Genomic DNA, 53,448 nt, shown 5'->3' with positions numbered 1-53,448 from the left:
TAAACCACAGGGTACTAAAATGAAGAAATACGAAACCACAGGGAGGTTTTTTGAAGTTTTTCTTTTTTTCTAAGGCTAATTGCGTACATATCCCTACAAATATAATAAATTATAAATATGTTGCTATAAAGTTCAATCTTTATATGTTGTTCCTGTAAAAGTTATGATGCTTTCAAATATGTCCCTACCGTTAGAAAAATTTAGTTAACTATAAGTTAGATACTTAACCATGTTTAGTTAATAAAATAAATTGACCTTTTTACCCCTCTTTAATTAACAGTTTGATTTTTTGGAGGGACATATTTGTGATGACAAAATTATCATTTCACTTATAAAATAGATAGTGCTTTAACGATAATAAACCAGAGGGACATATTTGAAAATATTAATACTTTTGTAGGGACAACATATGAAAGTTGAACTTTGTAAGGATATTTTTGCAAATCACTATGTTTACATAGACCTATATAAAAGTAACCCTTTTTCTAAATTTAAAAAATGCTAAATTACATAAATTTTTCTGTAATACCTACTTTTTCATTTTTCTTGCCTAACTTTTAAAAACCTACATTTTACTCCCTCAAATCTTAAATCATTGCATTTAGCACCCCTCCATTAGGATTCTTACCGAATACGTCCTTCAAAATGACAAAATTATATTAAAAAATTATTTTTTCTTATAACAAAAAGGAATGATAATTTAATCATTTTGCTCTCTCCATTAACACCGTATTCCCTGAAAATATTTTTGAAATTTAAAGAAACCAAAATACAAGTTTTTGAAAGTCATGAAGGAAAAGTAAACAACGAGCATTTACAAAAAGGTTTTCTATAATTTAGCCTTAAAAAAACATAGCTAACTTCTTATTGAACTATGATTCATCAACTATACAATTTTTAAAAATTTTAATTATACTATTCAATTTTATCAATTTATTTGATTTGAGTTAGTAAACGACACTTTAACTTTTAAAATTTAAATATCTCATTTATTTTTATAGATTTAATTAATATATTCCACATAATTTATAACCACAAATTCATTAAAGCATGTAGCTTAAATTTAGGGATCAAAATATTGTTAACTTATTTAAATCAAACAAATTAAAAGATCAGATCATCAAGTCAAAATTTTAAAAGTTCGTATAGCTGATTCAACATAATCTATAGTTCGCGCGAGTTCTACAGTCTTTAACTCTTTTTTTTTTATTTCTTCTTGGAGTTGGTCCTATTGCTGACATTGCAGACTCACAAATCAAGACTTGCACACCTGATCCAAGAGCGTGAAACAGCCAAGATTATTGCTGACATTGCAGATTCATTAAATCTGATCATTAAATCTGATCATATCAACCATTTAGATTAAGGTAACTCTAAAGGAAACGATCAAGGTTTTTACATCTTCTGCTTCTTGAGAAAAGAAATTAAGAGTACAAAGAACTAATTGGTATAGTCTCAGCCCTCCAAAGAACTCTTATTACAGGTTTTCGACACAGAATTCATACGAACGCAGAATAAGAAAATACCGATTACAAAAATTTCAGACTCGAAGGTAAGTCCATGAGAATTACATTTATTAGCCTAGAAAAACGATCGGAAAAACAAAAAAAAAGTACAACCGAAAGTTCTTTAAACCACTATCAACTTCCCAAAATTCCTAAAAAGTAATACATATCAAGCAAAAATTTGTATCCACCTTGGAGTTAGGGGGACAGAGCGACAAAATAAATATGCATAAGCAATTGTTTCAGTAGCTCGACGTTAAAAGGAACAAAAATGCACCTTTAGGAACCGATGTGTGCTATAATTTAGATATAACGATTGAAGTTAAAGACGGAAAGTGTTTCAGCAGTTGTCTGAAATCCAAACCTTGTGAGAACTCGCGAAGTTTTATCTACAATCTGCGCCAACTGCTTCTTGAACAGTTTTAAAGCCATCCCTCTCTAAGCACTCAGCTAGCTCAGCCTGAACATAATAAATCAGCGAATAAAGAAGTAAATAAATCATCCTCAGTTATCTTTTAGATATTATGGGAAACTGTTTCGGAACTAGCTTTTACAAATTACAACTCAAGTTTCAGGAACTAAGAGGATTCTAACAAGTTATTAGAACAAATTTTCCAGTTATCGGATCTGAAATTTATTTTCTGTATCGATCTATATCCATTTGAGCTCTAGGTATCAGAGAACACTCGGAAATATGACATAAATAGAAGCTGGCTATGAAGGATATAAATACAATGAACAAAACTAGATTCGCAACTCAAAAATCCAAACTTTAATTGGCATTGGACTCGAATGACTTCACCAATGAAAAATTGTTAGATTTTCCTAGAGCTCCAGAGAACAACTTAAAAAACTGTATCACCACAAGCTGTAACAGCACTTAATGGACATGATTCACTTAATTTTGAAATATAAATAACCACATCAAAATGGCATTCTGATATAAATGAAATAATAATCATATAAAATACTGATGAAACAGTGATATGTTCTCAGTTGTTGAAATCAAAACAAAGAAATGTATCGATGTTTGCAGTCAAAATTCAAAACGCAGGCCAAGTGGACACTTCTAATTACTTTGATGCTCTTAAAGCATTATATTTATAGGATGAAAAGTGGGTCAGTATTGATAAAGACCTTTATCTGGGGAATAAGTGCTGGTCCCCCATAGGCAAAACCAGTATAAAGCTGAACCAGGGTTGCACCTGCTCGGATCTTCTTGTATGCATCTTCACCGCTGCATTGTTCACAAATTAAACAACCTTGAAACTATGATTTTTTTTTCTTTTTTTCCTTGTTTTAAAGTATCCAAAATCAATTACCTGCTCACCCCACCGCAGCCTATGAGGGGAATCTTGCCCTGTGCCGAAAAGGAAAAAAAGAAAAATTCAAGCTCATGGTACAACAAAAAACTCCCATAAGTGCCATAGAAACTATAGCTAAAGGACGATTAAACTCGAGCCATACGCAGTTAAATTAAGAGAAAAGTAGCAAAATACCCGAGTGAGGATATACATCTCCTTGAGTATATTAGTAGACAGATCAAAGAGTGGCTTCCCACTTAAACCACCAGGTTCTGCAGCTAAAGGGTGTTTGTCTACAGGTTCTGGCCTCGAAATTGTTGTGTTTGATATAATCTGAACATAGAAAATGATTCCAGTCATCAAATTAATTCAAAAATTATCTACATATCTCTTCATAAACAGATTTTTCATCTACTTCTTTCAAGAGCTTACTTTCTTCCAGATATAACCCTTCTACCACCAAAAATGATTCTCAGTAAAGACCTTAAGTAATACAAAATTAACTTCCAGTTACCACCTAAATTAGATGACTCCCTCACTTGAGATAAGGATACCTCCTTTGGACAAAACTTCACTTTCGGGGAGCATAAATTAAAATTCAGATTTTAAAGGGTATATATGTAAATGATGATTTTGCATGGACATATATGTAAAATTCCCCAACTTGACAGAAATACTTACCAAGCCATCCAATCGAAGAGCAAGAGCAACCTAGAGGAATAAGAAAGAAAGAATAAGACCATGCTGCATGTAAAATGGCTGAAAAAGAAGAAGAAAAAAATGGATAATCCAAAGCAAATTACTGCAGCAATGTCATCAAGATCCTGTTTAGACAAGTCCGGTGCAATCTTTACAAGCAATGGTGGAGGACCCTCCTCAGCCCATTGCATTTCGTCACGGGCAGCTTGCACCTACGTATTGAGAATAATACCCAAAACAACCTCCTAAAAATACATAATTATAAAAGATTCCAAGGTTAAATTGCGGGAACAGATAAAAAAGTTTTAAGAGTTCAAACCCTTTTAACAAGATCTTTCAATTGCTTCCTCCCTTGAAGTTTGCGAAGCCCGGGAGTGTTTGGAGAAGAAACATTTATGACCTGAAATTCAAATACATTGTCTAGTGTCAGTTGCACAATAATAACACAATAAATCTGAACAATGTAAGTGACATTATGCATATAAACAACTGATGCTATAGGCTGATTCATCTTCTATATCATAATTCAAACTAGAGGATGACTTGGAAAGTTTATTAAGGTAATAATGTGACTTGTCTTGTTCATCAAGAATGCAACTTAGAATCTAACAAATTGATGCTGGAAGGGAGTGCTACATGCATCAACCTATAACACCACTAGTAAAACCAAAATACAGCAACTGCAAATAATATCTACTAAATAGTTACAATTTAAGATCAAAATGCCCTGACCATAAGTTGAAAAGTTCTAAGCAACTAAATTATGATGGAGGAAAAATACCAAGTAATCAGCATACTGCGATAAAGTGTGGACTCCTTGAACATAGTCGGCAGCTGCATCTTCGCTTGTCTTGTTCTTCCCAAGATTGACTCCCAAAATACCAGGTCCTGCTTTCCCTCCTTGCTTTACTTCATTACTAGAGGAAACTGAAGAGCTTGAAGTTTCCTCCATCTTTCTCTTACCATGCTGGGCACCTAAACGCTTTGCGACTACCACAATACCTTCGCTGTTGAACCCACATCGATTTATTATGGCACTGCCAGAAAGAGCAAGCACATTAAAAGATTAGTTAATTTTGGGAGATTGTCAGAATAGAACAGTAAAAATGTAACAAGTGTAAAGTCTTCTTTTGAAATTGGAGCATTCCCTACAAAATCATTTATTTACATAGACTGCTCCTTTAGCATGTGAATTCACATCTATATGGCAGGCTTTATGTTTATCCCTTTTTTGAAAACTCAATTTTATGTGACTGAAAGTGCCTGCAGATAAACTTCGCTACTCTTCTTATAGTTCATAAGCTTGCAAACCCATCTTTTTAAAAAACCAAAAGGCAAAAAACAAAAAACTAATACTCCATTACTATTTTTCATTGCTAAACAAAACCTAGGTATAAATTGAATACAATCTGCAATAACTCGGGACATTCAATACCACTAGAAAAAAAAAAAAAAGAGTAACCGCAAATAAATAAGGCCTAAGTTCCTGGAGGTGCATTATGAAAATTCAAATTTTTGGAGAAATAGTACACTTGTTAGTATCTCTAAAACTAAATAGATGCAACATACATTCAGCATGCTTACCCCTCCTTCGGCAATCTAAAAATACGAGGCTTAGGGTTTCCTTCCTGAGGCATGGGAGTCACTGACCCAACTTCTACGAAGCCAAACCCTAAACCTAGTAGCCCCTCAACTGCCTCAGCGTTTTTATCGAAACCAGCAGCAAGACCGATAGGGTTTGCGAACTTCCTTCCCCAAACCTCCAGATTCAGTATTGGTGGGTCAGGTCTCTTTTCCCTTGGAACTAACCCATGAGCTGCGGCTGACACAGCCAACCGATGAGCCACCTCTGCATCTAGCAATGCGAATAGTGGGTTCACAATCTTTGTAGCCTTAAACAACCATCCACTGCAAGATTGAAATCACAAAATTTAAATTAAACAAAAGGCAACTTCCTGACAATTTTTCCATCAACTAAAGCGTAGAAGTCCAAAATATATGAGAGTTATCATAAAGGTGCATAAAAACCTTCAAGAAGATTAGAAGTTCAATGAACTTGAGGGTTAAAGATTAGCATAGCAAGAAATTTCCTCCAAACTGAACCATCGAGCTTCTTGAACTCCATGTAAATGCAGAAGCAAAACTTAAAATAGATTGATCTGACTGTCTAATCCACGGAATCTCATAAGGTAAATTGAACTTTTATTAAAAATTGTAAAAACCAAGTAATTCCAAATAAAACTTTCATCAAATTCTACGATGGCAACATAGGAGCAAAATTTCACATGCATGGATTAAAAAGATAACAAATTTTCTTAAATGTAACTTAACTACTATATTAGTGACCATATAGGCTTACTTGGAAATGTTGTTTTCACTTTTACTGGTGTTTGCAAATTATGCACAAATATCAAAGAAGTTAAATGGTGAGAGTATCATAGCAAACAAAGCATTCACTGGTTAGAGAGGAAAAAGCTAGATAAAAGGTTGCAAAACTGTTGGAGCAGTTCATACATCTATTTTAAGATTCTATCTTACGGTTCATTGAGATCAATGCGAAGGTGACAAATATTTCAAGCTAAGGGCTACAATCCTCCTACGTTAGAAGATCCATCAATGGAGCTTGTTCAGTATGATCATAACCGCTGAAAATGTGTTCACATTGCTGCTCTAATGACTGGGATAATTATTAGCAGAAAGGAACAATAAAAACCCAATAAAAAAGGATCTTCAAAAAGTGCAGGTTAATCTAAGAAATGTTTATTATGTACCAAAATGTGGCTTCATCTGCAGTACTCACATAAGCACCTCCGGCTATAGCAAGGCCAATCATAGCTCCAGTTAAAAGCCTTCCCTGAAAGATTAATTAGAACAGAGTACCAGATCAGGGAAATTAACCAATGAATTCAAACAAAACACAAGTAAAAGAAGAGATAACATGGCTATCATTTTAAATTTATAACTTTGAACATTATAATCCACCAACATCTTAACGCGTTGACTTCATTAATATTTGCAAAGAATGTTTACACATTCTATACTGAATATAACGTCAGTAACCATACTAACTAAATTACATGAAAATAATAAATAAGTTAAACAGAACATTATATTCTACAAGTGCAAATAGATATAATACTAACTTCTCAAAGATTCAAGAATGAAAAGATTTTCTTGAATAGATTAAACTTAAAGAGCCAAGACCTACTTTCAGAACTTGCCACCAAAAAAAAAAAAAAGAATGGATTTTGTCCCAGTTGCCTTACAACCAGAATTGTACACAGATAATTGCCCTGCTATGTTGCCCAAGGGGAAAAAAAGCAATATAGGTATCAAGAAGAAGGACAAGGATAGAAGAAACCCAACATAAAGAGGAATACTCTTTCTACTTCTGTTTTCTGTTTGATTAGTTCATCGGAATGATCTTCATCTGGGGGTAGCACCAACTGGTCCAGCGGGTGATACAATTAGTGACTAAAATCACCTCATATATATAATTGTACTGAGGGCCAATAGGCGCAGTGTTGTTCAATAAAGTGATGTCTGAATAGTGCAGTGAGGCGAAGCATTATATTGAAAAGTTAAAAGCACCGAATTGGAGCTTCTGCTTTTGAGCCTCAGAACATTATTTTTGCTTTGCACTACAGCCGAAGCTGGAGATTTCGGCTTGCTGCTGTCATAAAAGCAAAAACAGAAGCAGGGCCAAACAGGCTCTGTTCATATCCTGCTAGTGCCTACGACCTGGTTTCTAATAGCACACACAACAATACCCTTCCCGTCACCTCACATAGAGTGATCTCTATAACAATAATAATAATAATAATAAATCTAGCTTTGTTTAGCTTAGTTCAACATACTCTATCTTAAACTGAAAAAAAAAGATGAAAATTAAAGAAGGACAAGTGTAAAAGGAGCAATTTTTACAAATGCAGCCTAGAAAATAGTAGAAGATAACCCAAAAAAAAAAAAAAGGAGCGCTTTTAACGCACGGCACCTGTTCGACGAAATGCCGCAGAGATGGAAAAAGCTATACCTTCTTGGACGAAGGCGGGATCTTCGGAGCGGCTCGCGCGGCAGCTCCGCCACCTCCTCCGCCGCCTGCGGCGGCGCTCAATGGCCTTGCTCCAGGGGCCCCTCCCACCGCCCTCGACCTCAGGCTCCTGGACAAGGCCTCTCTAATGGAGCTGCGCCAAACCCTACCCGCCATGGCACGAGAAGAAACCCTAAAAGGACGACGAATCGAGGGGCGGTTCCCACTTACACGGCAACGTCCCCCAGAGTCAAGGGTGAGGGATCGTGTTGGTGCTTCGCGTAGGATTTTTGGACTTAGTGAGAGAGAGAGAGAGAGAGAGAGAGAGAGAGGAAAAGAAGGAAAAGGGAGAGCCTTTTTTGTTTAAGGGGAAGGGAGGGAATCGGGGGCTGAGCGGAGACGAAGGTGACGCATAAAAGAGAATGTGGAGGTTTATGCGGACCCCGATTCGAATGCGTGTCCAGGGCAAGGGTGGAAGAGGAGGTACGCATAATTCTCTGCGTACGGACAGATTAACGTAAATATATACGTACAGTACAGTGTATTTCTTTTTCTTTTTTTTTTACCTTAAAAATTTTGATTGTACTAAACACCTGGTATAACTATTTTAGATCACTTAGTTTTGTTGCAGCTGATGCACTAATAAATTTTGTTTTTTATTACTATCGTTTCATTTAGTTTTTTCCGTCACATTATATCTAATTTAATCCAATATAAAAAAAAAAAAAAACTATAATTAATTTAGCTGTCACATTATATTATATTTGTGTGTGTGACTAAGCTATTGCATCAGGATAAAATAGGGTAATTTAGTAACTAAAAAGTCTTCATTTATGGATGAATTAGATTTAAACAAACTCAATGTTATTCATTATTATAAAGGATTAAAGTTTAATGATCAAAGTAAAGTTTCTCATTATGATCAGTCAAAATAGCATAATTTAACCCAACTGTAATTTATGAGTGCTGCTTCCTAAGTAAAGAACTTAAAGCATTTGCAATAGCTAAAAAAAAAAACTAAAATAAGTTTGTGAGAATAATATAATAGAATAAAACTCCACTCCAAAGCTTCTTTTAACTGCAGCGAAAACTCACAAACTTTAGCAACAAAAGAAGTTCAGGTGATTTATCTAATGCTCTTGTAAAGAATTGCAAAAACAGTACAACTTTCTAGTAATAGCTAATAGTTCTCGAAAATTGCTGCAAAAGAAACCAGAAAACATTGGAGTATCATAATAGCTGTTACAATTTTAATATGCATAGTTATTGCCAACAACATAATGTTACAGAGAGATTATACACATCACAACTGGAGTGCAAAAACACACATGGGCTCTCAAAAAAGTAACTTACAAGTTGAATTGGACAACCAGCTTGGCGAAACTCTTCGTAAGTAGATGAGTTTGTCACCAAAAACTATGCACTGCATATACGAAAAATACGAAGAGATCAAGCTACAGTAGTGGGCTCCAGCAAGTCGTCCAAGTACTCTTTCAGCTTTACTTTAGTCATCGCGCCTTCTCTTCGGCTTTCCGGAACCTCTTTCCCATTTTTGAAGAGAATCAAGGTTGGCAAGCCATAGACCTTGTATTCTTCAATCAACTGGGGATTCGCATCGTGGTCGATCTTTACGACTTTCAGTTTGCCCTTGTATTCCTGATATATGCCAAAAGTTCCAGTCAAATAAAATCGTAATAAACGACCGTGAAATTTCTACCAATCAGACATAAGATTGATCAATACAATTTCATGTATGTTGCAAAGTGGTACCAGAAACAACTAACAGGAAGAACCACCAAAATCTTGAAAGAATCTGGGAATGTTTCAATGTATCAAGCACAATGAGTACTTCTAGATCTATTGTTATTAGAAACTATCTATTGATTTTCCTTGGGAAATCAATTTATAGAATATAATTATGTTCAGGAGAGGAGTTTCTATTGTCCTAATAGTTCATGCGGAAAGCGGTGCTAGAATCTGCCATCTTTCATTCTACAGAACACATTTTAAGCACCACTCGTGTTCTGTTTAGGTATTTGTTTTGCTCATGCGTGTTGGAACTTTGAATCTCATGGTGGTATTTAAGCACAAAAAATTAATAAAATTTTGTAATAAAATAATAAAAAGTGGAAAATGAAATCAAGTATTTTAGCAGAGACACTACGATAGCTACAGTAGTAGTTAGAGAGAGAGAGAGAGAGAGAGAGAGAGAGAGAGAGAGGTTCAATTATATCATTAACCATAGATTCTCCCAAAAGAAAGCAGTCATTATAAACAAATTATACAACTTGCAGAAATATAGGCATACTTTAAGCTTTGAAACTTGTAGTAAGGCTAAGCTCAAAGCATATATTATATACTATACACATATACACACACACAGACATATATGAAAGGATGTAACATAAACAAAAAGGACTTGTACATATATGAGCATTGAAAGAGTATCATTAGTGGCAAAACTAGAGAAAGAGTAAGAATTTTATAAATGTTAAGTGCAGAGAAAAGAAAGGACAGAACAATTCTGCAAAAGACGATGCTAAAAGTTCGTGGTAAAGTTGAGTAAATTCAGCAAATTCATACAGGTGACCCAAGTTCAGAGCTGCAAAATACCAATAGATTTGAATATTATAAATAACACCAGTATTCAATAATATCAGAAAGGTTTTTCCCCTTACAATAATGACCCGACAGACTGGTTAGGAGTTAGGATCATCTTACAAAGGGAAGCAATTTACTATGCTGATTCTGCAAGATGGGTTGGCTGTTATCGACACTTCGTAATTGCTTCCATGAGGTTCTGAAATAGAAACCTATACTTCCAAATAGATAAAACTCTCGGGATCCAAGCTAGTCAGTAACTAACGCTTTACCATGGTTACTCTAGTTTTTCCTACTGATGCATATTAATTATGTCTCAACAAAGAGGAAAATGACAAAGAGGCAGCTGGAAACAGACCTGGACAGAAAATCATAACACCATTGCAATTTTCAATCACTGAATAAAATAATTCAGCATGTGCAAATAGTTTACAATACTGAATTAGAAAGGCAAGCCACAAGAAAAAGGGCATTAAAGGACAATGCTCGTTGTCGAATTTGGCTTGCAATATTGGGTTTTTATGGAATTCTCAGGGGTATCAGTTACAGTCCAAAATGATTAGAATCCCAAATTCTTCCTGTTGCTGTCCCATAACCAACTCAATCGAAATATCACTCCCCCTTTTAACACCTTATTGCCGTCAACTTGTATGGAGCATGTCACAGCAGAAATGTTGCTGTTGGTGAATGCTAGAACACGTTTTACAGGATAAGACGAGTCGCAATAAAAAAGAAGAAAAAGATAAAAGGCCCAGACCCACCTGAACTTTAATGCAATTCATAATGTGTAGGCAGAGTTTGACCACAAGCATAACACTTAGCGTGAAACACGAAAGAAGCCTAAAGGTTTCTCACTCATGTTATTCTACTCTGATACCAAGTGAAACCTTAAGCTACTAGAGAACGGTGTTTAATTAATTTATACTCAAAAGACTAAAAGCTTCCTTTCTCTTGTGATGTCAATGAGAAAGCTTAAGCACTCATTTTAGTAGTATCTAAACTATCATTTCTATCTTTTGATGCCTCTTTAGGTCCTTAGAAAGCATCAAGACGCAGCCCCAATCCCTCATAAAGCCCTAAATTCTCCATATTGATAGGAGGAGACCCTAGAATTAAGATTGAGAATTTAACCAATTATCTTCAAATAGGAAATTTACTACTACAAATTTAAACTGAAAATACGAAACTGATCCAATATATGAAGAAATTGGCGGAGAGATTCGAACCTGCGAAGCCCAATCGACAACAGGGGAGATCAATCGACACGGCCCGCACCACTCGGCGACGAACTCGACGAGGACGGGGAGCTCCGACTCCAACACCGCCGCGGCGAACTCTCCCTCGCCGATCGTCGCCGCCGCCGCCGCGGCGCAGCGCACGGGGAGCCTCTGGGCGTGGCTAGGGTTTCGGAGGGCGCCCCGCAACCGGATCCGCCGCGGCGGCGCAGACGTGCGATGGATCGAGGGAAAGCGGTGGGGGGTGGCGGAGGGGGAGGGGGAGAGGCGTAGGGAGGAGGAGGAGGAGGAGGAGGAGGAGGAGGAGGTGGTGGTGGTGGTGGCTGCGGGGGTGATGAGCGGCGACGACGCCATGGGCGGAGGCGGAGCTCGCGCGCGACGATGAGGAGGACGACGACGACGATTGTGTGCGCGCTCGTATTTATTCGAGTCCACCCGATTCGTGGGCCTGTGGTTTAAAGTGTATCAATTTGCCCCCTGTGGTTTCGTTTTTCTCTTTTTTTTATCAAATTTATTTTTTTTTTTCTCAAATTAGTAACAAAATTAAAATTAAAGGGTACTAAAATAAATATACGGTAAATTTAGATGGATATCTAATATTTTTTTGCATATAATTTAACAAAATATTAAGAAAAAAGCTATAGAAAAAATAAAAACAAAACCACAGGGGGACAAATTGATACACTTTAAACTATAGGGTACTAAAGTGAGAAAGTTGGAAACTACTGGGGGGGTTTTTGAAGTTTTCCCTTTTTTTTTCCAAATAACCATAGAAAATAGGTAAATTTCAAATAACAACCCTATAGTTTTACATTTCTCTCTTTAGTACCCTATAGTTTATATCAATTTAATACTTATGGTTTTATTTTTTTCTTTTCGCCAGCTCCTCTGTTAATACTTTATTAAATTATATACAAAAAAATTTAAAATATTCTACCTAAGTTTATCGAATATTTACTTTAATACCTTTTAGTTTTAATTTTGTCACCGATTTAATGAAAAAAAATTAGTGGAGTGGATAATAAAAAAAGAAATATGAAGTGGATAATAAAAAGAGAAATATAAAACCACATGTACTAAATTGATACACTTTAAACCATAAGATATTAAGGTGTGAAAGTGCAAAACTACGGGAGTGGTATTTGAAGTTTTTTCTTAAAAAATATTATAATTAACTAAATTACTCTATTGACTAAATAATTCTTCTTTTGTCACGTAAATGATTTACCGACCGTCTTTCTATTTTTCCATAACAGCAGTGAATTATTCACCGTCTTTTTGAATATTGTTTATTAGAATTTTTTTAGATTGTTAAGATTATATACGATTTGTTAAAATTTTTATATTGTTGTTAAAATTATATATGAAAAATAAAAAAAATAAGATTGTTAGAATTCTATGTGGATTATTAGAATTGTTAGAATTATTAGGATTTTTTTGATTGTATATGATTTTTTTTTTGTTATTAAAATTACATGTGATTTGTTGAAATTTTTATATAGTTATTAAAATTATATAGAAAATATAAAAAAATGATGAATCAGGTAAACAATTTACGGTCTGTAAGAAAAAATTACGCGACAAAAAAGAGAATTAACTTGTCAATTATTTTTTTATAAAATTATTTATTTAATTATAGGGTTATTGTGAAGCGGAGGAGTGGTCGAGTTTAGTGTGGTTTTGGATTGCTGGACACGTGGCGGCTGTGGACTCATTGATAATCGTGTTGGCTGTTTTGTACAGGGCGGCTGATAAGTTATGGATTTCTGTACTTTGTGTATTTACGGTAAAATAAAAATTATAATAATTTTTTTTTGAATTATTAACTATTATTTTGAATCTGTCATCTCATCTTTCAAATTTTTGGTTTTATTATCTATTTTTAAAATTTATTATATTTAGGTCAACCAGTCAAATTAATTAAACTTGTAAAAATAAATAACGTGTTCAAAGTTTAAAATCAATGTACAGTTTACTGGCTCAAATTAAACAAATTAAAAAATTAATAGTAAGATCAAAATTTTGTAAGGTTAGATAATCGATTTAAAATGGTTTATAGTTTATGTAAGTTATGTATATTTTTACTTTATGGTAATTAATAATTGTATGCGTTCAATGCTAATTGTATATGGTGTAGTCGTATAGTTAGCTAAGAATTTCATAATTGGTATTCGAGATTTCAAGTTTTGAAACTTATACCTAAGGTACTTTAAGCCCTGTTCATTAGATTTTTCTGACCGATTATGCAAAAAATACTTTGAAAAATACCGAGCTTCGAACATTTAGGAGATGTTTGGTTATATATAGTTGCAACTTGCGACTGCATTGCAATTGTAGTTGCAATATAAAAATAAAGGGTAAACTTCAAATACCACCTTTGTGGTTTCACACTTTCTCATTTTAATATTGGTTTAAAGTGTATGGATTTAGTATCCTGTGGTTTCATTTTTCTTTCTTCGTCAGCTCATCCATTAATATTTCATTAAATTATATACAAACAACTTCAGATACCCTACTTAGGTTTATCGAATATTTACTTTAGTATCCTTTAGTTTTAACTTTGTTACTGATTTAACGAAAAAAAAATAGTGAAATGGATAATAAAAAGAGAAAAATGAAACCACAGGGTACTACATTGATACACTTTAAACCACAGGGTACTAAACTTAGAAAGTGCGAAATCACAAGGGTGATATTTGAAGTTTTTCAAAAAATAAATCCGCTGTTTGGTATAATACATTTAACATAGTTTGCATACAAAAATAAATCCAATGGTTGGTATAACATATATATTTGAATTTAATTATTACAGTTGAAACTATATGACCAGACTCAACTAGAGTAGTTGTAATTACGTATAAATTGGCCACAGTTCCAATTACAGTAGGTATTGAGGTCCATCTTACGCTATTAGATAAAATAAAGTTGAAATAAAAGTATATAGGGATATGCTTCTGCGTTCTCCCATGAAACCGTAGAAAATATATCATAATCGACTCATCAGTCATCACAATATGCGGAACACAATATTACGTACGAAAACAAACATAGTATTTTCCATCATACTTGCTCAACAGACGTAACACAATCTCCCCACAATTCCAAACAAAGTCTAATAATATTTTACAAATATACTTCTGAATCGTATATAACTAAATGAGTGGGGCTACTATACTCTTATGAGTATAGATCTCTTTGTACTCATAAGTTTTCGTCTATTAAATCTACCCCTTTCACCATTTTCTCCCGTTAGTTTAAATTATTCAATCAACCACCCCCTCAACCCTAGGTGACCGTCATCATCTTAACTGGGAATCCTTATCATCCTAACCGCATATTAATTCATCCAATGACCGAAAACTTATGAGTACAAAGGGATTTATACTCATAATAGTATAGTAATTCTAGCCTGCAGTGTATCACTTACCATATATTTTTAGTGATTCCATCAGCAAAGTGAAGAAGTATATATTTATACCAGTTTGGTATTAAAAGCTTATCTAATGGTAGTAGGTAAGGCAGAGTTGGAGCAAAAGAGTGTAGTACCTGGTGTACTTAGTTATGTACAACATTACCGACCGTCCCTAGAGCAAGTGACAAAGGGCTTGGTGGTTGGTATCCGAGACCTAAATTCGAATTCTAGTTGATTCATATTTTCAGTTAAGTTTATTTCTAAATGAAATAAACGAAGCGGGTAGCGTGTTATCTATCTCTCTCAAAAAAAAAAAGGAAAAAAAGTTATGTACAACATTATATTATATATAAAAATAAATATAAATTTTTTTATAATTTCTTCGTGATTCTAAGGGGGCGTTTGGATTGACGTATTTGTAGATCCAACGTAAGTCAAGTGTAGTGGTGTTTGAGTTTTCCTGAAGTGTGATTATTTTTTTGTTATTTGTTTTGATGTAACTTGGTGCTGGTAAAATTAGTTTTTTGAGTTCCGTTGTTTGTTTTGATGTAAGTAAGTGGATTTCATTATCTCCTAAATATAGTAGTAAATTTACCACTATAAAATTTAATCTATTATATAATTAATTTTTTTATTATTATTTAAAGATAATAATAATTTATTATAAAATAAGGTAATTCTAATCCATTATAAAGGAAGTAGAGTTTAGGTTTTACTGTTTAATAAATTTTTTAGAGGAGGTTGAGTGTAGTGAAAGTCGAGTTCGACACTTTAGAGGAGAAAGTCGAGAGTAGGTGAAGTGGAGCTCTAACGTAACTTGAGTTACATTATATTTTTCACTTACATTAAAATAAATAACGGAAGTGATGGAACTTGAGTTCCATCACTCCACTTACACCAAAATAAACGGGCCCTAAATGGAGCTTCTATAAATTTTAGTCCTAACTTCGTTTTGTTTCATTGACATTAGCTGAACCTCCGTACCGAATGCACCCCATGTATGTTGTGTCCTACTGTCCTCGCTCAACTTGAAGCCTTGATGGTAGATTCGATCCTGGCTCGATCCGACTCACATCAGACTCCGACCCACCATTAAAACCCCGAATCGACGTCGAGATCTTCTCTTTTTCCCCCCACCCCCGCTTCTCTTTCTCTCTCTCTCGCTCTATGACCGCATGGATCTCCTCCCCACTCTCCGTCGCCATTCGCACGGCCATCCGAACCCTAGGGTTCCTCCTTCACCGCGCCATTCCCCTCCGTCGCCGCACCCGCCGCCTGCTCCGCCGCCACTCCACCGTCTCCTCCTCCGCCGCCTCCGCCGCAGCTCGATTCCGAAATCCTACCTCCAAATCCGCGGATTTGGACCAACACGACTACAACCGCCTCATGTGCGCCCTCGCCCACTCCGGCGACGTCAGCGGCGTCCTCCGCCTCCTCCGCCGCGTGCGGGAGTCCGCGTGCGGCGCCAACGTGCAGTGCTACACCACCGCTATGCGCGCCCTCGCCTCCGCCGGGCGCGCCGCGGACGCCGAGAAGGTGTTCGAGGAAATGCTCGACTCGGGGGTGTCCCCCGACCTGGCGGCGTACACCCTTCTCGTGAAGGTGTACGCTTGCCACCTCCAACGGTTGGATTCCGCCTACGGGGTGATGACTTGGATGGCGCGGCGCGGGTGCCCCCCCGATGTCGTCACCTACTCGACCCTCATCGCTGGGCTCTGCCACTCAGGCAAAGTCGGCGAGGCGTGGGAGGTGTTTGACGAAATGCTCCAAAGAAATTGTAAACCGAATGCTCATACTTATACACCTATACTCCAATTCTATTGCTCGGAGGGTAGAATTGAAGAGGCCAAGAAGCTTCTAGAATCGATGAAGAACACTGGTTGCACACCGGATACCGTCGTTTATAACACCTTAATTCAAGGGCTTTGCAAGGTCGGGAACTTCGACGAGGTCGAGAGCATTATAGGAGAGAGCGCGAGAAATGGTTGGGAGCCGGATTCTATTACGTATAGCACTTACATAGCTGGGCTTTGCAAGGTCGGTAAGACCGAAGAGGCCTTTTGCCAATTGGATATTATGCTGGAGAAGGGATTGAGACCTACCACTATTGGGTTAAACATTCTTTTAGATTGTGTTGGTCAGGAGATTGATGTTTGGAATAGTAAGACTTTGTTGGAGAGGTGCTCTGAGTTGGGTTTTGAGGTCGATGTTGTCGGCTACAATACTGTGATGAGCCAGCTGAGTAAATTAGGGAGGTGGTTCGATGTTTTAAAGGTTTTCACAGGCCTGTTTAAGAAGGGAATAGAACCCAATAATCATTCTTTAAATATTCTTATTTCTAGTCTTTGTAGGGCCGGTAACTTCAGGATGGCAAGGTTTATCCTCTGCAGTAAAGGTTTCGTAGTTGACATTGTCACGTGCAACATTTTAATTCACGAGTTCTACCATGCGGGTAGAGTTGATGAACTCAGCTTTCTCTTCTCCGAATTGGATGTTGGGAGAATAGCGCCAGATACCATCACGTACAGCACGTTAACCGATTGCCTCTGTAGGAATGGGAAGATATTTGAGGCTGTTGATTTTGTGAGATCAATTGAAAATGGATACCCACCGATGCCGGCGGCACATTTAACTTATTGGTTGGTTAGGAGTGGAAATATTAAAGAAGCAATAAGGTTGATTGAAGAAATGTTGAAGCAAGGTTTGGTTCTTGATGGTTGCGTTTTCGATCTTTTGATCAAGGCATTCTGTAGGAAGGGTTGTTGTAAACACACGGAGATATCAAAAGTATGTTTCGTACTAGACATGATGCTAGGAATTGGGTAGTTCGTCACTTGAATCTAAATCCTTCGAGCATATTTGCTGAAGGAAAACACCATGCTTATTTCAGGTTTCTTTTTTTCCCTTACTTCGCTTTAAATCATGCATGTTTCGCTTCTTCTCTGTCTCTCATGTGCATGCACGCAAGGTAGCATAACTTGTTAATACCTATTAGAAGTATTTTTGTCTAGTATTCAATGCTGGAGATTTTTGTTAGTGCTTATTTCAGGACTTAATTACCATCTCTTCTTCTCATCTGTTGTCTGAGCACCACCAAATGGGCATGCAATTTAGCAACACTAGTTATAAAACTGTTGTTCTCTTCACCCAGTGAGGTCTCTGCAACACTGAAGAAAATGATCTCGCACGCATACTTCAACTTGTTGCAGTTACGTAAACTGCAACGCATGCTGAGCAGTCATTGTAGCTTATACTTAGATATGCACCATGTAGATAGAGATTGAAAGGTAATACAGAAGATGTACTAAGAGGAATGAGGAGTGAATGCTTATATTTATATGCAGTGCCAGATGGTATACAACTTTGGTTCAATAAATTAACTCCATATCTGTCTCAACAAATTTATCCTTCCATGCTAAATAATATGCGATATGCTGCACGTGCTAGATTGCCTTAGGGTCTGCAAGGGCGATATCTTGGGGAGGATGCTAAAGTTTCTTAGAGAAGCACCAGGAAAACATTTGATTTTAGAGGTCTGTTTTTTTTGTGAATAGATTGTCATCCTTTAGCTTTAAATGATTCTATACATGAATTTTCTTTGTAGGCCCTGATGCTTTGAAGTAGACAAATCATCATAAGCTTTTTCTCGATCATTTTCTAGCATTACAGATTGATAACGGATTTAGAGCGAAGTTCCACCAACACTAACAAAATTTTCTTCACTATCTTGTCTGATAAATTTATCTAAATATTGATCTAAACATTTCTTTACATTTTGCTAACTTGGCTTTTATTCCATGTTTTAATTTAACTTCTAAGTGACAGGAATTAGAGTGGAAATTAGAACTTCAGATGTGAAACTTGACACTTTAAAAGACATTCATAATATCAGATTGGATTTTACGGATATAGAAAATCAAATCACCACAAAATAGGGGGCAAGGATTCTTCCTGTTTCCTCGAATTTGCTCCTTTGAGGAACCATTGGTAAAATCTTGAGTTCTCAAGTCTTTGGTAATATTTTTGCTTGTCAACAAATGAAGGAAAAATTCCATGGAATGAACATAGATTTTATGTCACATTAGTGTCCTTAAACAAGGGTTTGGTTATAGAGTTTATTTAGCTTATTGGAGTTTCTGTGTAAGTGTTATTCGAGTAGAGCTCTTTGAAAAAGCACCAATAGCTTTTTTTATTAAAATTCCCCTTATATCCTTTGTACTATGACAGAAGTAGAACCTTTTTAGTAGAAGTTTACACTTTAGGCTTAGAAGTTCATTTCATCTTCCCACCGTGGCAAAAACTAGACCTTTTATGTGCCCACTGCCTGACTGCCGCTTGTCATATTAGAGACGATATTCATAAAGACAAGCCAAACAGACATTAGCAAGAGACTCATAGTAGGTGATAACTAAATTCTATTTATTCAAGTTGTCTGTTTTTGTTTCATTCTTTTTTTTAGTCTTATTTTATACATTCTTTAAAAACTGGGTAGATAAAATCATATAAGCACAGTATGAAAGCTCTGTTGATCATTTTGAAAAAGATTATTTCATGTGAATAATGTTTTTTTTCTTATGGTCAACCAGATATTCACCTAACCGCTAATCATGCGTAAGGCCTAACTGCATTTATTTTAGAAATGTAGAGTTAATTTTTTCGTTCTATCAGGAAAATTTGACCATGTGATCGCTTGCACAAAGATGTAATTGTCATATACTGTTTTTAACAGTCTACCTTCTCTTCTGAATATTTATGTTGAAAAATTAATAGCATTATGAGTTCTACCTGCACATTATTGCCAGATTAACTACCTAGAGTAGTTTGTCAGGCCCTGTTAAATAAAAATCTTAAGCAATAATTTTTTCTCTATATTTCTACGTGTGTTTGTTGTGCTTTTTGTGGTGTAGTCCGTAAATCATATGGTTGATAAGGTCCTTAGTTAATATCTCCATGCAGTTGGAACTATGATGTTTTCTATTTACCGCTTAGGGTAAGCTCAACATGTTCCCTGAAGTACAATTCATGAATCAACTTTTACTACATAATAATAAATTTATTGTTTAGCCTTGGAGGCTTCATTCTTGAGCGTCTACTTCACATATCAAATTTGAAATCTGACTCATTAATTGCACTTCGAGCAAACCTCATGGATACTTAACGCATTAATGTTGCTATATTACAAGCCTAAACCATTGCCATAGGCATCCCGGAGCTAATTAAGCTTATTTACATACCATCTAGCTCATCAATTCCTTTATCAATACATCATTCATTCATCTCTGGAACATGTTTTATATGTATTCCCTGCACAGAAAGCTCTCACCCACTCAAGAAAGCATCCACCCTCGCATTATTGGCCCCTGAGAGAAACTTCATGCAAATTGGCGGTCGGACTTTTCCGAGGGCAAGCATGGCTGATGGCAGCGACCATATCCCGTCCCCACAGATCAACCCTGATGCAACCGCAGGTGCGAACACTGCTGCACTTCGCTGGTCCACCCACTCCCACACATACAATATTAGGCTTCCTACACACATGTCGATCGTGAAGTACGACCCCAGGTAGAAGGGCACCGCCATCCCCATCGCGCTCGGCACATAATTGAATATCCACCAGTTCTTATACTTGGCTATCTCCCTCACCGCACTGATGGCAAAGGCTAGGAGGAAGAAGCCTAGGCAGAAACTGAGGCAATGGCGGGGGAGGGAGTAGAAGCCCTCAACACCAAGGAGCGCAATGCCACGGTACACCTATTGAGTGCATAATTGATAGATTAAGCCTTTAAAGCTTTTTTTTAACATGTTATCAAATTATCAGAAACCGAATCTTATGCTAATAAAACCTTTTGACTTAGAGATAAGAAGTACTGAAAATAGAATGGATAAATATGTATGGACCTTACATAAACAATAGCACATTTTAAAATCAATTTGAACTTTAAAGGTTTTCATTTTAACAATGAAACTGGACAATTTCCATCAAAGCGATATAGAATGTTCCGCCATGGAGAGGAATAGTTTGGTAGGTTGCAACTTTTTGCATGGAAGAAAAGGTCATAATTCAATGCATATCATAAAGTAGATAATAAAGTCAAAGTTCTTAAAATTTAGTGTCCATTTCAAAGTGTGCTATAAGTTATCATTAAAAGAAGCTTCAATCAGATCTAAAGTTTAGTTCAATTAGGAATCACCACTTGAATCATCACTTGAACTTTGAAACAACATTGCATACTCGAATAACCATTTTTCGGTGAATAATGGTTATTCGGTGAATATAACCTCTCCTGGAGGTTACCTTTTGTTGTAAAATTGTATTATTCATGTGGTTTCATGCCCGTTTACAAAGTTCGCATGACGATCTCAAATTTTGTTAAATTTCAACTAGTTTTGGATTTTTTTTTTTTTCCATTTATCATTCCTATGAGGCCAATAATGTAGAAAATCTCTCTCAAAATATCGCGGTTAGATATGATAGTACCCCTTCTGGATAATCAAAACCTACAGAGAACTTTTCTTTATATGTATCACTTAACCTTCTTTCATTAATCTTCTGCCAGGATTCTGCTTAAAACAATGATAGAATATTACAATACCTTTGCATATGGAGCTGGGTATTCGGAGTTTTGGTCTCCCAGCGGGTAGGCTTTGTAGAAGATCCAAAACACGACAGGCCCAATAACACAGCCCATGGCAGTGCCGATGATTTGTGAAACAAACATAGAGCGCGGGGAAGTAAGGGTAAGGTAGCCTGTTTTGAAGTCTTGCATGAGGTCGGAGGCAGTGGAGACAATGCCCATCATGACACCGCAAGCAGCGAGGCCGGCGACCACGCCACCGCCACTGGCACCAACCCACGCGCCGAAGATGAAGATGGCGAGCTTACCATAGCTGCTAGCGAGGGACCAGTCAGTGAGACCACAGCCATACGAGTTGCAGAAGGCAAGGAGCGGCGCCACGGCGTAGGCAACAATGATGTGGTACGCTTTGAGCTGAGGGAAGATGTGAGGGACGGCCACAAGGGAGATGATGGCAAGGAGGATGTAGCCTACTGCAGCAGTGGCGCTGGGGATTTGATCCTTGATGAAGACCTTGGTGCGACGGCGATCGTCAAAGTTGAGGGTTGGGTCTGAGGACGAGGAGTGGGAAGAGCCTTCGTTGCTTCCACTAGTAGAGAAAGGCGTGACAGGGTCCCGCTGGCGGCGCTTAGTGTACATGTCATAGGTGGTGTGGAAGAGAACAGCGAGAAATTGGAAGAGACCATCACCCAGGATCATGGCAATTGATATGAATACCTGCATTGTAATTTAAAAAGATTTAAAAAGTTGCAAATAGTAACGCATTGTACCTCAATTGGAGTACTACTATAAATCGCCCAAAATCCTGCCTTCAGGGGCTGCTGATGTGCTTCGATACATAACGGGGGAAGCTTTGATTCATGCACACATGCAATTCAGGGCACTATATGGGATTCCAAGCTTAACAATTCATGGGGGACCATTTGGACATGAATTTGTTGTGCATGAATGTACGGATATATCAAGTGCAAACAACAGTTTTCCCGCAACAGTTTGTGGTGGAAAAGACTTGAGAGACAGTCTTTTTTTTTTTTTTTTTTCTTTCTAGTTGGACATGAATTTGTGGTTCATAAATGTACAGATGTATACTTTACCTTGTATCCAGTGAGGCCGTGCAAACTGTCGTGGGGGAGAGCAGCATCATACCACTCTCCTTTCTTGCTGTTGATGTATGGCCACAGGATCCCCCAAGAGATGATGGAGCCGAGAAGCAGCGAAATGTTTATCAGGTAAGGGCAAATCATTCCCACACCCACATAGGTTGCAGAGAAATCAAAGTAAAATCTGAGAAGAAACAATCATACATGCATTCATTACATGTTCTTCTACAAAAGTCCACACATAAGCAAATGAAAGGATACTCCATTTTAGGATAAAATACATGGGTAGTCCATGAAATTTAGATGAGTTACAAGTTGGTCTCTAATATTTTTGTAAAACAGGTTAGTTCCTAGACTTGTATAATTTCTTAAACTATCATCCCTGGTTGTGTCTCTTGTCCAAAATCTCTAACATCTGTAAGAATTGTGCAGGGATCAATTGTGATTTCCAGAAGCTAAGGGGCTATCCATACATTTTAACCTCGTTTTTAACAAGGAACACAAAAGGGATCTCATCCTAAATACCTGTTCTTATAAGCTGTGAGCCCAAACGTCGGAAACGCAGCGAAGCCACAGCCTTCTCCTGCTGTGTAAAACCACTGGAAGAAGGACCATAAGAAGCTGGCACTGAAGGATTTGAACAGGAGAGAAATTTGTTGCCTGGAGAGAGTAGAATGAATTGGAAGAAGAACCACATAGTTAAAATACAGAAAAAGGATGTAAACTATAACCAAACTGGTGGTGATTATAGTTCTCTGAAGTATACTTTGCCAGAAGGGCTCCTTGAGGGGTGTGGAAACTGTTGATCAAATGAGCTGTTGCGGTGCCACTTGGGTATGTTAACCTGTACCCAATGATCATGATCTGAGGGAAAGAAAATTATAATTGATTCAGTATTTACAACTTCTTGTTCTTGATAAAGATCATAACAAGCTTCAAATTAATTAACTCGCGGTTTGTCTAGCATTATTGGAGCTTCTGTAAGTATTATATCATCAGCGTAGATGCTTGAAATTTCACTTGGGTCATCAAAATGGAGGCATTAATTCTGCAAGATGAACATCAATGGTGAGACATTGTGACTACTGTAGTTGCGTCAGCTTTTGAAGATGATGTGTTTGCTAAATCAGCCTGCTCTCATGTCATAAGCACGTAGTAATGTGCCAACTATTTGTCATGTCATGTTATTTCTTGGTAAGAGAAATTAAATTAGGTTTGATGCAGAAGCATGATTAAATTCTGTACATTCCTACAAACTGAACTGTTGCAATCTGTATGAAATTTAACAAAATGAAGTCATTAATCGGATATTACGATGTACCTTCCTCAGGGGCAGGATGGAAAACAAGCCAATGAAGCTGACGAGGAAAAGGAAAGCGATCATCCAACCGAGAGAGGGCTCCTTGATGTTGAGATCCGACTTGGCGTCCTCCAAGCCGTGCGCCACCTGCTTGCTCATCCCAAGTATGTAGCTCCCAAAGCCACCTTGTTAAATTATGCGAAATAATCATTATTCTCTAAAAATTTAAATTATCATATAATAGTAGTTTTAATATTTCAGCACTCTCTCTTATGCCAGAACTTACAGGTTAAGATGTGGATTTAAATTAAATGGGAAAAAAATAATAATATTAGGAGTCTGACTGGACTCGAACTCGGGATATTCTGCTCTATACTATATTAAATTAGTGAAATAACCATAATTCTCTAAGGGTTGAAATTTATAAAATAAATGGACCACTTTACATTTGGATTGGACCATAATTCAAATAGTAGAAGTTTGTATTTTTGCATGTATATATATATATATATATATATATATATAGAATTAGGCTACTATACTATCTATAGTATCGGAGCTCCGGTACTATAGTCTTGTTTTCGATCTTAGGGTGCTCAAATTAACGATCCACACCGTTAAATATGATCTAGGGTTTATGAAGTTCTTAGGAATAAAATTTTAGTTTTTTTCGACATCGTTTACTTAGTAAATAAATTATGTCAAAATGGACGGTGGAAATTGAATAATCTTTAAAATTTGAGTATAGGACTTTTAAATTCAAGATCAAGAATGTTAACCTTAATCTAGATAGTTTAAAGTATTTTCTATCAAAATTTGAAGAAATTTAGATTTTTCTACACCGTTAAACTCCAAACTCGCCATAGTAGCTTTTGAAAATTGACAATTTTGAAATGGTTTGATCATAAAGTAAACTATGTCAAAAAAATATAAAATTTTATTTTTAAAAATTTTAAATATCCTAGATCAGTTGTAACGGTGTGGATCGTTGATTTGAACACTCTAAGATCGAAAACGAGACTATAGTACCGGAGCCTAGGATACTAGCTCTATATATATATATATATATATATATATATAATATGCAAAATATATAAATATAAAGTATGTGTATTTGAGCTATATCAAGCCGAATATGAGTAAGTTGATCCCAGCTCGCGTTCAGCATGTTAAGATATCGAGTTGAAAAATTTAGCACATGTTCGGCTCATTTATTAAATGAGTGATTCAATCTCGAACCCATTTTTGAGTTGAACACAAATTGCCTCGCGAACAGCGAGTTGGATCTTTAGTCCAATTCGCTCGTGTTCATGTCATGCACCTTATTTTGTCGTTTTCAGAATTCCAAAAAGTTATCATCAATAAACAATTTTCTTTCAATTTTGTTTTTTGTTTTGGTTTTTTTTTTCCGCATGCATGCAGGCACGTACGTATATGTACTTACCGCTAAATGCGACTCCGGAGCATGAGACGACGCAGGTTTGGATAACGGTGTTCTCCTGGCGGGTGAAGGGCCGGTTGAGCACGCCGACCTGCTCGAGCGCCTTCGTCCACATCTTCACGAGGAAGAACCCGAGCAACCCTGCGGAGACATTGAGCGACGGGATGATACCAGTGGTGAGGTTCAGCTTCATGACGATGAAGCTGAGGAAGAACCCCAGCATGAGGCTCACGACGAGCGCCCGCGCGGTGATCTGCTCCGTCCATTTCGGCACCTCCCTGCAGCTCTCGAACAGCCGCTCCACCGACTCTTCTTCCCCTGCGGCAGCGGCCATTCCCGCCTCTTCTCGTCTCCCCAGGAGAGGAAAAGAAGCGGGCGCGGCGCAGGACGGAGAGAAATAGGGCGGCTTGCTGCGTGACTACGTACCATTGTTATTGTGTGTGCAGGTTTTGGTTGTTATAGGGAGAGAGGACATGGATGCTTACGCTTGGGTTTTCTATATAAAGGGTTGCGGTTTACAGGGAAGAGAGAGAGAGAGAGAGAGAGAGAGAGAGAGAGAGAGAGAGGAGATGAAGTAGAACCCACGGTGGAGATTCCGTTTGATGGATTGAGGGATGAGTTGGACGGTGATCCGTGGTGCGTGTTGACCTGGTTTTTGTTTGCTATTTGTGGGTGGTATTTTATGAAATTTTTTTTAGGCGTGTATTGATTAAATCGATCTTTTGGATAATATGATGTAATAATTAATTTAAAAATTTTTTTTTATATGAGATTGTGAGTTCAATTATAAAATAAATAATAAATAAAAAAGTAAAAAAGGGGCAATGTGGCAAGCCGATTCTTTAAAATAAATAATAAATAAAATAAAATTTAAAAAGTAAAAAAAAAAATCAAAGAATAAAAGAGAACATGAATAAAAAAGGTGCAATTGCCTATATATTTTTGAAAAATTTTTCATTTTTTTATTTATTCTTCTTAGAAGATTAATATTGAAAATATCCTTCTATATTCCAAGTTTTTCTAATATACTCATGGAGTTGAGTTCCGTTGGTGAGCTGCTATTATCTCTTAAAAATTATCATTTTGCTCATTCCAATATACTTTGTACCGTAACTAACTTTTCTTATATACCCTTCATATAGCAAATATTTTTCTTATTTGCCCTTCAAATATCAATTAATTAATTAAGTACGTCGGGAGCGAGCAAATGAACGAATGAAATCGATCGCAGCTAAACCAACCTTGGTGGCTGGAGGCATAGTTAGTTAATTCGGATTCGGCAAAAATTCGGTACGGATATAATTCGGATAAAATTCGTCTTTTAATTTTTAAATTCGTTGAAAATACGGTTAAAAAACGGATTCGACGATTATTCGGATACATGATTTATACGGGTATTATACGTTTACCAATTAAAAATTCGGGATCAAAAATTCGGCTATATAATAAATATATAATAATTAATATACTATATATATTATTATTATAATTTTTATATATAGATTAAATATATTTAAAATTATAATAAACATATATTAATAATATCATTTAAAAATATTAATAAATAATTACAAATTTATAAATAAAATATTATATAATAATATATATATATATATATATATATATATATATATATATATATATAATGAGAGAGAGGTCCACGGCGGACCTCCGTCTCATCCGGTCCACGAGGGCAAACTGACCTTATATATATATATATATATATATATAATGAGAGGGAGGTCCACGAGGTCAAACTGACCTTATATATATATATATATATAATGAGAGGGAGGTCCACGGTGGACCTCCCTGACCTCCCTCTCATCCGGTCCACGAGGCCAAACTGACCTCGTGGACCGCCCGGAGGGCGTGCAGGGTGTCGATTCGGAGCCGGATCCGGAGCGGAGGGCGTGTAGGGGTCCGATGGCGCTGCGGCCCTCTTGCTCCCGGCGCCGACCAAGGCGGCGGAGGAGGAGGAGGACGACGACGAGAGCGGCGGCGGAGGAGGACGACGAGAGTGGTGAGAGACGGGATCGTCGCTGTGGCCCTCTTGCTCCCGGCTTCGGCCAAGGCGGCGGAGGAGGAGGAGGACGACGACGAGAGCGGCGAGAGGAGTGGTGTTGGAGGTGGGGATGTGGGAGGTGGTGGTGGTCTGGGAGAAGATGAGGCGAGGTGGAGGCGGAGGAGCCGGCGACCATGTTGGGAGAGGAGAGGATAATTTAAGGAATTAGTATAATAAGGTAGGGGCAAAATAGGTATTTTATTTAGATTTTAACTCTAGTATACATTAACCCATATTTAACCCGAGTTAAGCTAACAGGGGATAACTGTGGTTGTACTTTAGAATAACGGTGGAACATATGAGGGGTATTTTAGAAAGAAAAAAAAGAGTAAAGGTAGATCGGATATTTCCAAACATATGAGGGGTATATAGGCAATTATCCTAATAAAAAAATTGAAGAAGAAACAGTTGCATTAAAAGTATAAAAAAAAATTATAAGAAGAATAAAAAATAAAAAATTATCATAATAATAAATTATATTTATAGCAATAATAAAAGTTTTGGATTAAAATATCATATGCCTTATAGTTCGAGCTAGAAATTACATTAATTAAAATTTGAGAACTAAAGCGTCACATATATAGTTTGAGCAAAAAAAAAAGCATGAAAATTTGAAGACTAAAATGTCACGTGTTTTATAGTTTAGAATCAAAAGCGTAATTTATCTTTTTTTATATTTTAGTTTTATTCCGAACGAAGATAAAATTGACCATCGATCGATTTTGTTTAATTAGTAATTTCAAAAATTATAATTAATTAAAGTTTGAGAACTAAAACGCCACATGCATGTTCAAATATTCCCAAAAACAAAATAGGCCACCACATCCTCCCCCTCTCCCACCTGCCTGGCCCCACACCCATCTCCGCCCCCTCCGCTCTCGCACCCGCACCCCTTCCCTGCCACGTGTTTAACAAGACTGAGGATTCATTATATACTAGTGCAGGGCCCGCGCTTTGTAGCGGGTTGATTGAATGTCAATCAAGTAAAATACTAAAATATATATAATTATTAAACTTATAAGATTAAAAAATTATAACTAAATACAAATATTATCAAATAGTGTTATATACATTACAAAAAATATTTTTTTATTAATATTTTCTTAATTTTGAATAGTTATATTATTCTAATAACTTTATTTAAAAATTAATCAAATTTACTAGTTTTGAAAACTATTGTATAAATAACATTTCTAACTAAAAAGTTATATGCACATGATTTATATTAACATTCTATACATCACAACTTATAATAGATGATGATAAATATTTTTGATATCAAAATTTAATTAAACATATATGACCTATAAAGTTAATAATTTAAGTTCTATTGAATGAATTAGATTTTTCAATCTCTATTAAAGAGTTTTAAGTATCTGATATATATACACATATACATCTGGTGCACATATGCACTTGATGCAAAGAATGCTTAATTTAATGCACTNTAATAGATGATGATAAATATTTTTGATATCAAAATTTAATTAAACATATATGACCTATAAAGTTAATAATTTAAGTTCTATTGAATGAATTAGATTTTTCAATCTCTATTAAAGAGTTTTAAGTATCTGATATATATACACATATACATCTGGTGCACATATGCACTTGATGCAAAGAATGCTTAATTTAATGCACTCATAGTTTCAAGAGAGAGAATAAATTTTTTCTTGCACCTGGTATATATATACTAATGCTTCATACATCATACAGTATATTAAATAATAATAAAATATTTAATAATCAGTAGTATAAAATAAAATATAATATAAAATATTTAAATAATTTATTATATAATATAAATTTATATTTGACACATAATTTAGAGTTGGTGTACTGTGCAATTAAAACAGGAGTGCAGGACCCCAATCGGGCTCTTCTAAAATGTGGCACAACCACTAAAATTATTGTGTAATTAAAACAGGAATGCAGGACCCCAATCGGGCTCTTCCAAAGTGTGGCACAACCACTAAGATATTTACTTTAATATCTTTTAGTTTTAACTTTGTCACTGACTTAACGAAAATAATTAATGGAGGGATTGATAAAATGCGAAAAATAAAACCACAGGTACTAAATTAATACACTATAAATCATAGGGTACTAAAATAAAAAAAAGTACGAAACCACAGGAATAGTATTTGAAGTTTTTTCTTGTATTTATTGATATCTCATGAGAAGTTAAAAAATTTTAAAATTTTTATTTTATCAATATTCTGTCTTTTATAGTTTTAATCTGTCGCAATGCGTGAATAACTTCATTTAATTGAAACATAAAGGCAACATTTCATCTATTTCCTTAAAAAAAAAAAAAAATTTAAAAGAAACAAAATCCTAGGTTATTATTTTTGAATCCCCGTTCCATGTTACTTGACCCTATGCTTTACACTATTGCACCTAATAATCTCCTAATCTTGATGAAAAATGTGACCTTTAGGGCGCGTTTGGTTCGCGCTATCTTTTAAAGATTTCTAGTAATCTAATGGGAATAAAAAAATATGACGGTGTTTGGCTAAACGCACTAAGTAATCTAGTTGGTAATATTGGATTCACTTGGGAATAAGATTCACCCTAAAGTACTAATCTCATTCCCTTGAGGGAGGGTGGGTATCTTTATATTAATAGATTGGGATAATCATAATATGTCTAATCTCTTTCTTTCTTCCTACCCGCCGGCTAATTGATATTATTTTTCGTTACACTCTAACCTTATATCTCTCTCTAAACTTATTTTTCTCTCTAAAATTCAACTTTTTTTCTCTCTCTAAACTAAGCTTTCTCTCTCTCTTTCTAAAATTTCAACTCTCTTACTTCCTCTAATTTCGACTATATTTTTCTTTCTATTTTTTTAATTATACTCTCTCTCCCTTTTTTCTAAAAAAATGTTGAAACTTTTAGTAACATTATCTAAAATTAAATAAATAAATTAATTAATTAATTGTATATTTTTTGTAATATTAAATAACATGGCTAATTAATATTACCGTGCGAACCAAACATAGGAATTCCATATTCTTAGTAATAGAATGAATAGTAATAAAATTCTCGGATATCTTTTATTCCTAGTAATCTTTCCAAACGCATCCTCGTAGCATTTTAATAACCACCCACCTATGTAGCTCAGTAGCATAGAGTTTTTCTTTTTCTTTTTTTCTTTTTTTTTGAAAAACATGGTAGCGTGACATAATAGTCAAAGACCAAACATAGATTAAAAGGTTAATTACACTATTTGTCGCTAATCTTTATCTTCTTTATTATTATTTTTTTTTGAACTTTGGTCCCTGCTTGATCTTTTAGTTTTGGGCCTTTTGGCTACTAGATTTCTAAGCTTTACATTTCATTTTGGTGGGATCTCAATTATTTAATTTTTTTCTTACTTTGATAGAGTAGAATGCATCAACTCCAATAAAACACTTCTACCTGTATAGATCAGGTTTATGAATTAATTCTAACGATGTTTTTTTAAATTTGTTTATGAAGAATCAGTGACATGTCAGACTTAATATTAAGAACACTAAATACTCTAAAAGAGACAGTAGATATCATGTGCGTGGTCGAGAAGGTTGTAAATGTAAAGAATAATATTGAGAACAGCTAGACCCTTTAACATGATAGATGAAAGTTTGGAGGCCAAAATAAAATTAAAAAAAAAAAAGTAAAATGTTGGGAACCAATAATGCAGTTATTCTAATATTTTGCCCCCATAAAAGAAAGAAAAAAATTGGAAAGCACCACAATACTTTTAACCACAGTAATTGTATATTATTGAAGAAAAAAACAGAAACTCTATTAAAAATATTTTTAAAATTTTTAAAATTTTCAAAATATGAAAAGTGATTTTAATCACCATAGTACCAAACTTGACCTTGATTTGAAAATGTATACTTCTGTTATGTATAAAAATGCGTGTCCACATGTAGTTCCGGCCATATCAATATTTCTATTCATCGATCGTCCCTAGCGCAAGTGGCAAAAGGATTTGGCGATTGGTGCCCGAGATCCAAGTTCGAATCCTTATTCATTCACATTTCCAGCTAAGTTTATTTCTAATGAAATAAACGAAGCGGGTAGCGTGCTACCTATCTCTCAAAAAAAAAAAAAATCAATATTTCTATTCACCGATCGTCCCTAGCGCAAGTGGCAAAAGGTTTTAGCGGTTGGTGCCCGAGACCCAAGTTTGAATTCTTGTTGATTCACATTTTCAGTTAAATTTATTTCTAAATAAAATAAACGAAGCAGATAGCATACTATCTTTCTCTCAAAAAAAATAAAATATTTCTATTCACTTAGGCCATGTTTGGTTGGGGAACAAGGGTGGGGATAAGGGGTTATCCCCCCCTTGTTCCCCAAACACTAGGTGGAATAGGGGTGGGAACAAGTTGTTCCCACCCCTATTTTTTTAAAAAAATTAAAAATTAAAAATTTTAATTTTAATTTTAGTTTTAAAAATTTATAATTGGTAATTTCAAAATTCAAGTTTATAGTTTTAAATTTTAAATTTTAAATTTTAAATTTTAAATTTAAATTTTATATTTTTTAATATAAATTTGATATTTATATTTTAAAATTTAAATTTGATCTTAAATTTTAAATTTTAAAATTAAAAATTTTAATTTTTGAATTTAAAAGAAAGTATTTTTAGGATCACCCTGCTTGTTCCACCCATGAAGAGAGAGAGAGAGAGAGAGAGAGAGAGAATTTTTAATTTATTATAAAATTTAAATTATAAATTCAAAAATTAAAATTTATAATTTTAAAATTACAAAATTAAAAATTTAAATTTTAAATTGTTTAATTTAAAATTTAAAATTTTGATATTTTAATTTTTTTTATATTTAGAATTTGATATGTTATTTTTTAAATTAAAATTTCATCTTAAATTTAATGTTCAAACTTTAAAAAATTAATTTTTTAAAATTATAAATTTGAGATTTTAAAATTTAAAATTTTAATTTTAATTTTTAAATTAAAAGTTTATATTTTAACTTTTAAAATATAAATATAAAATATAAAAGTTTAAATTCTAATATAAAGAAAAAGATAATATCGTTATTTTTTATTTTTAACTACCAACTTTAATTCTTATCCCATCTTACCTAACCAAACGCTATTTTTCTTATTCCCAGCAATAACTCAATTTTCATCCAAACACAAAATTGATCTAATCCTCGCTTATACCTCAATTTATACCTATCCCTGGAATACCTAGAATACCTACTTTTTGCTTATCCCCGAACCAAACGATACCTTAGGCCATATCATAACATTGTTATTGTTATCCTCTATAAATAATAAATAAATAAATAAATAATATTATATCATAGACTAAGAAATAAGAATGCACCACTTGGTCAACATAACTGTCACTCACTCCCCTCCCAGCACCTAATTACAAAAGCTAAAATATTGGGCATTAAACCCAAAAAGAAAAAAGGAATATATTTTGAGATTTTAAGATATTGTTCATATGTACATGTGCTGCTGATACATTAACAAGTGTGTTGCTTATAAGTTCTATTTATACCAATCAAAACTCTCTCTATTGTTATATTAGAAGTTGTGCTCCCTTATTTTTCGTTTAAAAAAATATCAAAAATAGAAAAACACTAACAACCACTTATTTACTGGCGAAGACTTGACCTGAATGAGCGTGAAGCAAATCTTTGATAAAAAGTTTTTAAGCGTATTTTTTATGATAGACTAATTTATTATATTTGTCAACACACCAGTTGTCTTTACATATAAAAATAGTAATAATAATAATGAGTAAAATTATACTTACAAATACACTCGATTCTACTAAATTGATGGGAAAGTATACATTACAAGAAAACAAACATGACCAGTAATTTCAAAATAAAAATACATCCAGCGAGTCGCATAATTAATAATTATAAAAAGACAGTAAAATTTATTTGTATTCTCTCTTTTTTTTTCTTTTCTTTTCTTTTTTTGGTTCTTATTATTTTGTGCAAGTAAAGCCACTCAATTTTATATATATATATATATATATATATATATATATATATATATATATCATCACATACGGCTGCTGGTGGTCCTGGGGCCCATCTGCTTGGCCTTGCTGCGGAGCACGTACTTCTGAATCTTGCCCGTGGACGTCTTCGGGAGCTCGTCCTCGAAGATCACCGTCTTCGGCACCATGTAGTGCGGCATCCGCTCCCTGCACCACGCGATCACCTCCTCTGCTGTCGGCTGTTCTTGCTTCTTCTCCTGCTGCTTCTTGAGGCTGACGAAGGCGCAGGGGGTCTCCCCCCAGAACTCATCGGGGCGAGCGACCACCGCCGCCTCGTCCACCGCCGGGTGCCCGTAGAGGATCGACTCCACCTCGACGCTGCTGATGTTCTCCCCGCCGCTGATGATCACGTCCTTGGACCGGTCCTTGATCTCCAGGTACCCGTCCGGGTGCATCACGCCGACGTCGCCCGTGTAGAACCACCCGTCGCCGCGGATCGCCTGGGCCGTCGCCGCCGCGTCTTTCAGGTAGCCGAGCATGATGCAGCCGCCGCGGAGGACGATCTCGCCCACGGCGGCGCCGTCGCGCGGGACGGGGCGGCCGGTGGCGGCGTCCACCACGTCGACGGCCGCCATGCAGGGCGTGCGCACGCCCTGCCGCGCCTTCAGCCGCGCGCGCTCCAGCGCGGGGAGCCGGTCCCACTCCCCCTTCCACGCGCACGACACCGCCAGCCCCGCCGTCTCCGTGAGGCCGTACCCGTGGCTGACGCGGAACCCGAGCTTCTCCGCGCGGTGGAGCACGGCGGCCGGCGGGGGCGCGCCGGCGGTGAGGACGTTGACGGGGGCGGAGTCGGGGGAGTCGGAGTCGGGGGAGGGGGGGGAGTTGGCGAGCATGTTGAGGACGACGGGGGCGCCGCACATGTGGGTGCAGCGGTGGCGGAGGCAGACGTTGGTGCCGGCGACGGCGGCGACGCCCCAGGGGAAGGACCAGCCGTTGGCGTGGAACATGGGCAGCGTCCAGAGGAACACCGGGTGCGGCGGCACAGACCAGTCCACGAGCGAGTCGACCGTGATCAGGAACAGGCCGCGGTGGCAGTGCACCACGCCCTTGGGCGCCGAGGTCGTCCCCGAGGTGTAGTTGAGCACCATGGGGTCCCACTCGCTCCGCGGCCGCACCCACTGGAACCCCGGGTCGCCCTTCTCCTCGAGGAGCCTCTCGTAGGTGGTGGGGAAGGAGTGCAGCGGAGGGGCTTGTTCCTGCTCGTAGGGGTCGTCGATGGGGACGACGAGGGGAGGGGGGTGGGAGGCGGGGAGGAGGGGGAGCGCGGAGAGGAGGATGGGGAGGGAGAGGGGGTCGACGAAGACGAGCTTGGAGGAGGAGTGGCGGAGGAGGACGGAGACGGTGCGGGGGTCGAGGCGGGTGTTGATGGTGTTCAGCACGGCGCCGCTCATCGGCACGCCGAAGTGCATCTCGTACATCGCCGGTATGTTCGGCGCCAACACAGACACCTGTCCATCATCATCAATTCAATTCAATTCGATTCAATTCTAACTCAATTCAAGTATTTTGGATTAGATTAGATTAGATTAAACAGATGCGGAGAGCAGGGGAGAGAAGAGACGGAATTGGGGGTGGAATTGGGAGAAAGGTGAGATTTTTGTTGGGAAAAGACAGACCTGTAGCAAACCAAAACAAAAAAAAAAACAAGATATTGAGAGATCGGGGTCGGGGGAACGACAAAAAAGATGGGATTTTGCGATTCTGGGGATGAAATTGGGGCGGGAAAAGTTTGAGATCTTGAAAGTGGAGGAACAAGGGGAAAAGGTGTGGTTTGGGGGAACGTGGAAATATAGACAAAGATGGGATTTTGGGTGGGGGAGGGGGGCGTGTTCGCAATCGAGGGAACCATCGAATCAACAAATTAAGGAGAAGCGAAACGAATAGGGGAGAGTAAGTAAGTACGTACGACGTCGCCGGGGGAGATGCCGAGGGAGACGAGGGCGGAGGCGAGGCGGAGGCAGCGGCGCAGGGTCTGGTCCCAGGTGTAGACCGTGTCGCGGTACACCACCGACGCCCGATCCCCGTGCACCAACGCCGCGCGCTCCAGAAACCCTAGCGGCGTCAACGGCGCGCTATTCGCCGCGTTCGCCCCGAGCTCATCCATGGCGATCTCTCTCTCTGTTGGAAGAGGCGGAGGAGATGATGATGATGATGAAGATGATAAGGGGGTTCGTGTATTGTGATGTTGTATATTATATATAATAGAACCACGGTGGGCATGGGCAGTGGACTTTGGAGTCAATAAAAATGCGACAAAAAAAAAGAAAAGAAAAGAAAAGAAAAGAAAAGTATGAGTATTGCTTGTTTTTATGATTTTTATTAGAGGTTATTAAATTTATGACTATTAAATAAAAATTATCTATGGCTAGAGGGTTGCGGTCGTATTGATATTTCTAACCAATCAAATTGCTGAATATAAATAGTAAACTTTTTCAATTTCATTAATGGTGGATTATTGAATATGATTTGATTACCTTGATTGTGACACTAATCATTTCATACCTATTAAGTGGTGTACCGGAGGTGCGTTTTTTCTTAAATCCTTAGCTAATTTTTGTTTGTTTCGACGTACTCTCGATCTCTCGATTACAATTTGTAATACAATTTGTACTACAATCGATCTTTTCAGTTTGATAGTACGAAAGGTGAAGGCGAATTTATTGACTTAAAAAAATCAATATTCTCTCATGTGGTAAAAGATTAGATTGAGTGGGGTCACGTTTGCAATAATGAAAGATTGAGTTGGTTCGAGTCATTTTTGAAATAACGAAAGATTGCTTGGACTGAGTCACAATCGAAAATCCTGTGCGCTATATCTGTACACTTTAAAATTTTAGATGTAAATATAGAATAATAATAACATAAATTTTAATATAAACTAATAATAATTGAAATGGGGTTAAATATAAAACTAATGAAGGGGAAGGGTGATGGAGAAAACGACAGGTGGAGATGCCGTGTAGAAACATTAACTGCTAAAAAGACACAAGAAAAAAATAAAAAGATTTAGAAGCTTCTGTTCAAATATATAAAACTAAATATACTTTCAAAAATATGGAGATTTTTGTGTTTGTATATTATTTTTTATGATAAAGCATCTGATTCGACGATCGGTTTCATTAGGCATGATCTACATTATTAGAATTATTTAGAAACTAAATTTCATAATTTTTTTACATTATTTACCAAGTGATTAAAGAGTCTCAAAAATAACTATTTTAATGGCCGATGTGGCATGTTTTAAAGTTTAACGGTGTAGAAGAATTCAAATTACATGAAATCTTAATAGAAATTTCTACATAACATTAAGAGTAAGAATAATACTTCCGATTTGAAATTTGAATATTTTATCACTATTTTTTTTTAAATTTTTATTTTCAGCCGTTCATTTTGAGTCTACCCGTTCGTTTACCAGACAAATGAAGTCAAAAAATTATGAAATTTGGTTTTTAAATAGTTCCAATAACATAAATTATGTCTAACGAAACTAATCGCCGAATCGGATACTCCATCATCGAAAACAACTTACAAGTACGGAGGCCTCCGTACTTTTCAAAGCATAGGAGCCTAACTCATTTCTTATTTTTATTTTTGCAAATTTATCTATTTTTGGAAGCAATTTCAATGTACCCTCTCAACTTCCTAAATTTCATATATAATATATCCCATCAAAATTTTCAATTTATAAATATACGTTGTTTTACAAAAGCTATATATATTAGAGATTATGGTGTAACTTTTTAATTAAGTATGCTTAGCCTTAAAAAAACTCATTAAAATTTAAAAAATTGCTTACTTTATTGATAAGTTTGCTAAGTTTTTAATTTATTGGGGGATAAAAAGGAAATTTTATAACTACTCATTAATTTACACATATTATATTAGGAATATTAGAATATTCCTAATGTTTATAAGAATATTGGTTATGCTTAAACTTCAAAGGGGTATTGATAAAATTAGAACCACACGAATGGTCATTCTTAAAATTATTCCTATTATTTTTTGTTAGTTCATTAGCAAGTCTTCTAGCTTTAATTTTTTTATAGGTAACTAAAATTTATTTATTTAAAATTAATTAAACTAATTAAAATTAATCCAAATGATGGAATTCATTAAAATTATTTATGAATTAAACTAAATCAATTTATGAAGGCTAAATTATATTGCTCCTCAAATTATGAGGTGCGAGGTACTTTGACCCTCAAAGATAAGAGTTAATGTATTAATGTATGAATATGTCTCGTGCTTTTAAAGCTATGCAGGCCTCCGTATTTGTAATTTGTTTTCAATAATAAAATATTCGATTTGACGATCGATTTCGTTTGACATAATTTACTGTGTTAGAACTATTTACAAACCAAATCTCATAATTTTTTAATATTATTTACAAGTGATCAAAATAGTCTCAAAGATTATTATTTTAATAACCGATGTGTCACGCTTATAAATTCAACGGGATAAAATGATTCAAATATACATGTGTGTAATATATTATTTTTATATATATGTTTTTTTCTATATTCTCTTGCTCACTTTCCCCTAAAATTCCGGCCAAGAAACCCACCCACTTCTTGTCCTGTTTTTTGACTTCCCAAAAAAAAGCATTGTAACGTTCTTCATGTGCCCGACCAATCTACTATATTGGAGGGACAATTTTATAAATATTTATCTAAAATTTAAAATATCATGTATATCCCGTCAAATTTGAAAAATTTTTAAAAATAACCTTACAATCAAATTTCCATCAAAATTAAAGTTAATTAATATTTAAATTCCAACTTTACCTCTCTAATATTTCAAAATTAATAAACTCTTCCAGACTAAAAATTTAGTAAAATTCAATTGATTTTAGTTTGAAAAAAAATTCATTTTAATTAACAATAAATATATCTACTTGGTATAAAATATAGTTAAATTTTATTTTATTTTGCTTCATTGCTAATTGAACTACAATTTATACCAAATAGAAATATTTATTTTTAATTAAAATCAATAATTTTTTTAAATTAAAATCAATTGAATTTTACTTACTTAATTTTTAAATATAATAGAGAATATTTATGAAATAAAATAATTGACTATTGAATACATAATAGTGGTAAATTTGGAATTTAAATACTAATTAATTTTAATTTAGATAGAAATTTGATTGTAGGGTTATTTTTGAAAGTATTTCAAATTTGGCGGGGTATATATGATATTCTAATTTTTAGATAGATATTTATGAAATTAATGATTTTATAAGGGTACAGAGGAACTTTTTTTTTATATTTTATATCTTTTTTCATAGAATTTGCAGTTCCTTTTTTCACTATTGCTTTCTCCCCTTCTTACTTTTTGATGCTTCGTCTTTTCACCCTCATCTCTGTCCGATATTTTATCTTTCTACCCGTTCACTTTTCAATTAATGCGTTTACGAAAAACAAGTAAAATAAAATTTCTTCATATTCTTTGGGAAATACTTAAATACTATTCCAGTGGTTTCATATTTTTTCACTTTAATACCACGTGGTTTAATTTTTTATTATCTTCTCCACTAATTTATTTAGTTAAATCAGTAACAAAGTTAAAGCTAAAAGGTACTAACGTGATATTCAATCTAAAGTTTTTTGTATATGATTTAACGAAAAAGTTAACATAGGGAGTGACGAAAAGAAAAAAAAAATTACAGGGTACTAAATTGATACACTTTAAATTATAGGGTATTAAAATAAAAAAGTGCAAAACCATAGGGGTAATATTTAAAGTTTTTTCTTTTTTTTTTTCTCATACTATTTATATTTATTGATGTCTCATGTAAGTTAAAAAATTTAAAAATTTTTATTTTATCAATCTTCTGTCTTTTATAATATTAGTCCGCTGCAATGTTATGATATATTGAACCTTAACAAATTGGCAAAGTTACAGTATAAGTTTATGCTTGATTGAATTGGAAACGTTTTGCGCAAAATAGACGTAAAAACGGACTTTGAAACTCAAAATTTATATTGTAGACGACTAAAGTTGAATACTGTTGGGCCAATAAGACACATCCAAGTGGTGCATCGGTACTCCACTCAACACTGTTCTTTAATGATAAGGATTTTATTGTGCACCAAGAGTATCGAAAGAAATTCTAAGTAATCACCGCACAAATTAAGTAAAGTTACAGTAGCCGCGAGCGGTTACACAAGCGGTTCTGATCGGTTGAAAGTGGCCCGGAAAAACAAGAGTAGTGGCCGATCATGAATAGACAATAACTGATCAACAAAGGCGATCTATAAATAAGCCAATAACGTCCTAGAAAGAGGTATTTTTTTCCGAGAATAGAAGACCACCTTTATTTTCTTTACAATTTCTCTGCATTTTTTAAGAGTAGTCTACTTGTAATCCTTTACTTTCCAGCATTTACTGCTTTTCCTAGGAGTAGAATTAGATTAGATCAACCGAGTCTGTATGCCTTCAGGCACACACGACCCTTGTTCTTTTTCCACCAGTCAAATTCAATATATATAAAGGTAATTCAGCTTTTTCGGCCGACCAACTACTGTGTTTTCCATTCATTCGGTTCCTTCGGCCAACCCCAGTTTTCACACAGTCCGTAGATTCGGCTCATCCAGCCGAACTGATTTTACAGTAAAAGTTTCGAACTCAGCTAATCCGATCCCTCATTAGCCGAATCGCTTGATCTAATCGAAGAGCGCAAACTTCGAGGGTCACTAATCGTAGTCGTTCCACATCCCTGCGCACTTTTCCGAGGGAGATCTTTGACCAGGTCAAGGATGAGAACGTTCGGCTAGCAACAAATACTTAGTTATAGAGGGGCTTGTTGGCAATTTTACTTTATTAAGCGGTAGAATCCACGTGCTATTCCCCATCCTTATCATTTTCTTTTTTGTTGCTAAGTTTGAGAGAGAGAGAGAGAGAGAGAGAGAGAGAGAGGGGGGGAGGGAGGTTTTGAGCACAAAATTAATTAACAGGGAAGAAGGAAAAACTTGGTTTCATTCTTACGAGCGAGCGAGCGAGGCGAGCGAACGAGCGAGTCGAGTGCGCGCACGTGTATTTTTACCTTTTCGACTTCATGGAGTGGATTTCGCGTAATTTTGACGAGAGATTTTCGAGCTATCTTAGAGTGTTGTGGCTACTATCCTGTCTACTGTTCATTTCATTGGATTTGCGTAATAGGTGGGTTCCGTATTATCAAAATTGGCGGACTAATTTCTATATCCATATTACATTATTTAGCCTGTGAGATGAACTGTTGACATAGTTAAGATAAATAGTGATATTTTGATACCTACCAATATAATAAATTGAGACACATATATATGTGATATTTTTCTAAAAGTCAATAGACAGCTACAGATAGTGTAGAGTATAACTATATTTTGCACAGTATAACAGTATTATCATGATCTGTTTGATCATCGCATTTGATCACAGCCTGCATGCTATTTTGAGTTTGACAGTGATACTATACTCGGTTGGGGTAGCGTCCCGCCAGTACCACTCCGGAGGTTGGGTTATGAGATATTATTATGGCATGGGGCAAACAGTAGCCTGCGTGGTAGCGGACCATTATAGGTGGGTGGTGGACACGAGGTGGCGCAGGCTAGACCTGACTGTTGAGTCGGTCACTATGATTGAGCATTATTGTAATATTTTATTTAATCTCTAATTAATGCATGCAAAACATAATTTACAATTCCAGCTATATTGTAGAGATATGATAGTAGCAGTTATTTTCAGCAATTATTCCTATTAATATCTGTTCCTTCATATTGCTCAGTATTTACTATTTCTGCTTCTTATAGACCTCGTGGTGTAGATCGCCGACATTGATGATCGTATCCACTGGGAACTATTGATTATAGTTCTCATACCTTCTTATTTAATATTTTATTTCAAAGCCTTCAGCACCAGCGACTGTCGAGATAAGGGGATCGTGGATAGTTAGTATCTCCTACCCTTCTTGTGTGTATAGTTGGACCACCTATTAGTGAGCAGCCTATACAGTGTTTTGATACTTGGAGTGGTCAGAAATATTGTACCATTTTGAAGACCAGTGTGATGATGATTGTAAATCGTTACAGTGTTATTATAGTATATAGTTTTATTTTTCTCTGATACCTATTATTATTAGATTTTAGTTAATTTTGTTGACGCTTCGTATGTATAAGGTGTATCCTTATGCATGCGGCGGATCTGTTGACGTAACCCGGGTTTCCGCTGTAATCCGGGACGTGACAAATGTGCTGGTAACTTTACTTATTTTATAATATTAGTCGAAATATAAAGGCAACATTTCATCTATTTCTTTTTTTTTAAAAAAATAAAAAAATAAAAGGCTAAATTACTGAAAATCCTTCTAGCAAAATTTAATTTTTCACTTTCTCTCCCTATCATTTAAAAATTTACACTTTATCTCTCTAAAAAATAAAAAATATTGCACCTAATATTTAGCTTAAAAGATTTAAAAAAAGAAAAAACGAAATCTTAGGTTATTATTTTTGAATCCCCGTTCCATGTTACTTGACCCCCCGCTTTACACTATTGCACCTAATAATCTCGTAATCTTGATGAAAAATGTGACCTTTATTGCATTTTAATAACTACCCATCTATGTAGTAGCATAGAGTTTTTTTCTTTCTTTTTTGAAAAACATGGTAGCGTGACATAATAGTCAAAGAACAAACATAGATTAAAAGGTTAATTACACTATTTGTCGCTAATCTTTATTTTCTTTATTATTATTATTTTTTGAACTTTTCGTGCTTGATCTTTTAGTTTTGGCTACTAGATTTCTAAGCTTTGCATTTCATTTTGGTGGGATCTCAAATATTTAATTGTTTTTTCTTACGTTGATAAAGTAGACTATGTCAACTCCAATAAAATACTTCTACGTGTATAGATCAGGTTTATGAATTAATTCTGATGATAATTTTTTTAAGTTTGTTTACGAAAATTTAGTGATACGTCGGACTTGCTATTAAGAATACTAAGGCTTCGTTTGGGATTGCGGGGAGATTGCATTACGTGCGGTGAGAAAGTACGTTGGAAAAATACTTTTGTTTCCTTACGTAATATTGCGTTCCGCATATCGCGATGAATCGGTTACGATATATTTTCTGCAGTCCCACCGGAGAACGCAGAAGTATATCCCTATATACTTTTTCCTCGACTCCATTTTATCTAATAGCGTCAGATAGACCTCAATACCAAACTAAGCCTAAATATTCTAAAAGTGACAGCAGATATCATATGCGTGATCGAGAAGATTGTAGATGTAAAGAATAATATTTAGGGTAGCGAGACTCGGTTTAACATGATTAGACGCAAGTTTGGGGGCCAAAATAAAAAATAAAAAAAAGGTAAAATGTTGGGAACCAATAATGCAGGGCCAATTTGCATAAAAAATCTATTTATTTTGGACTTTTGCAAAACTGGGCCACCTTTTTCGTTTTTGCAAATTCGGTCCGTTTTTTCAGCAAACTGACCAAAATACCCTTATACTTTTTTCTCTTTCCTCTTTCTCTCTCCTCTTTGTTTCTCTCGTTCTTTTTTCTTTCTCTTCCCAGAGAGCGGCGGAGACGGAGCGGAGACACCCTTATACCTTTTTATATCTCTTAAAGGGGTGCAGTTTAAGATAAAAAATAGTGTAACAGGAGAAAAAATGGTGCAACAAGAGGAAAAACAGTGCAAAAGAAGAGAGAAAGAGGAAAGAGAAAAAGTAATAAGAGTATTTTGGTTAATTTGCTGAAAAAACGGACCGAATCTACAAAAACGAAAAAGATAGTCCAGTTTTGCAAAAGCCCAAAATAAGTGGATTTTTTATGCAAATTGGCCATAATGCAGTTATTCTAAATATTTTGCCGTTCCACCACAATAGTTTTGACCACCATAATTTTATATTATTGAAGAAAAAAGCAGAAACTCTATTAAAGTCAAAATTTTTAAAATATGAAAAGTGATTTTAATCACCATAGTATCAAACTAGACCTTGATTTGAAAATTTATACTTCTCTTTATGTATAAAAATGTGTCTCACATCATCACATGCATGTGGTTCCCATATCGACATTTCTATTCACTTGCCCATATCATAACATTGTTATTGTTACCCTCTATATATAATAAAATAAATAAATAAATAATATTATATCATAGACTAAGAATATATATATATATATATATATATATATATATATATAGAACAAAATAAATTCGGATTCGAATCGGGTTCGGATTTGGGTCTGGTACAGTCAAAATCCATATCCGTCAGGTTTCTATTTTTGATATCCATATCTGAATTCATATCTATTTAGCATCGAATATATCCGTTTTTTTCGGGTTCGAATTCGGATAAAATTTTAGATACCCGTGTCCATTGACATCCGCATGCAGTAAGAAAGCACCACTTGGTCAATATAACCGTCACTCACTCCACTTCCACTGTCCCACAGTCCCACTTAAAACTATTTTCCTAGCTATAAAAAATAAAAAATAATAATAATAAAGAAAAACATCACAGCCCTCATGGCCTCATCAATAAAGACAACTAAAACGTTATTTAAATTTCAAAAGAATCATTTACTTTTAGATAGTACGCTACCCTTTTTCGTTTATTTCATTTAAAAATAAATTTAACTGAAAATATGAATCAATTAGAATTCAAACTTGAATCTCGGATATCAACCATCAATTCCTTTGCCACTTGCTCTAGAAACGATCGGTGGTGCTCAATATTTTTCAATTCACCTAATTTGTCCGTTCTAGATATTATTACTTTTGACGCCAAAAAAAAAAAAAAAAAAAAAAAAAAAATAACANATTGTTCGTATGTACAGCAGATACATTAATAAGTGTGCTGCTTATGTAAGTTTATGTATACCAATCGAAACTCTCCATATAATTATTAATAAGTGTGTTGTTTATATAAATTTATGTATACCAATCAAAACTCTCCATATAATTATTAATAAATATGCTGCTTATATAAATTTATGTATACCAACCAAAGCTCTCTCTATCATTATTATTATTTTTTTTAAGAGATAGTAGTATGCTGCCCGCTTCATTTATTTTATTTGTTATGCTACCCTATTTTTCATTTAAAAAAATACCAAAAAAAAACACTACCAACCACTTATTTACTGGCGAAGACTTGACCCGAGTGAGTGTGAAGCAAGTCTCTGGGAAGAAATTTTTAAACATATTTCTTCTGAGAGACAAATGTATTATATTTGTCAACACATCAGCAGTCTTTGTATATAACAATAATAATCATAATCAGTAAAATTATACTTACAAATAGAGACAATACTAGAAAAAGTATAAATCACAAGAAAATAAACATGACTATTAATTTCAAAATAGAAATACATCCAGCGAGTGGCATAATTTATTTGTATGCAAGAGCATTTTCCAAATAGTAACAACATGCATTCTCTCTTCTTCTTCTTTTTTTTCTTTTTTTTTTTTTTTGGTTTTTACTTATTATTTTGCGTAAGTAAAGCCACTCAATTATATGATATATATATATATATATATCGTCGGTCACAAACGGCTGCTGCTGGTCCTGGGGCCCATCTGTTTGGCCTTGCTGCGGAGCACGTACTTCAGAATCTTGCCCGTGGACGTCTTTGGCAGCTCCTCCTCGAACACTACCGTCTTCGGCACCATGTAGTGCGGCATTCGCTCCCTGCACCACGCGATCACCTCCTCCGCCGTCGGCTGTTCTTGCTTCTCCTGCTGCTTTCTCTTGAGGCTGACGAAGGCGCAAGGGGTCTCGCCCCAGAACTCGTCCGGACGAGCGACCACCGCCGCCTCGTCCACGGCCGGGTGACCGTAAAGGATCGACTCCACCTCCACGCTGCTGATGTTCTCCCCGCCGCTGATGATCACGTCCTTGGACCGGTCCTTGATCTCCAGGTACCCGTCCGGGTGCATGACCGCGACGTCGCCCGTGTAGAACCACCCGTCGCCGCGGATCACCTGCGCGGTCGCCGCTGCGTCTTTCAGGTAGCCGAGCATGATGCAGCCGCCGCGGAGGACGATCTCGCCCACGGCGGCGCCGTCGCGCGGGACGGGGCGGCCGGTGGCGGGGTCCACCACGTCGACGGCCGCCATGCAGGGCGTGCGCACGCCCTGCCGCGCCTTCAGCCGCGCGCGCTCCAGCGCGGGGAGCCGGTCCCACTCCCCCTTCCACGCGCACGACACCGCCAGCCCCGCCGTCTCCGTGAGGCCGTACCCGTGGCTGACGCGGAACCCGAGCTTCTCCGCGCGGTGGAGCACGGCGGCCGGCGGGGGCGCGCCGGCGGTGAGGACGTTGACGGGGGCGGAGTCGGGGTCGGGGTCGGAGTGGGGGGAGTTGGCGAGCATGTTGAGGACGACGGGGGCGCCGCACATGTGGGTGCAGCGGTGGCGGCGGAGGGCGGAGAAGACGGCGGGAGCGTCGACGCGGCGGAGGCAGACGTTGGTGCCGGCGACGGCGGCGACGCCCCAAGGGAAGGACCAGCCGTTGGTGTGGAACATGGGCAGCGTCCAGAGGAACACCGGGTGCGGCGGCACCGACCAGTCCACCAGCGAGTCGACGGTGACCAGGAACAGGCCCCGGTGGCAGTGCACCACCCCCTTCGGCGCCGAGGTCGTCCCTGAGGTGTAGTTGAGCACCATGGGGTCCCACTCGCTCCGCGGCCGCACCCACTGGAACTCCGGGTCGCCCTTCTCCTCGAGGAGCTTCTCGTAGGTGGTGGGGAAGGAGTGCAGTGGAGGGGCTTGTTCGTGCTCGTAGGGGTCGTCGATGGGGACGACGAGGGGAGGGGGGTGGGAGGCGGGGAGGAGGGGGAGCGCGGAGAGGAGGATGGGGAGGGAGAGGGGGTCGACGAAGACGAGCTTGGAGGAGGAGTGGCGGAGGAGGACGGAGACGGTGCGGGGGTCGAGGCGGGTGTTGATGGTGTTCAGCACGGCGCCGCTCATCGGCACGCCGAAGTGCATCTCGTACATCGCCGGTATGTTCGGCGCCAACACAGACACCTGTCCATCATCATCATCATTATCATCATCATGTTGTTGTTGTTGTTGTTGTTAGGGGAGGAGAGGAGACAACAAAACACAAAAAAAACCAACTGTCCTAAGCAAGTGGCTGCTTAGTGGTCGGTAATCCGAGACCCAAGTTTGAATCCTAATTGATTCATATTTTCAGCTAATTTTATTTTTAAATAAAATAAATGAAACAGATAGCATATTATTTATTTCTAAAAAAAAATAAAACACAAAAAAAAAGGCTAAATTACATAAAATCCACATGTCAAAATTCAATTTTTCATTTTTTCTCCTGTCATTTAAAAATCTATATTTTATTATTTTATAAAATAAAAAAATATTCACAAGGAGTACGGTGTGAACCGTGACAATAAAATGATCATTTTGTTCCTCACTATTTTGCACTTTTTTTATCATGTTTACAGAAGATAAAGCTAAAGATATTTTTGGCATAAAAAATATATAATAATATTTTATAAACGGAATCCTATCGAATTATTAAAGGCAAAGGGCGAAGTGAATATTTTTTATTTTAAAAGAAAACAAAATGTAAATTTTATTGTGATAGGAGGAAAATAAAAAATCGAGTTTTGACGGTGAATTTTTATGTAATTTAGGGAAAAGAGAGACCTGTAGCAAATCAAAACCCAAAAAAAAAAAAGAAAAAACAAGATATTGAGAGATCGGCAAAAAAGATGGGATTTTGCGATTCTGNAAAAACAAGATATTGAGAGATCGGCAAAAAAGATGGGATTTTGCGATTCTGGGGATGAAATTGTGGGGAAAAAGTTTGAGATATTGAAAGTTTGGGGGTTCGGAAATGAGATATTGGGATCTAAATAGTTGAGATAATCAACGTGGAAACAGAGACAAAGATGGGATTTTGGGTGGGGGAAGCGGGCGTGTTCGCAATCGAGGGAACCATCGAATCAACAAATTAAGGAGAAGCGAAGCGAATAGGGAGAGTAAGTAAGTACGTACGACGTCGCCGGGGGAAATGCCGAGGGAGACGAGGGCGGAGGCGAGGCGGAGGCAGCGGCGCAGGGTCTGGGACCAGGTGTACACCGTGTCGCGGTACACCACCGACGCCCGATCCCCGTGCACCAACGCCGCGCGCTCCAGAAACCCTAGCGGCGTCAGCGGCGCGCTGTTCGTCGCGTTCGCCCCGAGCTCATCCATGGCGATCTCTCTCTCTCTCTCTCTCTCTCTCTCTCACACACACACACACAGCGAATGTTGGAAGAGGCGGAGGAGATGATGATGATGATGATGGTGATAATGCATTATTGTGATGTTGTATATATAATAGCACCACGGTGGGCACGCGCTGTGGACTTTGGAGTCAATAAAAATGCGACAAAAAAAAAAAGGAAAAGAAAAGTACGAGTTTTGCTTGTTTTTATGATTTTTATTAGAGCTTATTAAATTTATGATTACTAAAAAAAATCATTTATGTCGACAACTTAGGAACATAAAACTGGAAGGTTGCGGTCATATTATTGATATGATATTTCTAATCAGTCAAATCGCTGAATATGAATAGTAAATTTTTTCAATTCCATTAATAGCGGATCATTGAATATGATTTGATTATCTTGAATCTAGAGACGCAAACGGATCCGAGTCGGTAGAGCTTTCGCTCTGATCCGTTCCGAATGAGATAGTAAACGGGAAGAAATAAACGGATTTGGAGTAGAAAACGTGATAAATTTTATGATTCGAGACGAATTTAAGGCAGAAAACGAAAGAAATTTTGACCCGTCCCGCACCTGCCCCACCATTATCCACTCCGAATCCTCCTCGAAAACTATTTATATTTTAAAAAATATTTCTAAAAAATAATATATTTGTAAAAAAAAGTCAAAATATAAATAAATTAGTGCTCTCATTACTCATGTATTTGAAACTTCTGAATTTTATTTCGAATTGTGATTGATATTTTTAATTTTTATAATTAATGCTGTAATTATATATATAATATTATTATAAATTATTAATTTATATTTTACAAAAATATTAATAATATTATAATTTTATAAAAAATATTAGTTGGTGGGGCGAATTCGGGACGCCGGCGGAATGCGGGTTACGAGACGGGACGGATTATGGGATATATTTTAACCTATCACGGATTCGGGGTGGAAGGCAAGGCGAAATTTTGCTAGTCGGGGCGGCAAGCGGGGTGTGGCTCCCACCCCCAGATCTGTCCGTTTGCATCCTTATTTGAATCTGATACTAATCATTTCATACCTATTAAGTGGTGTACCATAGGTGTATTTTTCTTAAATTCTTAGCTAACTTTTTTTATTTGTTTTGACATATGATAGAGAGAGCGGATCACTCGAACTCTCTTTCGATCTCTCAATCATAATTTGTACTGCAATCAGTGTTTTGACTTTGGTGGTATGAAAGGTAAAGTCGAGTTTATTGGCATAAAGAGATCTGGCGGGAGGTTAGGCTGAGTGGAGTCATGTTTGCAATTACCAAAGGTTAAGTTGAGTCGAGTCATGTTCGAAATAACGGAATGCTAGTTGGAACGAGTTACAATCGAGACCTCTGAGCGCTATATCTGAATGCTTTAAAATTTTCGATGTAAATAAAAAATAGTAATTAACATGAATTTTAATATAAAATAATAGTAATTGAAATGGGGTTAAATATAAGAATTTTTTTTTGTAAATTTATAAGAAGAATATTAAAAACGAATGAAGGGGAAGGGTGATGGAGAAAACGACATTGGAGATGCCGTAGAGAAACATTAACTGCTTAAAAGATTACAAAAAGAAGAAGAAGAAGAAGATAGACAGATTTAGAAGCTTCTGTGAAAATATATGGAGCTAAATTTCTTCTTTTTATATTTACAACTTTATCTATTTTTGGAAGCAATTTCAATGTACCCTCTCAACGTCCTAAATTTCATATATAATATATATAAAAAAATTTCAAATACCCCTTGTGGTTTCACCCTTTCTCACTTTAGTATCCTGTGGTTTAAAGTATATCAAATTAGTACCTTATGGTTTTGCATTTTTTTCATTTTAATATACTGTGGTTTAAAGTGTATCAAGTTAGTATCATGTGTTTTCACACTTTCTCACTTTAGTATCATGTGGTTTAATATTTTATTAAGAAAAAAATAAAACCACAGGGTACTAATTTGATACAAAAATAAAATCACAGAATTCTAACTTAATACAAAAATAAAACCACGAGTACTAACTTGATACACTTTAAACCACAGGGTACTAAAGTAAGAAAGTGCGAAACCACAGGATATAACTTGATACACTTTAAATCAAAAGGTATTAAAATGAAAAAGTGCGAAATCGACAGGAAGGTTTTTGAAGTTTTCCCCATAATATAGCCCATCAAAAATTTCAATTTATAAATATATGTTGTTTTACAAAAGCTATATATATTAGAGATTATGGTGTAACTTTTTAATTAAGTATACTTAGCCTTAAAAAAACTCATTAAAATTTAAAAAATTGCTTAATTTATTGATAAAGTTTGCTAAGTTTTAAATTTATTGGGGGATAAAAAGGAAATCTTATAACTACTCATTAATTTACACATATTATATTAGGAATATTAGAATATTCCTAATGTTTATAAGAATATTGGTAATACTTAAACTTCAAAGGGTACTTATAAAATTAGAACCACAAGAAAATGTCATTCTTAAAATTATTCCTATTATTTTTGGTTAGTTCATTAGCATGTCTTCTAGCTTTAATTTTTTTATAGGTAACTAAAATTAATTTATTTAATATTAATTAAACTAATTAAAATTAATTAAAATGATTGAATTTATTAAAATTATTTGTGAATTAAACTAAATCAATTTATGAACGCTAAACTATATTGCTCCTCAAACTTTGAGGTGCCCTCCCCAGCTAGTGTTTGGTTCGGAGTTCAAGAGGGGGTTAAGGGGCTAGTGTTTGGCTCTGGCTCGGAGTTAAAGAGGGGGTTAAGGGGATAATCCCGCAAACATTATTTTTGAGGGATGGGTTTAGCTAACCTCACCCCCAAACGCTATTCTGGGAGAGGGGGTGGGGGTTAGCTGGTTAGCTAACCTCATCCCAAATGGGTTATTTCGGGATAACCCATTTGGGGTGGGGTTAGCTATACGGGTAGGATTAGCTAATCCCTCCCGTATCTAATTTTTAAATATAAATTTTAAATTTTAAATTTTAATAATTTAAAATTTTAAAATTAATATTTATTTTTTAAAATTTCTAGATTTTAAATTTTAAATTTTATTTTTAATTATTTAAATTTTAAATTTCATATTTTATATTTGTAACTTGAGATTTGATTTAAAATTTAAAATTTAAAAGTTATAACTTTAAATTTTTAAATTTGAGATTTAAAAATATAGATTTCAATTACAATTTAAAATTTAAAATTTAAACTTATTCATTTTTAATTTATTATAATTTTAAATGGACTTTTATATTTGTAATTTTATATTTGTTAGATTGATTAAAATTTAAAATGAAAATTTATAACTTAAAATTTTAAATTTAAAATTAAAAATATAGATTTAATTTTGAATTTTTAATTTCAAAAGTTATCTATTTAAATTGAAATTTTAAAATATAAAATAAAAAATTAAATTCAAATATATAATTAGGGTAATATCATTATTTTCTATTTATAACTACCAACTATTTTTCTTATTTCCATCTTATCTATTTAAACACTATTTTTCTTAATTTCAGGAACAATTCAATTATCATTCAAATGCAAAATTGGTCTATTCCAGACTTAATCCTATCCCTGAAATAATTAGTTCTTACTTAACCCCGAACCAAACGAAACCTGAAGTTTAATTTATTATTAATTTTTTGTTTGAATTTTTTAAATTATTCTGCAGTTAAATTAAGTTAACTGGAAGTGATTTGTTGCTGATGTGGCAATAGCAGAATAATATTTCAATTGATGGCATGATAATAACTAAAATGTCACATTACTGTTACATCGGTGGCACATCATTATTTATATCAATTAAATTAAATTATAAGACTTAATTATAATAATTTAAATATGTTGAATTAAAAATTATTATTAATTAAATTTTGAGGACCAAAGTATCACGTGCAACGTAATTTGAGGGCCAAAAGTGTAATTTAGCCATTACTATTTCCTTTTCTAAATTATTATCTGTCACTAATGCCATCCTTATCCAGACATCTTTTTGTCTCCTATTAATCATCTTATTATATGAATATTTAATACAAATAAAATTTGTCTCTTTCCTAATAACTTGCTTGGATATACGTGCAAGACATGCATTGGCTGTCACAAATAATTAAATATCTAGATCTAGATATGTATTTTTATTTTTATTGGAACATGATACCTGCTTTTTTAACTAAAGCAGAAAAAAAAAATCATATTTCTCATTGAAGAGTTTTTGCTTATTTATCTTTTATTACTATCCAATATTTTTAAATTTATTTTAAAATTACTAAAATATTTATTTAAAATTCAATCTTACTAGTAAATTCTAAAAAAATAGAAATATTTGAAGAAAGTTTTTAAAATCAATAAAATTATTTTGATATTTCAAATATAAATAAAAATATTTTTAAAATTTTAAAAAGCATTATTATCCCCTAAAAAGGGAAATGTTTGGCCTTTTTACATGGAGTTGGTCTAAATTTACTGATCGTTGTTTTTTGTTTTTTTTTTTTTTTTTTTTTTTTTCTTAAATCAGTGACAAAAGTTAAAATTAGAAGGATACAAAGTGAATATTTCGATAAATATAGATGTTACTGAAGTTTTTTGTATATAATTTAACGAATGTTACGAAAAAGCTGTCCGAGAAAGATATAAAATGAAACCACGAGGGGGCAAATGATACGTTTAAACCTACAGGATAGTAAAATAGAAATGCATGAAACACAGGGGGGGTTTTCTGAAGTTTTCCCAAAAAAAAAGTAACGTAATATATATTTAATAATTGAGTTAGAATATTTTGGAAAGCACCACCTTTTTTCTTGGTGCTTTCTATATTTTTAGGCACTTAAATCTACTCCTAATTATTATAACCTCTGGGACAAAATCTATCCACTTTATCGTCCCTAACATTTCTTCAATGACTTCATCAAAGTAAAAACTCAAAAAGTCACCACCTCGTTGTGCTTTTAACAAAGCAGTTACTAGCTCAACTCTATATTTGAAATCGAGATAAGAACTAAATATATTCTAAGTAGCGCTGAATTCTAAATGGTCCATTTATAATATTTAAGGTTTCTTTTTTGTTCAGCATATAAATAAACTGTTTATTTTAAGTAATAAATAAATTTTGTGATATAAGTAAAAAATTAGATTAATTATATATTTGATAAGAATTTGACTGTCTTCGGAAATAAGAAAAATAGCGGTTGGATACATAAAAAAAATAAAAAAAAATGAGTAGTATAATAAAAAAAATGATATAACCACATCTAACTAAATTTAAATTTAATTTTTAAATTAGTGATATATTAAAATTTTAAATTTAAAATTGAAATTTCAAAAATCGCAAATTTAAAATATCAAATGTAATGAAACGATAAATTAAAATTAAAAATATAAAATATCAATTTTAAATTTAAAAAAGTTTAGATTAAAAATTTTGTAAATTTATAAAATTATGAAAATATTTATTTTAAATCATACAAATTATAGAATTTTGTAATAAATTAAAAGTTTAAAATTATAAATTTTAAAATTCTCTCTACTTTTCCTCTAACCCCCTCTCTTCTCTAAGGTGAAAATATCAGTTTATACCCATCCCGAAATAAATGTAACACTATATCTAATCTCAAATAATTTTTTTTTATCAATATCGTCTATAATAATATCTAATACTACATTAAGAGCCTAATAACTTTTATTATTATTTATTTTAATCATTTATACCAATATTATTACCATTTACTTTATACTACATAAATTAATTAGTTTTATTACATAATAAAGCTCTATTTAAAAATATAATACTAAAACAGTATACCAATTTAAATTATTTGTGTGTTAAAAATTAACTCAATATTAATCTGGAATAAATAAAATTATATAAGTAAATTATAATATTATATATTAAATATTTTATATTTGCAGCA

At 35.4% G+C, this 53,448-nt stretch overlaps 6 protein-coding genes across 8 annotated transcripts; 1 reads left to right on the top strand and 5 right to left on the bottom strand.

Annotated features, from left to right (window-relative positions):
• On the bottom strand, positions 1,445 to 7,989 carry LOC109713510 (dihydroorotate dehydrogenase (quinone), mitochondrial). Its single transcript, XM_020237630.1, has 11 exons — positions 7,542 to 7,989; positions 6,280 to 6,362; positions 5,093 to 5,416; positions 4,290 to 4,545; positions 3,828 to 3,908; positions 3,613 to 3,720; positions 3,491 to 3,520; positions 3,005 to 3,142; positions 2,828 to 2,865; positions 2,643 to 2,742; positions 1,445 to 1,965 (listed from the first exon to the last, which is right to left on the bottom strand). The coding sequence occupies exons 1-11, from the start codon at positions 7,713 to 7,715 to the stop codon at positions 1,891 to 1,893; spliced, it is 1,407 nt and encodes a 468-aa protein (XP_020093219.1). The 5' UTR covers positions 7,716 to 7,989; the 3' UTR covers positions 1,445 to 1,890.
• LOC109713523 (thioredoxin X, chloroplastic-like) lies at positions 8,713 to 11,816 on the bottom strand. Its single transcript, XM_020237653.1, has 2 exons — positions 11,366 to 11,816; positions 8,713 to 9,194 (listed from the first exon to the last, which is right to left on the bottom strand). Exons 1-2 carry the CDS (start codon positions 11,726 to 11,728, stop codon positions 8,988 to 8,990), a joined length of 570 nt encoding a protein of 189 aa, XP_020093242.1. The 5' UTR covers positions 11,729 to 11,816; the 3' UTR covers positions 8,713 to 8,987.
• On the top strand, positions 15,800 to 25,972 carry LOC109712853 (pentatricopeptide repeat-containing protein At1g09900-like). 3 transcript variants are annotated; one of them, XM_020236633.1, is made up of 7 exons: positions 15,800 to 17,676; positions 18,234 to 18,319; positions 20,099 to 20,531; positions 21,344 to 22,590; positions 22,894 to 23,295; positions 23,792 to 23,925; positions 25,184 to 25,972. In XM_020236633.1, exon 1 carries the CDS (start codon positions 15,954 to 15,956, stop codon positions 17,610 to 17,612), a length of 1,659 nt encoding a protein of 552 aa, XP_020092222.1. In that variant the 5' UTR covers positions 15,800 to 15,953; the 3' UTR covers positions 17,613 to 17,676; positions 18,234 to 18,319; positions 20,099 to 20,531; positions 21,344 to 22,590; positions 22,894 to 23,295; positions 23,792 to 23,925; positions 25,184 to 25,972. The 3 variants fall into 3 exon arrangements, with proteins under 3 accessions (XP_020092222.1, XP_020092220.1, XP_020092221.1); XM_020236631.1 differs by lacking the exon at positions 18,234 to 18,319 and having other exon boundaries at positions 15,801 to 17,676; XM_020236632.1 differs by lacking the exon at positions 18,234 to 18,319 and having other exon boundaries at positions 15,801 to 17,676; positions 22,894 to 23,529.
• Positions 19,893 to 25,542, bottom strand: LOC109712854 (probable metal-nicotianamine transporter YSL8). The gene is made up of 7 exons (XM_020236634.1): positions 25,206 to 25,542; positions 23,783 to 23,946; positions 23,228 to 23,325; positions 22,987 to 23,121; positions 22,456 to 22,645; positions 21,380 to 22,078; positions 19,893 to 20,537 (listed from the first exon to the last, which is right to left on the bottom strand). The coding sequence occupies exons 1-7, from the start codon at positions 25,534 to 25,536 to the stop codon at positions 20,106 to 20,108; spliced, it is 2,049 nt and encodes a 682-aa protein (XP_020092223.1). The 5' UTR covers positions 25,537 to 25,542; the 3' UTR covers positions 19,893 to 20,105.
• On the bottom strand, positions 33,049 to 35,583 carry LOC109712877 (probable acyl-activating enzyme 6). Its single transcript, XM_020236670.1, has 2 exons — positions 35,217 to 35,583; positions 33,049 to 34,758 (listed from the first exon to the last, which is right to left on the bottom strand). Exons 1-2 carry the CDS (start codon positions 35,412 to 35,414, stop codon positions 33,313 to 33,315), a joined length of 1,644 nt encoding a protein of 547 aa, XP_020092259.1. The 5' UTR covers positions 35,415 to 35,583; the 3' UTR covers positions 33,049 to 33,312.
• Positions 44,759 to 47,601, bottom strand: LOC109712876 (probable acyl-activating enzyme 6). The gene is made up of 2 exons (XM_020236669.1): positions 47,315 to 47,601; positions 44,759 to 46,324 (listed from the first exon to the last, which is right to left on the bottom strand). Exons 1-2 carry the CDS (start codon positions 47,510 to 47,512, stop codon positions 44,846 to 44,848), a joined length of 1,677 nt encoding a protein of 558 aa, XP_020092258.1. The 5' UTR covers positions 47,513 to 47,601; the 3' UTR covers positions 44,759 to 44,845.

Source organism: Ananas comosus, linkage group 7 (assembly GCF_001540865.1).
Source record: "Ananas comosus cultivar F153 linkage group 7, ASM154086v1, whole genome shotgun sequence".
Classification (NCBI taxonomy): Eukaryota; Viridiplantae; Streptophyta; class Magnoliopsida; order Poales; family Bromeliaceae; genus Ananas; species Ananas comosus.
The sequence above is the reverse complement of the archived record's forward strand: the minus strand, read 5'-3'. Positions and strand labels throughout refer to the sequence as shown.

Coding starts and splice junctions, on each gene's coding strand:
- LOC109713510 (XM_020237630.1), bottom strand. CDS start 7,715: ATGGCGGGTAGGGTTTGGCGCAGCTCCATTAGAGAGGCCTTGTCCAGG. Junction 3,909..4,289: donor CGCAGTATGCTGATTACTTG/GTATTTTTCCTC, acceptor TTTGAATTTCAG/GTCATAAATGTTTCTTCTCC. Junction 3,721..3,827: donor TGAAAGATCTTGTTAAAAGG/GTTTGAACTCTT, acceptor CTCAATACGTAG/GTGCAAGCTGCCCGTGACGA.
- LOC109713523 (XM_020237653.1), bottom strand. CDS start 11,728: ATGGCGTCGTCGCCGCTCATCACCCCCGCAGCCACCACCACCACCACC. Junction 9,195..11,365: donor TTGTCGATTGGGCTTCGCAG/GTTCGAATCTCT, acceptor GGCATATATCAG/GAATACAAGGGCAAACTGAA.
- LOC109712853 (XM_020236633.1), top strand. CDS start 15,954: ATGACCGCATGGATCTCCTCCCCACTCTCCGTCGCCATTCGCACGGCC.
- LOC109712854 (XM_020236634.1), bottom strand. CDS start 25,536: ATGGCCGCTGCCGCAGGGGAAGAAGAGTCGGTGGAGCGGCTGTTCGAG. Junction 22,079..22,455: donor ACGGCCTCACTGGATACAAG/GTAAAGTATACA, acceptor ATTACAATGCAG/GTATTCATATCAATTGCCAT. Junction 20,538..21,379: donor ACCCAGCTCCATATGCAAAG/GTATTGTAATAT, acceptor TGCACTCAATAG/GTGTACCGTGGCATTGCGCT.
- LOC109712877 (XM_020236670.1), bottom strand. CDS start 35,414: ATGGATGAGCTCGGGGCGAACGCGGCGAATAGCGCGCCGTTGACGCCG. Junction 34,759..35,216: donor GCATCTCCCCCGGCGACGTC/GTACGTACTTAC, acceptor GATGATGGACAG/GTGTCTGTGTTGGCGCCGAA.
- LOC109712876 (XM_020236669.1), bottom strand. CDS start 47,512: ATGGATGAGCTCGGGGCGAACGCGACGAACAGCGCGCCGCTGACGCCG. Junction 46,325..47,314: donor GCATTTCCCCCGGCGACGTC/GTACGTACTTAC, acceptor GATGATGGACAG/GTGTCTGTGTTGGCGCCGAA.